This window comes from Babylonia areolata, chromosome 2, assembly GCF_041734735.1.
Source record: "Babylonia areolata isolate BAREFJ2019XMU chromosome 2, ASM4173473v1, whole genome shotgun sequence".
Taxonomy (NCBI): domain Eukaryota; kingdom Metazoa; phylum Mollusca; class Gastropoda; order Neogastropoda; family Buccinidae; genus Babylonia; species Babylonia areolata.
Window position 1 is genome coordinate 51,604,118 of NC_134877.1, and position 72,089 is coordinate 51,676,206.

A 72,089-nucleotide genomic window follows, 5' to 3' on the forward strand; every position below is an offset into this window, starting at 1 on the left:
ATTGCGACTACAGCTGTAACCACGGTAATGAAACAGATCATCATGCACAAAAGTTCCAGATATAATCTCCAAATTTTCAAGTATCATCTCTAATGTGGGTATATATACATGCAATTTTAATAATGTTACTTAACATCTTCCCATGTCAAAATACAAAACCATAATAATATACAGACTGATTAAAGAAAGGAGAGGGAGTGGAGAAAGGTAGACATGGGGTTGGTGGAGGCTGTTTGGTGTGGGGTGTGGTGGTAGTAGTGTGTGGAGTGTGGGGTTAGGAGCATCTACCCAGGAGTGGAGAAGGGTTGACATGGCGTTGGTGGGGATTGGCCGGGTGTGGGGTGTGTGGGGTTGGAGCATCTACCTTGGAGTGGAGAAGGGTTGACATGGCGTTGGTGGGGACTGGCTGGGTGTGGCGTGTGTGGGGTCGGAGCATCTACCTTGGAGTGGAGAAGGGTTGACATGGCGTTGGTGGGGACTGGCCGGGTGTGGCGTGTGTGGGGTAGGAGCATCTACCCAGGAGTGGAGAAGTGTTGACATGGTGTTGGTGGGGATTGGCTGGGTGTTGGGTGTGTGGGGTCGGAGCATCTACCTTGGAGTGGAGAAGGGTAGACATGGCGTTGGTGGGGATTGGCTGGGTGTGGCGTGTGTGGGGTAGGAGCATCTACCTTGGAGTGGAGAAGGGTAGACATGTAGTCAGTGGGGACTGGTGGGGATTGAGGGGAGGGATAAGGGCACCTACCAGTCAGCAGACAATAACAAAAACGTTCACATGCACAGGAGAAAAACAAAGACGGAAAGAAAGAGATCCAGATCTTTTGGTGGACAGACACACCCTCACATACACCGTTCAGTGAGATAAATCCTCAACAACTGTACACTAATCAACCATTTCCATAGCATTAAGAAAACACTGTAGTCATCATGATCACACATAATCAGATGCAAAGTTTAACCCTTTGCTGACCCTTGATGAAATTATACTGGCATGAGTTTGTGTGAAGAAGTCCAATGAAGAATTGTGACTGACAACCTGACCTGCAAGCTATGCCTTATCTCAGTGAGGTGACAGCCCTTCAATGACAAGCATACTTGTCAGCAGCAAGTCACAGGGTTATACAAGGGAGGCTATGCTTCTATCTCTCATCTCATCTCATCTATCCCTTGACCCGTGGGTGGGTCGTTGGGGCACCATGGATGACTGCCTGGTCAGCTCGCGCCACCTGCCTCGGTCCTCAGCGGCCCTTTGAGTTGTGGCAAATGGCAGGCCCGTCCACTCTTTGACGTTGTCCTCCCACCGCTTTCTCTGTCTGCATCTCTTCCTCCTTCCTTGTACGGTACCCATGCTTCTATCATTCCTATGTATATATGTATGATAGCCACTAAATCAACATCATAAATAAATGTACCACTTTCAAGAAAATGGAGAGATGAAGTACATGTGGTAGGGGCTAGGGGGATGAACAGGAGGGGATCTTTGCTTGACATGCACCATTCAGCTCAACGTTTAGCTCATACATATTTCAAATATAATATTGCGAAATATGTTTAAAGAGTCACATACAAAAACAAAATTAATAAACATAAGTTTTCAGTTTTTTTGTTTTTAAATAATGCACAACATTCAGAACACCATGCAAAATATGTTTAAACAAACATATATATATATATATATATATATATATATATATAAGATAAACACAAACTTATTAAAAAAAAAAAAAAAAAAAAGCATTAGATTCAATATTCATTGGGTTGCTGGCAACCTCCACACCACAACCAGAGAAAGAAACATGGGTCAAAAGGAATGCTTAAAAAAAAAAAACCAAAGCAGAAAGAACAAGCATGTTGGGTGGGGGACAAGAGGAAAACAGGGAAATGAGTGTCAGTATTACGAAGGTCACGGTGCCTTTTTGTTTTGTTAAATTACATGTAATGATAACAGTAACAACAATAATAACCAATAACAATAATAATAATAATGTGAATTTATATAGCGCCTAAGCACTTAACAAAAATGGGTAAACAAACACATACAAGCAGACAGACACACACATCCCCGTCCACCAACCCCTTCCCCCTGCCCTCCCCCCCCCCACCCCCCTCACACACAGGGAGGAGGAAAAGGTGAAAAGGGCACAAGGCAAGAGCGACAAAATAACAGACAGGGACTTCTGCATAAACATAGGTGCACGTGCATACTTCCATACAACAACAGTGAACATTATGTGCACGTGTCCACATGTAGCTGAGTGTGTGTGTACATGCATGTGTGTCAAATTACGTACAGCAGAAAAGGAACGAAAAAATGAAGACAAGGAGGAGGGCAAAAGTTTGAAGCACACCACCAAAAAAAATTCACATTAAAGCAGATTACTGAACCTTCGGCATATCTGATCAAGCACAAGAAAAGTGAACGAGTGAGAGAGAAAAAAAATAACCAAAAAAACCCCAAAGCCAATGCATGTGTATGCAGAGATTTCCACACCTGTACACATATGCACCCTTTAAAATGGCACAAGTAAAAAAGAACAACACCAATTCTTGCAGATCTTTGAATCAAGTGGGTTTTGTAAAGCACAAACAGTTAAGCAATAGTTTACCAAAAACCAGATATTCACGTTTCCTTCAACAAAGAAATTGATATAATGCTCCTCAATGTACAAGCCTTCCTCTGTCATCCTGGAAACCATTTTCACAGTCAGTAAGGCACACTGGTGGGTGGGAGGACATTCACTGTCAAAGCATCTGAATAGAAAACAACCTTATCTTTTTCTTCTTTTCTTTTTTTTGTCACTCAGCGCTTTTTTCTTCTTTCTTTTTTTGTATCAGACTAACTCAACTAATAGCTATCTTCTCTTTATTGCATTCCTCATTGTCTCCCCCCCCCCCCCACTCCCCTTAAATGGATGAGGGTACTAGGTGATGGTGATGACAGGAGGCCAGAGGAAACAAAACCAAATCAACCTCCTAAAAAAAATCAAAATCAACATAAGGGCTCATTCAATATGCTTGAACTAACATGTCAGGATCTTTGGATGTTAAACATCAATTATAACATTATGCAAGAAATAATCTTAGGATACCACAACACCCCCCCCACCCCACCCCACCCCACCCCCGCCCGGACCCCCCTCCCCCACCCCACCACCACCACTGGGAGGACAAGAATCTGCTAACATCAGCATTCCTGACAGATAAATCTGGATGGGAGATTTTTCTTTGGGTGCTGCCCAATTAAAGTCAAAATATTTGTGATTGTTTTGTTACTTCGAACACTCACATGGAATCTATGCCGGTTAACATTTATGCCAGTAAACAATTCTGATAGTGTACATGAATTACACAGAAGAAAAAAAGAAGAAAAGAAAGCTGAACAAAGGTCTATGTTAGAGTGAACGTATGGGCATACATGCAAAGGTGTGTGCGTGAGTGCACATGCATATTTAACATGTGTGCTGATGTGCCCTGTGTGTGTGTGTGTGTGTGTGCACTGGGGAGTGAGCACATGTATGTAAGCATGTGATATATTATATATATATATATATATGCACCAGGTATATGTCAGTTGCATCAGCGTTTCATGTACATGCGTACTCTGGCAAACCATGTGTTTAAACATTTGTATGTGAACAGGCAGAGAAAAAAAACCCAACTATACTCATTTACACCCCAGCTGAGAGTAAGGCACATGAAGTGTACAAAGAATATACTTAATGAATTTATGAAAATACAAGAACACACTTAGTGTAGACGTTGAAATTACAAACACACCAAATGAAAATATGAATCATAAAGAAAAGTGCAGTTCACAAGTCCACAGAATGTGCACCTTAAAGTTCAATTTCTTTTTCTTCTTTTTCAACTGCTCCTCTTAATTCCACAACTGACAGAAACAAAGATATGAATATATATAGTTGAATGAGCACAATATTGTGCATGTTACATCATTGGCAACAACCTGAAAAAGGGCTTGTATGTATATAAAAAAAAAAAAAGTCTGAAAGTGGAGAAAAAAATACAGAAGAAGAAACTTACTATCTCCTGAAAACAAACCATGTCCGTAGTACAGGCAAACACACTAACACATGCACACACAGAGAAAACACACACACACACACCTACACACACACACAATCTACACACACACACACACACCACACAAACTCATGAAAATAGGCCCCAAACACACTAAGAATCTAACCCCAGTAAGACACAGGGCAATTTGGATGCCTACCCCCCCAGGCCCTCTCCAGCCTCCTTTGCCTGTTCTCAAAACCTCACACACCCAATCAGATCTTTTCATAGGTTGACTCTCCCTTGCACCCACGCAGTGTAAACGTCACACCATCCTGAAAAAAAAAACAACAGAAAAAAACCTTTTGTTAAAAATAAAATAATACAATGCAAAACAAAACAAAAACAAAGAAAAGAAAAAAAACAAAGACCTGCCAGAGTAAAATTCATTTTCACACACACACACACACACACACAAAAAAAGACATCTAGTTAACTTGACAGGTCATTAGGACCTGGGAGGGACACTTCACACAGGCAGGAAGAATCTTAAAAAATTAGATGTGTAGAAAGAACTGATTTTTTCCTATTTTGAACTCAAATTTGGAGCTGACCAACTAAGTATTTTCTGAGACAATCCTAACATTTTCATTTTCTGTTACAGGTGTCACTCGTAAAATGCTGGAGAGAGAGAGAGAGAGAGTACAACAAAGGGATGTAACCCATCTTCATTCTGGAGCACATTCATGGTGCACAAAGGTTGTTTCCCATTATTTGTTTCCTCGGTAAATTACCCTAAGTTTACAGTTGGGCCAACAGCAAAGTGAGAGCTGTATCATTATTAATTTCTCCATTACGATGGGTAATCATTTACAGCTTAGTCTTGTGAAGGACATACATTAAAAAAAAACCTGTGGGACTCTCATTCCTCCACTCTGTGTTGGAAGCAGTAACTTACCCGTATTAGCAAGGGTATTTCTTTCCAGAACTCATAGTTGGGAATCACCTCCAGGCCTTCTGCTCGTCGCACAAACTTCATGAAGAGGAATCCACCCACCCAGTACACAATGAAGAGTACAAAGAATCTGAAAATGACAGAAACATCTTTATCCTATACATGTCACAAGAACAGGTTTGCATTCAGCTGCACCATGTTGTGCTGGGTGTACTGTATCCAAACATGCTGCAACAACAAAATTTTCAAACTCTGCTAAACAAACTGCATTTTACTCACCTGGATTGTGTTTAGCGTAACAATAATGCATTAACAATACCTGATTTTTTTTTTAATGGCACCAACTATTATAATACACTATAAACATATAAAAAAAGGGAGAGAAAAAGAAAAAGTATGTCATGCAGACTATGCTGCAGTTGTTCCCACTGGCCCTGTATCTGCAAATAGATAATTTGGATAAACATTTGAAATTTATCATGACCAAGTTTAGGTTTGACAACTCAGATATTGCTCATCGTTGATTTTGCTACTGAAACAGATTAAGTTTGTCCAAGATGTAAAACTAGAAAGGAAGAAGAGGTGTATTTTGTTTCATGATGTCCGGCACTGACTAATTTGAGAGCACAATTATTATTCCTCTTAAGTTTTACAGATACACTAGTAAGCAGCTGTTAAGATTACTACTGTTTCTAAGAATGAAAGCATAGTGAAGAATCTTTCAATTTATTCATGTCTAGCAATCTGTTATGACTTCATAATCTATTTAGCTCATTATATTTATTATTCAAATGCTGATAATGTATTGTTTTATTCTATGCACCCCATTCATGAAAAGCCAAAGATTTCTATGAATAAACCATTCATTCATTCTTACCCCTGGTCATCAACATCATCTCAGAATTTTTACAGCCAGCCAGCTCAAAGAGCAATCAAATGCTACATCTGCCTTGTAGAGGACATGCAGGGAAGCTAAGTGAACAAGTCATTCTTTCTGTTTCCTTCTATCCTTCCTTGTTGGAAGCTCCCCCCTTGATCATCCTCTAAAACCGAGACATCCAACCATGCTGACTGGGGAATGGTGGAGGTAATGCCCTTAAAGTGAGTTCAGGCATCTTCTGAGTCTGGATCTTCTATTGCAATTGCTTCTTGATGAAAGGAAACAGAAACCAGTCACAGGGGGTCTGGCAAATTAGGTGGATGAGTGACCAACTTCGCATTGTTTGCATCCAGCAAGTCCAGAGATGCTCTCTTCCGTGTGAGCGCTGGTGCTGTCATGATAGAGCAATAGGCTGCGGGTACCGGTGGCACATGTGCCATTCCTCCTCGAGGACCTTTGGTAGGCAATGGTCAACATACCAGTTGGAGTTTACAGTCTTCCTTTCCTTGAAAGGTATCATGGTTACAATGATAAACTTCGAGAAGACACTTGCCACTATTTGTTTGCCAGCACTCTTGATCTCCTGACCTCTACAGGTAGGTACACACCTGGGAAGACCCATAAAGCTGACTGTCGCTTTGTTTCCGGATCATACTGAAAGGCCCAGGTTTCATCAACAGTCAGGAAATCCCAAATGTGATCTGAACGTCCTCCAATAATCTCCAGAGCATATGGGTAAACTATTCCATTCTAACTCTCTTGAGCTTTTCAGTTTAATTGCAAGGGACCCAACAGTTACAAGATGATTGTGCAGAACAGTACTCAGGCTTTTTGATGAAATGCCCAGTTTTTCCTGCATCTCCTGGTATGTTATTATGGCACTGTCCATGATCAATGACCTTGCCATGGTTCCTTTGTCCTCAGTAACCAATTGTTACTGGACGGCCAGTGTGGTTGTCATCTTCAAGTGTCAGTCTTCCAGGCTAAATAAATTTCTTTGTACCACCCAAAACTGTTGCCCTAGAAGGAGACTGTTTCCCAAAACACACAAACTCCAAAGGCATTCTTCCAGAGACACATTTTTTTGAAAGTCAAACATTGTCAATGCACAAAAACCATGTCTGCTCAGTTCAGTGTTGCCTTGAGAAGCAGCTACAAAGACAAAAGTGGCTGTTATCGGGAAGTAATAATTCATTTTGTCACTTAGCAAGTTACGTCACATCTCAGAACTCATTGAAAAGCCCTTGCACTGTATATGCATGTGTAGTCTCTTGTTAAACTGGTCATATCAAAAGGAAATTGTTCAAATGTGTAATGGGTGTGTTCCTGTACTGAAATATCTTCTGTCTCCTTCAATCCTCTATCATTCTTTCTTTTCCTTCTGTTTTCGCCACCTTCCCTCCTCCATCTCTCTCTGTCTTTCTCTATCTTTCATGTGTGCTTGTTTATGTGTGTCTGAGAAAGAGACAGAGAGATAAACTGGGAGTGAAAACAAAATGGCTGCTACTTAGACAAGACACTGTATCAGTAAGGTCATACTCTCTTTGGTTTTTCAAGGACACATGGTCAAATCAAGGAAACATTCTATTCTTTATCTCTCGATCCAAATTTACACTGCTTTGTGAAGCATCATGATCACAAATAGTAAGCTGAATCATGGTTAGTTCATTGTCATTTTCTTTCTATCTCTCTCTTATGTTTTCAAAGTGGAGGGTGAGCGCATACAAAATATTTTACCCTATGTGGAGTTTTTTTTACCAAATGGGGGGTGGGCATTTATCAGATACTGGGTGTTGACAAGGTATTTACAGTACTACCACCTTCTCTGACCAGCATGGCTGCACACACACATACACAAATACAGATGCTTACACATGAACATATCCACACACACACACAATCATACAGATGCTTACACATGAACATATCCACACACACACACAATCATACAGATGCTTACACATGAACATATCCACACACACAAATCCACACAAACACGCCCTCTGATACGAAGCCATCAGAACCTATCAAAAACAAAAACAAAACCAAAAAAAAACCCATACATGATGACGAGGATGGAGCCTGTGCTCAGACCAGAGGATTCCTCCACACTCTTTGGGCAGGTGGCGGACTGCTTCAAAACAAAATTCTGAAAACAACAAAAGCAAGCAGCTGTATAACATGTGATAACCCATCATGATCCCACAGCACACGATAAACATTCATTTCACAAAACTAAGTTAAGTACTAATTCAAATTGAGCATTTTACACCCAATTTCAAATCTTGTTAAAAAGAAATTTTGACACAAAATATCATACATGCTCTGTTTAAACTTTCCTCCGGTGGTCTGAATCGTGAGAGATACTTACGTAGGTTAAAACAGGGCTTTCATCACCAGCTGTCAGGGATGGAACTTCTGAAGAACAATTCAGCGCAACTATACTTTTTCTGAAACACAGAGTTAATGAGAAAGCTTCAGAATCTTCATTAAAGGCAATGTTCAATAGCATGTTTATTTTGAGGGCAACTGATTTTGTCCAAGTTGTAAACATTGCATTGATGTCTCTTCAATATATCTTCATGAAAGAAAACAGAGTTCACATCAAAATAAAATTCAAAACAATTTTTTTTTTTAAAGGGAGATACAGAAGTTGCTATCAGTGTTTCAAAGTTGTCAATGAAAAGAGAAAATAAAACAATAAGCAAACAATATGAAAATCGACAGCTGACCTATTCTTGAGTGCAAATTAGGGTCCTGCTGTCCAAACCACTTGAACTGAATGGGTACTCCTTGTGAAACCATTGCTTCAGGTTCAGTGACTATGGACTGTCCAATCCCCTTCAACTGTATGGTACTGGCAGAATCACTGCCTCAGGCTGAATCACTGTGAAGCTTGATACTGTGGACTTCGGAGGGCAAAAGCAGTCCTTTGGCACAGGTCATCGATCAGCTAAGGTGACATGATGAGATGTTAAGATCCCAGTGAGCTGGTTTTACTCTGAACAAGGTTCGCTGAATGGGAACAAGAAATCAATTCTAATTAACTGAGGAGTTCAATTACTACAAGGGGTCAGATTACTGATAATGGAGTATGTAAGATTTTTGTTGTTTTTGCTGCTTCTGCTGCCATTTAGCTGTACTTTTTTAAGTTGAATATAAAGTCAGAGGATACTGTGTACAATTAAATCAAAGCCTGTTCACAAGTGCTGGTTACAACATACTTTGATTATCAACATACAACAACAAAACAAAAAAACCAGAAATATCACCAGCACAATCAATGTTAATTGTATTATGCTTCAACTACTATTGCTATGCTTGACAGTGACTGACATCCTAAGCACAATATGTCACATAGTCATCTGTTTACTGAAGCATTGCAGATAACACAGTATTTTCAAACCAGCTGAACATTGTGTTGTGTTGTGTTGTGTTGTGCTGTGTTGTGTTGTGTTGTTTTGCAATGTATTACATTAACCACTTGAGTGCCTTACAAGACGTCAGCTGACGTCCTACAAAAAGTGTTGCAATAGTGCCTATAAGACGTCCACTGACGTCCTGTGTAGGTTCCGGTTTTTCCTTCATAAAAGTTCATTGGAGTTTGGTTCAATTTACAAAAACAGACTGTGAACATTTAGTTTGATGTGTCTGGATTATAAAAAAATCCTATCTAAATAAAACATGTAGAAGACCCCTTTCTACTCGATTATGATTTGCTAACTGGACCACGAGGAACGCACATGGAAAGGGGGTTGCATCATATTCAAAAAAAGGCATTGAAAACTGTGTCAATTAAAGGAGTTGGTCACAGTCAGTGGATTCAGACAATCCTGAAAGCTGTGCTTGTGATCATGGACAGCAATAATGATGAAGAAGGATCAACGGGGTTTTTGTTTGTTTGTTTTTTTGTTTTGTTTTTTTGCTGCCCCATCATCTGCACCGTTTCAGTGGCATTACTCCCACGCCGCTCATTTAGATTTCCCCATACACGGCCACACCCGGGTTCATCCGTCACAGTTCCAGCGTCGGCAGTCCGCATGGAACCATCGATGTTAGGTCGCCAGGAGGCCCCACACCAGAGGAGACCCTGCACTGCTGCTGAGTCACTTCGGTGGTGTTCAGTGGTGCCTGTTCTGATTTAACATACTTAGGACACCACCTACTAAGACCCCTACTACCAACAATAATGGTTTAGTCGCGGAGCCAGACTGTGTGCACGTCCCTCCCAGAGTGGAGACTGTCACCACGTCCCTCAAACAACAGCCCCCCATGAATATGCCAATACTGAAGACATTGACAGGACTCACCTCAAGCACAGAAGTGGAGGGGTATCGAAACTGAGGTCACCACGAGAGCAGGGCAAGAAAAGCCACAGACTTCAAGACTGTTTTGTCTATATTGATGATGATGGAGGAGGAGGATGACGATGACGATGTTGCCATGGAGGTCCATTTTGGCTTGGGACTGTGTGACAAGGCTGTACTCTACGCTTCCTGTCATAATGATATCCTGGCGTTAACCAGGCCCGAGAGATACAGACACTTGCAGTGTTGGTCAGGTAATTAGAGCAACACACCCAAAGACGCATCCATGATGTGGATGACACTCGACTGTGTGGTCCCAATCTCCCCATTTAAGCCCACAGCACACTCAACTCTGGGTAGGAGCCAGCCACGGGCCGAAAAACCCACCTCCGCTGGGATTCAAACCCGTGTCCTCCCAGCCATCAGTCCGCGACACTAACCACTTCACCACGGCGGCTGGTAAGAAGGATCTCTCTTGTCTGATGATTGGTTTGAACACAAAGGTGACTGACAACCACAGTGATGAAACTGACAGCCCATTTGATGGTAATTCAGTCCGTCTATCCAATCAGACAGCGTTTTAGAGCAAGTGGCTATGACTGACAGAATACGTGCAGCGAGCGCTGGACGAAGGGGAGGAGAGGGAGAGGAGTGATGTAAGACAATAGGTCGAATTCCAGCCAGAGGTTGTGAAGTGGGTCGTGGCAGGGCATGGCTGTTGGACGTCAGTAAATTCTCATTTCAATGCATACCGCCAGAATTAGACAATGGCCAATGCTCCATGATTTTCATGAAATGCAACGTTTAACTTACACTGGACATGAAACATGAGTTTTTTTGGTTTTTAAAACTTTTTGTCACTGGATCAGATGGTTGACTTGTTTGAAGAGGAAGCAAGCCGGATGTACAGCAGACACTTCAATCGGCCCACTGTGCAACTTGGAGGGAGTGAATGTCATAAAAGAACTTCACCCTCTAACTTGGGAAACTTCCAAACTGTCAAAAAGCTTGCCTGCTCAGTTTCTGAGAATGTGATTGACTTTTTATATTGACTATACCCACCTTTATCATTGTTGGGACAGTGATTCACTTACATGTCTAAACGGGTTAAGATTTGTTTGTATAAACTTATAGCCTGTAACTCATAGCCTGTTTTTATTTCTTCTACAGGTATAATCTGACAATAGGCATGCTATTTCTAGCAGCATTTTGTTTGCTTCTTTATGGATGCCATTCTGTGGAGGTGGAAATATACTTTTTTGTCACACAAAAATTATCATCTTGACTTTAAATGGTTGAACGGTTATCTACAATTAAAACTAATTGGGTAAAAAGCCCAGATTCAGAATCTGCATTCATTTTCCCTCACAAAAATATTTACTTTCTTTCTGCATCTCCTATAGTTTTTGTGCTGGTATCTTTTTATATTTGTTACCCCCAATTCCTCAAAATTCCCTGGCAAGGGGAGAGCATTTTTTTATTTTTTTTTTTTTACAAAATTCTCTGGCACTCAACTGCTTAATTTTTGTCACAACACATGTCTGCAAGTGTATCTGCTTCACTGTGGATTTTTCTTCACAGAATGTTGCTGTGGGATCTTTTTCTGTGCGCTGAGTGTATGCTGGTCATGGGGACCTCTGCATTACTGTGATGCACTCTTCCTGGGGAAAGCAGCCTGAGTTTTTACACAAAGAAATCTGTTGCGACAAAGAGTAGTATAAAACAACACAATACAACACAATGAATTTTTCATTCTCTTACCCATCCCTCTTAAAATATCTTCAAGTCAAAATGTTTTATACCTTCCACCTGAACTCGCCGTGTAGGTAATGCTCAATGTGGGAAGACTTCCAGAAAATGTCAGTGTCTTGGTTTCCCCTGCATTATAGTACTGAGATGGTCCTCCAGACTGAGGGACCTCCTGACACACCTGTACAGGTGAATGGCGCAAAGTCAACAGAACTAAAAGAACAATGAAGTAAAATGAATACAAATGACATGAATTTGATGAAACAAATAAAAACACAGAATAAATCAAACTTTTTAAAAAAATGGCAAGCCACCTGGGTCACACAGTCACACACACATACCCACACACACCCACATGCATACACACTAATGCATGTGTGCACACACACTCACGCACACACGTGCGCAGAAGAATATGAAGAAGACAAAGAAGAGGAAAAGCTGTAAATGCACCCCCAGCAGATGCATGGGCTATGCAGCAGAAAGGGGGCTTTTGTGAGCAAAACTGATGTTTGTTCATTGTAATACTGCACTGCACTGCACTGCGCTGCACTGTACTGTATTACTATTTGTCACAACCAATTTCTCTGTGTATAATTTGGGCTGTTCTCCCCAGGGAGAGTGCATGGCTGTAGTGAGAGCACCATCCATTTTTTTTCTGCCTGCAAGTTTTAATTTTGTTTTCCCATCACAGTGGATTTTTCTTAAGAATTTTGCCAGGGACAACCCTTTTCTTGCCATGGATGCGCAAAGTGCATGCTGCACATGGGACCTTTGTTTATTGTCTCATCCTGAATGATGCGTCCAAACCACCATTAAGATACGTGGAGGGGTAGAAAATAGTTACAAGTGTGGGATTCAAACCAGTGCGCTCAGATTTTTTCACTTCCAAAGCAGATGCATTACCTCTGGGCCAATACTCCACTTGGAATTGGGGAAAAGATGAGGGGTGGGAGAGCAAATAGAGATGTTTTGATGAAGAAATAAACTTCTGTGTATTCCTCTAGGGAAAGCAGCACCTGCAAAGGAATCTGGTCAACCAACAAGCTAGAACTGGTTCTAATAAATAAAGGGCTGTGCAGTGTGCTATGAATGGTCAACCCAATTTTCTTTTCCTCTCTGCTCTGACAGACATTGGAACACACATGCGCATGAGCACTCATTTCTGCCTCTTTTACTACTGTCTGTTAATCAAATACATAAATGTGGACAGACACTTATTTGTGAGAAACTATTCCTGAGGGCATTTGTTTTGCTGGGCCATTGTAGAGCTCCCAAAACAGCCTTCAGTGCCTGCCATATGTCAAATTATTGCCCCTGGGCAGATGTTAATCATTTCATAAAGATTCCAGGCACCCACTCCTCTGGTCCTGTTTGTCACCTTTTATTATCATAATGAATTCCATAATGATTGTCAAAGGACATGTTTGTCGTCTTTTGTGATTATCATAATAAATTCCATAATAATTCTCAATGGATGTGAAATATTCCCTCTGGTCCAGTTTGTCACCTTTTATTACCATAACTGATTCTATAATGATTGTCAATGGATGAGATGATGAATATAAACTAATGGAGTGTATTAACATCATGCAAATGGCATTAGAGTAGAAAACAGGATTATTTACTGTGGCCTTTGAAAGTGTCAACTACTTCACAGTGTTGCCCTGACAGCAATCTATCAATGTTTGGCAACGTAGTGTAGTGTAGTGCAGTGCAGTGCAGTGCAGTGCAGTGTAGTGTAGTGTAGCGGAGGAAGCAGTGTAGTGTAGTGTAGTGTAGTGTAGTGTAGTGTTGTTGTGTAGTGTTGTTGTGTAGTGTAGTGTGTGCACACTCATGTGTGTGTGTGTGTGTGTGTGTGTGTGTGTGTGTGTGTGTGTGTGTGTGTGTGTGTGTGTGTGTGTGTGTGTGTGTGTGTGTGTGTGTCTCCCTGTCTGTCTGTCTGTAATATAGTCTGGCAGACATGAACTGGTAAAGTGTTATAAAAATTAACAAGAAAGAAAAGTGTACAGAAATTTTTACTTCAAGATATACATTATCATGCTTTAAATTCAACACCCCAAATGCATAGTGAAGAACAACAAGCATCCTAAAAAATCAGTACACATGGCTAAGCAACAGAAGTACAACTCACAGCCAAATCCACACCAGGAAAAGCAGCGTTGCAGTTTGGCTGCTTCAGAGGTTTGCATGGGCTGAAGTAGAATTTAAATCCCGTGGGGGCAACTGCATTAAAGATAGAACTGAAACAAAACAAAACAAAATGAAAAAGTTACAGTCAGAATGTAACTGTTTCAATTTCAATTTTCATCATATGTCACACATTCACATACACAAAAACATAAAGTAAAAACAAATAAACAAACAAACAATAAAAAACAAAAAATTCAGTGGTTTTGTTTGCCAATATCAGACTGAAAATGTTGAAACTGTTTAAGCATAAATTACTAAAATCAAGCTTTCTTTCCAATCCCACATATCATCATCTACTATTCTATATATTTTCCCCTATGCATAGGTTATTTTCTTTTTAGCATCATAATGATAATAGTTCCACATTAAATGCCACATCAATAAAGCAGAATGATAATTTATGACACATAAGGAAATAGCAACAGATGTACAATATGGTGGCAGTTTACAAGGTAACTTACAAACTCAAATAACCAAGCAGGAAAGAAAGAAAGAAGAAGCACACACACACACACACTCTCTCTCTCTCTCTCTCTCTCTCTCTCTTCAGAGGCGTGGGTTTTAATCCCACCGCTGTCACCATGTAATATCATGTAACGGGACAAATGGAGCCCATACAGAGTGATTCTGTGCAAACCACGTTCATTCCGCCAACCAGGGATCAGCTACAGTTATTTCCCTTAGCTCACTGTCTTGATACACAAAGCACTACACAAGCTACGCACACGTGCATCATACTACAACACACACACACACACACACACACAAAACACACACACACACACACACACTGAACAACAATAAAACATGAAATAACATCTTTCTTTCCGTTACACGACCAACATCAATTTTCCGATGACTGTCGTGGTTTATGCATGCTGGGTATTTTCTTGTCTCCATATCCACCGAACACTGACATGGGTTACAGGATCTTTAACGTGTGTATTTGATCTTCTGCGTGCATATACACACGAAGGGGGTTCAGGCACTAGCAGTTCTGCACATATATTAACCTGTTTTACCCACCAGGCGCCGTTACCAAGATTTGAACCTGGGACCCTCAGATTGAAAGTCCAACACTTAAATCACTCGGCTATTGTGCCTGTCAACATGACACCTGGATTCTTAACTTAGAGCACAGCTTGTCAGATAGATCACAGGGAACATCACAACCACAACAAACCTAAGGCAATCAACATATAATTATAAATATGTTTCCACATCTGGCTCTCTATAAGGCTATTTAAATCCATGAGCCATCACTAAATCTGAATGAAGTTGCCATTTAATCAAAACATCCCAATATTTCCTTTCTACTTGGTGTATTTGTTTTTCTATTGTGCATAAAAATTTGTGTTTGAGTTCAGCAATAAATGTGTGTAAAACTGATCTGACCTTAGTAATTCTGCACTTAAATATATATATATATATATATATATATATATATATTATATATATATATATGTGTGTGTGTGTGTGTGTGTGTGTGTGTGTGCGTGTGTGTGTGTGTGTGTGTGTGTGTCTTACTTGTCTAGCTAGAGTAGACAGGTCTGCTTCTATGCCCCCACACAGACAAGTGTTAAGACCATCAAAAACTGAAAGTAAATTTACTTGAGTGTGCTGTCCACATATCCCTGTTTGACTGTCAATGTCAATTTATCAGGTTTATCAACTTCACTAACACCCCAACCCTTCCCCCTCCCTCTCCCTCCTCCACACACACAATTTTATTTTTAGTGAAACTGTGCTGAACTATTTCAAATGTTCATTCATCTTTGATTCAACCCTCCTTCTACCCGGTTTCCCCCAACTCACCACTCACCCCTTCCCTCTTCTCCTACTTTTAAACGATAACATTCAAATGGTAAAATTAAAGTTTAACAACAACAAAAAATGTCTACAATCACCAGTATGTGTGATGGGACATAAAACAAAATTCCACAACACAAACAAGCTAAAAGAACACTACTTCTAAACCTCTACATCAAATGACTCGACAGACAACGAGAGTAAAATAAATATCAACCGCTGTCATTAGTGTGTTAATAAACTTCAACATCCACAAAACGGACTCGACAATCACGGGACACAATCACATGACTGGATCCAATTCACAGACGAGCAGTTCAACATTCGTCACAAATTTCGCACCTGGGCAATGAATTCAAGTCCACAACTGTGCCAGACTTCGTTTCGCATACGCATGGGCGTGTCAGAACACATTCTTCTGCAGTCCCGAAAAATACTGCATGAACAAGCACAAAGAATAACGAAGTCACTAAGCGTTTCCTCTCCATTTTGGTCGTTCAGCAGAAGGAAGATACACAGGACACTCTTTTATTCAGGAAACTACTTCCACTGACGCATTTTAGGCCATTTGATTGGTCAAAAATTTCTTTGGTTTTCTTTTAGGGAGAGGTTATTAGCTTCACTTTTACTTTCGATTGCATGCTTCCTCCTTCCTTCCTTCCTTCCTTCTTTCCTTCCACAGAGTGACCACAATCATTTGTTGATTAATCTATCAGTAATGGTGGGGTGCGGGAGGGGGGGGGGTGCGGGTGGCAGGGGGGAGGGAGGGGGGTATTGCAGGAAGAAGTACAAATGCTATTGAATAAGAGAAAAAGTTTATTTCTTAGTATCTGGAATAGACTACTCCGGCTAGCGAAGCGCTCCCAGAGGATAAGCCCCGACCGGCACATCTTTAACCCGTCATTTGCCGTACTTCGATCCATGATCCCTCCGCTAAGAATTTAAAATATTACTTCACTCCTTTTTTTTCTTTGGTGGTTCACATGAAAGAGAGAGAGAGAGAGAGAGAGAGAGAGCATGCAGAGGTGTTGGCCTCCACATCTGTATGAGGCAAGGCATTTCAGTGAAGGAATCCTCATGGACGTAATATACGTCCGTGAAGAATCCTGTTTGTCCTGCAGTGTGTCTTACAGGAACCGATCGTTTCGCCCCATAGTTGTCACTTAGTAAGCCCCCAACCAGTTCGTCCCATGGCCAGTTCGCCCGCTAGTCAGTTCGCCCCCTTTAGTTGCCGTCGTTTCGCACCTAGCTGCCCGCTGGTTCAGACAGATAGTTCTCTAACAGACTGATATCGCATGCACGATTGATACCAACGAAAGTTGTGTGTGTGTGTGTGTGTGTGTGTGTGTGTGTGTGTGTGTGTGTGTGTGTGTATTCCTCCAATAAAGACACTGAAAAACAAAATGTACTTTTTATGTTTTTCAGTATTTGCATACATACACCCAGGATTAAAAAAAAAAAAAAAAAAAAAAAAAAAAAGACACATAGGCACACACTATTTCTGGTCACACGTTCATACACCCAGAACAACAACAACAAAACATAGGCACACAGTATTTCTCAGTGGTTATTTTATTGCAGAGAGCAGTTTCAACTACAGCACGCGCTTAGCACCGATTTAAAGCAATTATAGCAGTAATCAAGAAATGGTTGGACGGGTTATTAATTTATCTTTTATTTTACTTGTGTCTTAGAAATCTATGTTTCTCTTACCTTTTCCCCCCTGGTGTTTGGTGTGTGTGTGTGTGTGTGTGTGTGTGTGTGTGTGTGGTGATCAATGAAGGTTATATCGATTATTTGCTTGTTTTTACATCAAATGAGATCGGACAGATAATGGACAAATAATTAACTGATTAAAAGTGAAATTATTGTGTGCTTTCGCATGTTTCACAGATGTTGCAAAAATATGTTGGGATTGTGTGTGCTACATGCATATAACTGATGACTTTTAACTGACGAATGACTGAGACAGTTGACTAATTGACTATTATTTCAGATGCTTTGACAAACATCATTGCTTTTATTGTGTGTTTGCCCCGATATCACAGGTTGTTTCGCCCCCAACCAGTTAAAAAAATATGAACGTTTGATTGTGTATTGTTTTCTTTGAATTCGTAGAAGGCTAGTGGCAGTAATATAGGCAAAACGGGATGTCTCGAAAATTGAATTGGATCAGTAAAATTGTATCTTCGCTGCGCCAGTGCTAAGTTTATCCCTTAGAGGGGAGACAATTAAGCCTGCTAAAACCAGTATAGATGAACAATGTACAAATATACTGAAGTTTCATCCAGAGTGTGATGACTATAAGCACTGCTGCTTGGTTTGGAAATCTGACCGTCAAACTAAAGAAAAGTTAGGATGTGTTGTAAATTTGGTCAGTAAATCATAAGCCAGCCCCAGCAACAACTGAACACCTACATGAATCTGCTGTTTACAGAAAAGCAAACCAGTTACTGGTCCCACCCACTGATTTAACCCTATCTTCCAAATACTTCCCTCTGGTAGACGCTGTGTGATACCACTTGCAAAGAAGAATGTATATAAAAAAATCAGTTGTCCCTTCTGATGTTGCTGTAATTAATGATGCACTCAACTGATGTTTCGATTTGGTTGTCTAGCTGTGATTTATTCTTTGCTGTGTTAACGGATGTTTTTCTTCATGGGTTGGGCCGGGGAAAGTATTGCAGGCTCATATCTCAGTGCAGTTTAAACTTTGTTTATTCAGTTGTTGGTGCTTTGTCTTTAAAAGTTAATCCTTTCTTACCTGAATGTTTCCCTTTTTACATGATTGATGTGTGCAAGGTAGACAAGAAGGGGTGTTCAGGTGATTCATTTAATTTTATTTTCATTTGTTTTAGAATTTTATGTTTTGCTTACTTGAATGATTTCCTTCTACCTAATGATTTATTTACACAGTAATCAAGAAATAGTTGTACAGGTTATTAATTTATCTTTTATTTCACTTGTCTTATTACATCAAATATATATATACTTTGACAAGCAAATAAATGAGCCTAAAGGAATTTTTCTGTTTGAATTGTTTGAAGCAGACAAAAAAGTATTTTGAACTGAATATTTCTGTTTCACAGCTGAAGTTGAGAGAGGCCATTTTACAACGCACAGCATCAGCATTTTGTTTAATAGCTGTAATTTCAGCATCAAACATCTTATCAGTTTATGTAACTTATTTCTATTTATTCATTTAGTAAGTAAATGCCAAGGTTGTAAATGTTACTGAATAGCCAAGAAGCACCCAAGTTTCCAGACATAAGTGCTGAGCCACTCAACCAAAGTGACTTTTTCTTCCTAACCATCTATCATCTTTTTATCTTTACTCTTTGTGACATATGACACATCATATGCATGTTCTTTTCATTACTTGGATTAGTTTTCTACAGAGCACATATGGTGACCAAAGCAAAGGATTCTTCCACGTGAAGGGCATGGACAGAAGCTGAACACCTGTTGGTATTGCTTCCATTTTGTTGTCTCTTTAAATTTTTTTTTTTTTTTTTAAATGAAACTTCATGTATTGTCCCTGTTGTTTCCATTGTATAGTTCATTTTCATTTCACTCCACAGTCTGAGCTAGTTCAAAGAGCCTGAATCACTTTGAATCGGGCTGTGCATGTGAATGAATGAATGGTGTGTATGTGCTTCGATTTGTCACTGTACAAGAAGATTCAGCTCTATATAAATACTATAAGTATTATTATTATGAATTGATAGGCAGGAAATAGGTTTCCTGTCAATCATTGGTCAGTACACATACAATATTACACAATTTTGAAATGAACAATCGATATGACAGTCAGTTGGTCACTTATCATTTTTTCGTAAAATCAGTCATGCTAAAAGTGCTTTTGTAGATTTCTCTCATTTTCTTGCAAAATAACCGCAATTGCAGTTTCACTCTGAAAAATCTAAATATAATCATTACTGTTGTTACTCTGCAGTTTGACATCTAGCAAATGAAACTGAAAAAAAATCAAAACTTGTACAAACCTGGAAAACAAAATGAGGTACGTTTAAATAAAGCCTTAAAAGGCATCATCGCCTGTGTATTGTTATCTGCGCTAAAATACAGCGCAAATTTTGCTGTTTTTTTTCTTTCCCACCAGTCTCCTCAATTCAAATTGAGAATGGCTTTAATACATGCAGAACATTTGCCATAAGAAATCATCTGTATTGTTGAGCATGCCACCGAAAGGAACTACCTAGTGTCAAGAAAGGTCCAATCAGTGTTGAGAACAGCTGCAGTTTCTTCCATTCTGCACATCTGGACAGTCTGAATCTGAACAGTTTTCTTCAGCATTTGTGGCAAACTTGTGCAAAGGCCTGTCTTTTGTTGATGTCATACCAGAGCGTGGCCCTTTTGAGTAAAATTGATATCCAATCAAGATACATACAAGCGCACTTTTATGTGCATGACCTTTTTTATTTCGTCATTTCAAGCAACCATGCTTCGTCTTCAGGGTATGTTTGTGTTTCCATAACCAAAAGTACAAATACTGACATAGATAACTCTCATTAAAGGTCTTATCATCTTTTTTCCTGAGTACACACAAAAACAGAATTAAACTGATCTGCACATTATGCTGGCATGGTACTTTTGGAAATCTTAGATTTAGAGACACTTTGCAATTGTGAAGAATTGGACTTCTACACAGGAGAGTGCTTTTCTAAAACAATGGTATTAGACAAGTGTAGGTGACAGTGATGTCTTTCAGTTATTCTGCTTTGCTTTTGTTTCTACTTTTCCTTAATGTTTGCAGTACCATAATTTAAACACTTACTATCCAGAGCAGACAGCATAAGTCAGTGTTTCAGTATTGTATAATAGAGTAATAACTATGTTGTATTTTCCGTGTTCATTGCAGCAAAGAAAACATTAGCACACAGCCTTTCTCTTTCTCTCTCTTCCCCTCCACATTCCCCCCCCCCTCCTCCACCACACACACATACACATGCAAGCGTAGGCATTCACACACACATGAGTCCAGAAAAATAATTTTCTTTACTATTCTTTAATACAAATCATTTTATACTCATTATATTTTATATGGAATCTCTGAAATCAGTACAAAAAATAGCACAGGAAAGTCTTTAGTCAAACAAGCACATTAGTGCAAGGGGTGTGCAAGTGCTATTTTACAGTATTTAAAATGCTTCAATTTTAGCTAACAAAAACGTAAGGGGGGAAATGACACCAAAGCAGCAGTGCTCCTGACATCACAAGCAATACCACATTAACACACACACGCACACATACATACACAGAGATGTATACAAACTATTGTCACGCAATAAAAAAAACAAAAAAAACATGATGGCAACTACACTCCCTCTGCTGTTACCAACAGCTGCTTTATCTATGGATGATGATGACAAACTGATAATTAATCTGAGGAAGACAAGTGTCTCTTGGATACAAAAAGGTACAAAGGAACAGTGTTTGCATAGTATCAGGAGGATCAGAAACGTACAAACATACACATACAAGCATACCACCTTAACCACTCATGCACACTCAGACATCATCATTGTACAAAGTTCCAGTCAATACATGATAATAAATACTTCACTCACTCATTCACACTTTGCTAAATAGCATCGCACCACCTCTGAAATACCTGACACAAGACACCAATGTTTTCTGCCCTTCTTCACCACAACATTCATGGCAGGTGAAGTATGTTCTTTCCATAGTGTCAGGCTATTTACAACAGAATAATAACATCTCTATCACACAGCAGGATTCCAGGAAAAAGAAAAAGAAAAAACAACAACACCCTATTGTCTTGAAGAAAATAAAAACTCACATAACCAACAAACAAAAACAAATTGCTTTTGAGCCAACAAAGGTATTGATCTTCACCCCCCCCCCAATCCCCCCCCCCCCGGCCCCCCTACCCCACCCCCACACACACCCTCTTTCATGCTACCTGCACTCTGACAAACATACATACTACCAACATCTGTCCGCTTCAGCAAGTCTGTTTCGGGAAAGATGGGAGTACCATCTGTCCAGTCGGGGTATATGTGTTATCATTATTATCATCATTATCATATTTGTCATTCTTATTATCATTATTAATATTATTATTAACATCATTATTACTGATACATATATAACGTCTGTCTTAAGGCTACTACTTTTGTAGACAACTAACTCATCTTCAACAGATCACTAATGTCACTACTTCACTAGTCAACTAACTTGATGACTAACATGGAATAGGAGTGGCTTAGAATGTCAACAATTTACTAGTCAACTAACCAAATGACCAACATACTAACTACAACTAACTTGATGACTAACACAAAGTGGGAGTGGCATAGAAAAGTCTCTATTTACTTGACAACTAACTCATTTCCCCACTTTGATAGCTCTGCACCTTCATTACAGTATGACACTGTTCACAGTTTGATTTTAAGCAGACACTTTACATCCAGTCTTCTCCAAGGACCAGCCAGAGCAGAAAGCACTACTGGTTCATGATGATCAGGTTCACTGGGAGCACCAGATCCAACACCAATGTTGTGTCAGTCTCATAAAGGATGCAGCTTTTCTCCTTTTGTTTTTTTGTTTTTCAAATGCATAAGCATTTCATTCTGAAACACATTAATTTATACAAAACCAAACCAAAAAGTTGCAGTTAAAAAAAAGAAGTATTTCTTTAATTAATAAACATGAACAAGATACATATTTATTTGCTGAAAAAATATTTTACAACATAAGACATAATTAGCCGAACAGTTAATTGTCTATAATCATTAAGTAACTAAATCAAGCAAAACTGTCAAACAATACAAGCTATGGTATCCAAATCAAGCCATACCACTAGTTCCACCTTTTATATAATCTTTTGCTCATTCATTTTCATTGGTTTCACATAGACAAATTCAATCCAACTTAACCTGCTCACAGATTGTACAGACATGGGCAGAACTCTGTAGACACCAGATTTAATGAAGTGCACTGTACTCAATTGTGGGAGATAAGCTGTGGTCGACAACTGTGGAAGATAAGCTGAGGTCGACAGCCCGAAACATTAAAGACCCCAAATCAGTGAGAAACAACTCATGTTCTATATTCAGATATGTTATCATTAAGATAATCAATACTGGTCACTGAAGCATTGAGGCAGTTTACTGGTAAACATACAGATGAGGTAAATAAGTATGACACTCTATGTTTCGCACAGTGCAAAGACAGAACGTTTCACAAGAACTGAGGTCATCAAACTTGCATGTGATAGACTTCCAGTCACAATCTAACCCACTACTAGTCATGGTACTTATGAATGTTTGGCACCTTTGGAGACCCAACACTTTTCTTTCTTCCTAAACAAACAACAACCAAGTCTGTACTGGCCCAGGCGTTCATGATCCACACACAAAAGATATCACAGCTGATTGATTAATTAAGTGTTACATGTGCCAGCTACAATGCAGAGCCCAGTTGGTCTGACAGCACTTTGGCACGAGTCACAAGCTTCTCGCAGGACAATCGCTGGCTGGAGACTAATGTCTGGAGGGCACTGATTTCCTCCTGCATCTGTGAAAGACAAAATAATCTCTTCTGAGATGGCTGGCCACAGTGTTCAAATGTCATGTCTGAGAAAAGGACACACCCACACCCATACATATCTGTGTGTGTGTGTAGGTGTGTGTGTGTGTGTGTGTGTGTGTGTGTGTGTATACATACATATATATATATATATATATATATATATATATATATATAATTGAAACAAAGAAACAAACAAAACGGGAGAAAGATAAAGGAATTTTGTTAAAAACAACAACAACAACAACAAAAACATTCAACAAAAAAAAACCCAAAAAAACGAAAGGACATACAAGTGTCACTCATGAAAGATTAAAAGATCACCCAATGGAAGTCTTTAGCTGTATGGTACTTTCATACACACTGTCACTCCACTAAGAATCATACATTTTTGTTGTGAAAAAATACTTTGTACTGACCAACACAGCAGCACCTTCATCACCTCAATCATTCATCATTAAGATATAAAAAAAGAAATTGTGCCAAATTCTGAGGCACAAAAAAAGCACTGGTGACAAGATAGGGCCTTTCTGTCATAATAAAGGACAAAAGACATTGTTTTCTCGCCAGTCATTTCCATCACACCAGACTCTCAGGTCATGTATCTGTAGTCTAGATTTTCAAGTGCATATCCTCCTACTCTCTCATCTGCTTATGTGTGCCCCCCCCCCTAGTGAAAAACCTGACTTACAGAGTGCAGTTCCTCAGTCACTTGGGAAGCATCAGCATCTGATGGGTCTGACTGTTGTTGCAACCAAGTCGATAGCTGCTTCTGTTGCCGTTCAAGATGTCTGAAACAGAATGGGAAAAAAAAAGTAGTATACAGAGAGATGTCACACAACTTGCATGTGTGTGTGTGTGTGTGTGTGTGTGTGTGTGTGTGTGTGTGTGTGTGTGTGTGTGTGTGTGTGTGTTTGAATGATAAAAGTACAACTGACATGCACAGCTTTCAGCACTCAATGCTTTCACAGTTCAGACCTCATTAACAAAGACAGATGTCCTTTTCTAACCCTCAAGTTCTTTCTTAAACTTCCTCATGCCCTTTGGTGCTCTTAATAAAATCATTTAAACCTGGCCTGAAAATTGATCTATCATAATACTGCAGAGGCTGTTCTTTTATATTTGTGCAGTATGTAAACATGCGTGCACGCGCGCGCACGTGTGTGTGTGTGTGTGTGTGTGTGTGTGTATGTGAGCAAATGTGCATGTGTATGAGTGAGTTGGAAACAGAGGGAAAGCAAGGAATGCAGAGCCTGCGCACACATGTACCTGTGTGGACAGAATGTGTTCAGTAAAGCAATATGACCAAATTAATCATCAAGATAGAAATCCTGTATAAACATTTCTTATTTTCATCTTCTGAGATTACAGTATAAATGTATATTTCTATGATTCCATCACTGAGATTAATGTCAGCAGAAAACATGTGGGGATAGGGCGCTCTACTGGGATAGGGCGCTCTTCTCCTGGTGACTGGACACATTTTGTAGACAGGCAAATTTATGGGTGTTTACCATTTTATCAGTTTATCAGCAAACATGTCAATAATTTTCCTTTTAGAGATACCCAAGTATTCTTGTACCTTGTAGAGCAGGTCACAGCAGGTAACTCACCTCAGCTTTTTCTTCTGTTCCTTGAAGTGGAGCAAGCGATCCCGGATGCTTCTGAGCTCCTCGGCAGGGGAGGGTGTCTTGGGACTGGCAAAGGTGACCGTGCCACGACTGCGGGCAGTGTTGAGAGGAGACACATCAGCGTCACTGTCCGCCCCCTTCACCAGCAGAATCCCTTGCAGTTTCTCCCCTTCCCTGTCCCTGGCTGAGCCTCCACCCCCGCTCTTCCTTGGGCTGCGGGGAGTACATGGGGTGGTCTTTGGCGCCACCCCTTTGGCATAAGAGGAAGCTGGGTCATGAACTCTCTGAACCTCCAGTGGGAAATCTGTCCCATCTCTCCTCTTCATGAAATCTTCCGGCTTCATGAGAACAAGTGGCGAAATGTGAGACGCAGCACCAGACTGAGGATGTTTTACAGTTCCTGAAGAGACAGAAACAGGGGGGGTGTCGTTGGAAGCGGGATGAGTCAAGTTACCGCCCAGAATTTCTCCGTCCGAGGATCGGAAACCTTCTGCTGATACTTTGTCGCTGTCGCTGACAAGTTCACTGCGCTGTATCTCCTCCAGCACACCATGCGTGCTGATCGGCGAGGACTGGAGCAAGGGATTGCCCGGCGGCTGTGACCTCTGGGAGGTTGGGGTCACGTACTGAGGAGACACGGAACTTGTGGTGGTCGCTCGTGCCATGGAGTCTGTGTCAGCCGAGTTGGAGAACTGCAGAGGATGGAGGAAATGATGCCCGGTCGGGGTGGAACTGGACCCGGTCTTGACCTCACAGGACAGGGACGCTGCCAGAGCCTTGCTGGCTGTGGAAGTGGCCTCCTCCACCCCAAAGTGGCCGCCGTCTGGGTGCACATGTCCCTGGTATTCGTCGTCTGTGTCTGTTGTGGTGAGGGAATGGGAGTGTGGATCCACACTGCACAGCAGAACAAATGTTACAACATACCACCCAGCTGTCCATGTCACAAACACACCTAGCTGGATAACAGCATGATCACATGATCACTTCCTCAGTGAGACTGCTTCTCCAGCTTTAACTCCTTGACTACTGCTGACAGGTATACGTGTCAGTGAAGGCCGTCCCCTCATCAATGTGAAAAGCACCTTACAGGTCATTGTGTCAGTTATCTTTCTTCCACTTGGGATGGCATTACTTGTGCTCAGCAAAATCAATGACACTACTGATGACTATACAAAAAGTAGTGGCTGCACTTCATGCTCACGCCGCACTGATGTCGTTTCACCAATGTTTAGCAGTCAAGGGGTTAAGGTTCTATCTGCCAGAGCCATGCAAGTTAACACAAACATTTCTTTTTGAGATCTGTTACATACATCTCCAGACTCCTGTATACTTCATTAGTGTGAATGATTCATGTATATCTCAAGACTCAAGAATATTTCGTTATCTTGCATGAAAATCTCGCATATCATTTATCAAAGTATCGCCATAAACATCCACTATCATCAGGGTCCCATCCTGCCTCCTGCTCCAAACCTCTTTTCTCTTCACTGATAACAAAAGCAGTGTGTGCAGCAGTTTACCAGGAAGTATTCACAGCACTAACCACTGCTGGGCACCAGCCAGAAGGCCAGCTCTCTGCAAGGACTCCACAAGGAAGGCCGGGTGACGAGGCTTCGGCCGTGCTCTTCTGCCTGCATCCTCCATCCTGCAGAACAACACACAACATCCTGCAGAACAACACACAACATCCTGTAGAACAACACACAACACCCTGCAGAACAACACACAACATCATCAACATCTGCATGCATCATGCAGAACAATACACAATATCCTGTAGAACAACACACAACATCATCATCACCTTCCTGCATCCTCCATCCTGCAGAACAGCACACAACATCCTGCACAACAACACACAACATCCTGCAAAACAGCACACAACATCCTGCAGAACAACACACAACATCCTGCACAACACACAGCAACCTGCACAACACACAACATCCTGTAGAACAACACACACAACATACTGCACAACACACAACATCCTGTAGAACAACACACAACATCCTGCAGAACAGCACACAACATCCTGTAGACACAACATCCTGTAGAACAGCACACACCATCCTGTAGAACAACACACAACATCCTGTAGAACGACACACAATATCCTCAGCACCTTCTGCCCACATCCTCTATCCCTCAGAACAACACACAACATCTTGACCACTGAGGAAAAATAGCCAGAATACAGTATTATCTCCATAAGAGGAAATCACATGTGGTGTATGCTACACATACAATGCATGAGAATCATAGTCATTCATTGTGAATAGAGAAGACATAAAATGCTTAAATGCTAAGTTGACATAAACCTCATATACAATCATCCCGATCACACACTTTAAATAATCACAGTAAGAGAATAGGCATAAATTATACTCTACAAATCAAACACAGACATACATGATGAACACCAAACTATTCATCAGTATCTAAAATTTATACACTGTATAGAATACATACATATATATATGCATGCAGACACACAGGAACACACACACCCACACATAAGAACTAATTAACCTTTTAGAAATTGATCTGATTTGGGTATAAAAATGGTCATGATTGATTAACTAAGAACTGAAGTGACTGGAGTATAAAACTGTTTGGGGTTCTAAGAGTTTCCAGTTTGGGAAATCAAATGTGTTTCCCTGAAGGTAAACAGGTTTCATGAGAAATTTGCTTCACAATTCCTTTTTTTCTTCTCCCCCCTCCCCCCCGAGTCCATTGCGACAATGGCCATACTGGCCCCTGCATCAAATTTATCCTGATCCTGATCATATGATATGGTACACCTGACAGATATGCATCTCCTTCACAAACCATACAGCAGTCAAAGCACTGTCTGTAGCCATTACACACTCCTTCCAGTCGCTGACAGCTCTTTCACAAACCATACTTCTTTTTCTGCATTCATGGACAGCAACTTCCATGTTCACTCGTATGTATGAGTAGGCTTCAACATGTATGACCATATTAGCATACACTGTTTTGGGGGGATGTGCATGCTGCGGACACTACACAAAAGTCAAAGCACTGTCTGTCATCTCCTTCATGAAACATACAGCAGTCTAAGCACTGTCAGTCACACTCTCACACACACCTTCCAGCTCCTGACAGCTCTCTCCCCAAGGCAGAGACCATCAATAGCCTGGCCGGCGATGCAGCCAGTGTCGGTGATGGGGGGTTCTTCGGCTTCAAAGCCGTCACCATCCCTCCGTCCCCTGCACCAGCCTCCAGTGCTGCGGCTCTGGGCATGGACCACTGGAGGACAGGTGGAGGATGAGCGGTCCGGGATGATAGATGCTCGTCGGGCTGAAGACGTGACATCGCTCGCTTTGCTGCCCACAGCTTCCAGTGCACCACACAGCGACGTACACGTTGCAGGGTTGTGGATGCTGTCTGCGAAAACCGAGGGTGGGAACAAGTTAACACTGCGCTCTTCCAATGCAAGCAAAGTTTTGAAGTCAGTGAAAGTCGATAGTGGAAACAATGCTGTGCTCTTCCAATGCAAACAAAGTTTTGAAGTCAGTGAAAGTCGATAGTGGAAACAAGTTAACACTGCGCTCTTCCAATGCGAGCAAAGTTTTGAAGTCAGTGAAAGTCGATAGTGGAAACAAGTTAACACTGTGCTCTTCCAATGCAAGGAAAGTCATGATGTCTGTGAAAGTAGATAGTGGAAACAACATAACATCGTGTTCTTCCAAAAAGATAAAAGGATACTGATGATAATTTACAGGTCTTGCCTCATGAAGTCAGTAATGAACAAAAGTGTCAATATGTTACATTTGAAAATTTTGTGGAACAAGTTATTCTGGAGGGTATGGCTACAGTCAAAAACTATTTTCATCTCTCAAACAGAATAATCGGTTTAAGATGTTTTCAAGACATTACATTATTAGCATCACAATCCATAGCAACAGAACATGAATGAAATTAGCAGATTCAAACTGCATAATCCAGCCACATAAATATGTACTATCAAAATGCAAACAGATGTTGGGATTTTTCCGTAACACTCAGCCCAGTCTCCAACAATCAAAATTCTTTATCATCATCATAAAAGGGGAAATAGTATAATTTTTCATCATCATAATCAGTATTTATCAATACTTACATTCTATAATGTTGCTCTGCATTATGAATGCAAAACTATGCAATGCAATGCAAAAACATCAAACACAGGCACACCCATCCACACACACACTGATACAAACATTTATCAATGCATCAACTCACACTCACATTTATCTATGCACACAAACACACACACTTCAACACACACACACACAGACACAAACATTTATCAATGCATAAACACACATTCACATTTATCGATGTACACACATAGACACATATGCAAACCACCACCCCCACACACATGCGTTTCACATGCATGTACCACCTCCACACAAAATGCCTAACTCCTCACACCTCCCAACACACATGCAACACAATGCGTAACAGCCAGACCATTGACAGACAGAAACAGAAGCACTAAAAATGCAATGTGATGTGACAAGTTATAGTACAGGAATGTGTGTATGTATATCTGTCTGTCTGTCTATCCATCTTTCTATACTTTATTTTTTTTCTTAGACTTTACATATTGAACTAATGCCTGCAATAGTTTAGATGAACCTTGTTTTCATTTTGTGCAACATCCAATTTTTTTCTCTCTTGTTTTGCTTTATGTGTAATAAAAACAGAAATAAAAACGTTAATTGAAAACCACAAAAAATCCCCAGGAGCAATATAACCAAACATGACATCTAATAAGGAAATTCCAACCAGACAGTAACCATCCAATGGAATCACCCACCTCCAGTTGCTGCTGGGTGGCCCGAGTCATCCTGGACTCAGCCAGGGCCCCAGCCACCTTCAGCCACTGCGAGGCTCCCTGCCTCACCAGACGTGCACGCCGAGTCTCCATGGCAGTCACCATCCTCTGCCGCTTGTGCTTGCTGCTCTCCTTGTACATAAACCACGCTTGAAGCACCTGCAATGCAAAACATGTTGCTTATTGCCCAGCCGACTCCAAAGGGGCTATTTCAGGGCTGAAAACACCTTCAAGATAGATGTGGATAAATGAGATGTCAAGAACAAAGCCCGTTCATTTCTGCTCCCTCCAAGGTTCCACACCTCATCTGACATTGTTGCTTATTGTCCAGCCAACCGCACAGGGCCATATCAGGACTGCCCAACTAAAAATAAAGAATATAAAAACAATCCTCAGTAAATACAAAACTACTCCACAACCTCGACTGAAACATACACGAGTGGTGTTAACAGATCACCAATAACAGTGCTGCGTTGTGTTCCATTCTGTAGTGATTTGAATTTCTTTCCTTCTGGCAGCTGATTTCTCCGTAAGAAACTCGGCTTCTTTCGCCACAGTGCAGCATCACCCATTTCTCTTTTTTTCTCATCTGTATATCTTTTTGTTATCCTACTAAAGTGGATCTTTTTTTAATTTGTCACCCTACTAAAGTGGATTCTTCTACAGATGTTTGCCAGGGTAGGCTCATTTTGTTGCAGTGGGCTCATGCATAGGTGGTAAGCACATGACACATACAAGATTTAAGTTTAATCACCAGAACTGTAAGACCAGCACCAAGTATCCACTCAAGGTCTAGGTCAGGGAATAAAAACCCAGGGCTGGGTGGCAAAAGCGACTTTAGTGGAGCCAAGTTTGCTTAACTTTAAGAATCTTCCTCAAAGTCAATGCTAATTCCACAGACTTCCGAAAACTTCTAACGCTAAGCAAACTTAGCACTTGGGTCCATGCATGAGTTAAAAACCCGAAGCCTTCACTTTCGAGTCAGACCCTGGACCTCCATTCTAGTATAAAGTCCAGTGAACGGATTGATGTGACAAGCACAGCTGAGCTGATAAAACATGCAGTCGGGAGAACTACACAACAACTGTCACATGCTGTTACTTTTCAGGCTGGACCATTGCAAGGTGCCCTGGTGTAACAGCCAAAAACTACCCCCTGCTGGAATGACAACCATGGTAATTTGTGGCTGGTCAAGATCAACCCTCAACCCCACACCCTGCCTCCCAAAAAGCCCCATTGTTGGAAACTGTCCCCTTTCTATAAGGTTTAATCCAGCTGTTGAAAAATGAATGGGTGGGGGGGCGGTCAGTCTGGGCTAGCCTTTACAAACCTTCCCCACCCTCCACTGCTCCTTTGCATTGTTAGTTTCCACTGTGAGTTCTGCTTTGCTAGACTGTGCCGATTCTAACTGGGCCAAGTTTACCACCTAGGGTCATTTCAATCAAGCCCAGAATGACCCCCATATCCATCAAAAGGGGGCAGGGGTAAAATCAAACTATGTGAGGTCAATTCTGAATATTTGAAATCTATACCCTGGAGGTCCTTCCAGGCTTTGACTACACAGACCCCAGCATTAACCTGGACTAGCCCGATTTTACTACAGGGGTGTGGGGGTGGGGTTAAAAATCACCCCCCACCCCCTTCACACAAACACACCCACACCCACCTTCCTCTGCAGAACCAGACTCCAGTGCCAGAGGGCCAGGCCACTCTTGTCCCTCTCCTCCAGCCAGTCGGCCAGTCTCTGCTTCCACAGCAGGTAGTACCGTGCCGTCAGCACCACCGACTGGAACGTCGCGCACTGACGCTGCAGCAACTGCACAAGGAAAGAACGAAAGACTTTTCTTTTTTTTTTTTTTCTTTTTTAAACTTTGAGACAGGTACACTGTTGGAGTCACTGCAGGAAAAAAAACAAAAACAAGTTCACAATGTTTTGCTCCACAAGAATGCTGGAGAGACAAACATTTGTGTCATAAAAATAGATCAATCACAAAAAAAGCATGGTGAGAGGTAAGTTTTTGTTGTAGATTTAGATTTTTGTTGTTGTTGTCTGTTTGCTTTTGTTTTGGATGTCTTGGGTTTTGTTTTTTGGGTGGTGGTGATGGTGGGGCAGCTTTTTAAAAAATTTTTATTTTTTAATTTTTAATTTTTTAATTTTTTTTCTCCTTGTTCATTTGCTTGTTTTTAAAGATGAACATTCTCAAAATGTTCCAGGCATTTCCCATGAAGAACTGGACACAGTCGTGAAACTGTAAGAAAGTGAGTCATGGAGTGAAAGAGTAATCAGCTTTAGAAGATGTCTGTGGTCTGTTTCAATACACCATGCACACACTAAAACTAAGAGAACAAGACAAGAAATTGTAATGTCACAGGCCTACAGCCCCAATCAAAATAAATGAACCGCACATGAGGAACACAAAACAATGTGGCATGAGGCAAAAACTGTGAAGTAATTCACAGATTAGAGGAGATTAATATTTGATGCTATGACACAATTTCAAAACAAAATCCTACCATTTATTGATTTGATGGCACAGGCGATGTATTTAGCAATATAAAAAATGTGATCATCTTTCTTCAGGTCTAACACCATCACAAACAGAGGGTGCACAATCTTGTCTATATAAGGAAGGTATTTCTTTCAAAGTGTGGAATAAACTGGACAGTAAAATAAAAAGGGAGATTCATCTTCCAGCAGATTTGGACAGAATGGACATTCTTTGCACAACATTGTGAGCACACCAGCACCAAAACTGAGAGAAAGACAGAGAACAAGAACCTGTTTGCGTATGGCGTCAGAGTGGTAGGCCTGCCAGCAGCGAATGGCTGTTGTCAGGAGGTTGTGGTGGTAGTGGATGGTGGCCCGCTCTTCCTTCAGCCTCTGCACCATAGTCCTGTCCCTGGCCCTCTGCCAGCTGTGAAGGTAGATGCGCAGCGTACCTGCACACATGGTCAGTGGCTGACAGATGATGTTCGTGTCAAATGATCAGCACAGGGGGTAATGGGAACACTAGGCAGACGCACTGTGTGCATGCACACACATGGTCAGTGGCTGACAGATGATGTTTGTGTCAAGTGATCAGTACTGGGTCCAGAGGGAACTCTAGATAGAAGTGAAGTGTACCTGCACACAAGGTCAGTGGCTGACATATGATGTCTGCATTAAGTGATAGGCACACTGGGCACAGGGAACACTAGGCAGACATGCAGTGTACCTGCACACATTGTCAGTTGCTGACAGGCGATGTTTATGTTAAGTGATCGGCAAAGCAGGTTAGAGAGAACGCTAAGTAGACATGATGTATACCTCTGCTTGTTGTCAGTGGCTGACAGGTGATTTTTGTAATATGCGATCAGCCCAGGGGACAAAAATTTGCAATTTTTTCCCTGATTTTGTCAAACAGATCTGCAGATGCATCACAAAAGCTGTCGTCAGTGACATCACACCTAAGTGTCTCTCCACCACCCCCATTTTCTCCCTGAATTTGCACAGATCTCTGGAATGTCCTTTGGGGCTTTTCAAAAGACACTGTCTGTATATGGTCACAAAACTGGAATGAAGCTTACAAAAGCTAGACAAGAAATGTACTAAGCCTATCTTATTTCATATGTACATGGGGAAGTCACATTCAACTGACAGATGCGCCATTTTATTTTGTTTTGTTTTGTTTTTTTAAATGAAAATAAAAGTGCTTTTACATGTTTCTGCATAGGTGTCACATCCCTGAAAGGAGAAAGACATAAAACTGAAGACTACTACACAAAAACACATCACAAACACAAATGTGACAAACATCAACATGTACAGGCTACAGAAAGATACGGAGCTTCCAAACCAAAACAGAAACCCAAGGAAAAAATCATTCTGAGTACCGCATGTGTGTATGAATCAGAATGACATTTCAAAACACAATACACTTTCTCATGTATTCATTTTGTCTGTCTATTCATTCATTTGTTTCGTTATTTCATCATTTCTTTTCAACAACCTACCCGCTGTTCGTTTTATAAACCACCTGAATCACGATCAGCTAAACAGTCACTCAAGGCACTTGCCTTTCACTGCCTTTTTCAGTCCTTCACTCAGATCCTTCACAGCAAATCAAACAACATTCCTTTCCAAGCAGTCTCTACAGAATTAAGACATTCCTTTCCATATCTGTATTCCATAGTTCAAGATCTATTTCTTCCACACATGCTTGTGCATGTGTGTGCGCATGCATGAGCAGAAGTGTGTGTGAATGTGTGTATGCGACATGTTATTGCAAAGAACTTTAAGAGGTTTGAAAGGGTATATAAATGTACTATTATTACTTGCACATATGAGTATGCAAAGCCTTTAGGATGTTTGAAAGGGCATATAAATGAACTTTTATTACTTACACGATCTAAGATGCTCCTTGGTCTCCTCAACCAGCCCCTGTGTCTGTGACTTTTTGTAGGCGTGGACCGCAGCAAACCTGTGCCATGTCTGCAATACCTGCAAGTGCAGAACCGGCATCAAGTGTTGGAGCTGTCACTCAGTCACAAGTCATTGTTTCTGTTTGTCAACTGTATTGTTTTAACTTTTCTTATGTTCAACAAAAGGACAGAAAAGTAGAAAAATTGATCAAACTTAGCCGCAAATGTAGGACAGGTCAGGAAAACCAAGATGGCTGCCAGAAAAGAGGACGCTGCTTCTGCTAACGCAAGGGGGGTAACGACCAAGGGAGGCTATTTGCTGCAGCTTCTTTCGATTTCTCCACATAGCGAACTAGTAGTTTGGACAGGACAGGATTCCAGACCCCTACCGGAGTCTGCACCAGTGGGTCACAGTAAAATATGTGTAATTAAGTTTATGTTTATAATTCATGCCACAATGTTTGAATTTTTAACTGCAGAGACATCCATCACACAATTGGCATTTGTATATATGTGCATTATGACAGGGCTTAATTAAGACTTCCTGGCTGTCCTGTGGCGTTTACTGTATTTGTATTGTGACTTTTTCAAATAAAATACAGTCATCTTGAAAGCAGAGTACAGCAGCCAAAACAGTCAAAAGCATAAAAGAAACCAGTTTGAGTGGGAGGTACAGCCCACAAAACCCAAAAGAAGATAGCCAGACAGTCAAATAAGTTTAAACAGCTGTAAAAGAAGACAGTACTGTCAAATACACTGACTTAAATCTAACAGTATCTGTCACAGACTCTAAGAAACTGTACTGGAATGCATGAACTGTTTGCTTCTCATGCCCGTCAAATGGTTCCTGTCCTTTTCTTTCTCTCCTCCCCATTCTGACAATAATGCAGAGCGTCTGTGCAGGGTTCCAGGCCCCACCTTGGTGAGCAGATGTCTGTTGAAGTGCACAGCAGCTGCCTGGTCGTACCGTCTGTCCTCTTTCTGCTGCAGGCAGTTCTCCCGCCACGTCTCCATCGCCCACCTGTGGCAATCAGTAGGATCAGTTTTTCAGGAGTGTGTGTGTGTGTGTGTGTGTGTGTGTGTGTGTTGTGTGTGTGTGTGTGTGTATGTGAGTTTTGTGTGTGTGTGTGTGTGTGTGTTTTGTGTGTGTGTGTGTGTGTGCATGTCTTTGTGTATGTATGAATATGTGTGTATGTATGTGTGTGTGTGTGTGAAATTTAGTCTGTGTCTTTAACTATTTACATACACACAATAAAACTGGTTCTATTCCTTGACCATAAACACTTCAATGGCGTTTGTTATGTTAAAAAAGAAAAAAAAAGGGCTCTAATTTTCCCCCTAAAAATGTTAAAACAAGTGTCTGACACATGCTTGCTTTGGTCTTTATATGGAGCATATGTCAACACCTCTCTAACATGCTGTGCAAATTTCAAGACTTAACGCATCCGTGCATCCTGTGTGGTACTGAACGAGTTAAATCCCCCATCCTTCCACTTGCAATACAGGCATGCATCAGTTTCACACTGCTGTTCACACACACGTGTTGTTGACACAGTTCATTTATCAGTTGTTGTCATATTCAGCATTTTCTTTTGTCCATCTGTCTATAATCCCCCATGCCCTAAAAAGGGATGAAGGGAAATTAAATCTTGAAACTGGCATCTTGCTCCCGCACCTGAGTGTTTGCTGACACTTGACCTGGTACTTCACGTCGGTGGCAGCGGCGACGGACTTGCTGATAGTGACATATTTCTTCCAGGCCCCCATACTCTTGAGGCACAGTTTCTGGTGCAGGTGGCGATCAGCTCTCATCTGCAGCATGTGCTTTCTTCGCCGAAGGAGAACGTACTGTCAAAAAAAAAAAAAAGAAAAAAAAAAAAAGGTATTGTTCCATTATCAAAATCATAAGAAAAAAAATCAGTTTCTCTTTTACACTTAACTCATCCTCCTTTCATGATTAACTTATCTATGTACACAACTGCAGTAGAGAATGTCCGAAGGAGAAAGTATTGACAAAAAAAAAAGGTTTTGTTTCATTCTCCAAATCCTTTTTTCTTTCACACTTAACTCATACTCCCTTCATGATTAACTTGTCTATGTATACAACTGGTGTATAGAACATCTGTGCCAAAGGAGAACAAACTGACAAAAAAAGGTTTTGTTCCATTATGAAAATCAGTTTTCCTTTAACATCTAACTCAACCCACTTGGTTCGGTTATCTATCAATGAATAAAACTGGGGAAGAGAGTTTTCATGCCGAAGGAGAATATACCAAAAAAGTCATTTCTTCATTCTAAAACAAAAATCATTTTTTGTTTCACACTGAACTCATCCAATGTTTATGGTGATCTATCAATGCATACAAGTAAAAAAAAAAGAGAGAGCATTTGTCCAGACAGTAAAGTCAAAACAAAAAAATAAATCAAATCTAAATTTTTTTTCTTTCCAGCATTTATATCTGAGGATTTTGCTTATCAAGATAATAACACATACGTGTGTGTGTGTGTGTGTGTGTGTGTGCAATGAATGAATGATAACAGTGTTTTCTCACCTGTCTCCAAGCAGCCACAGTACGTTTCAACACAGCCAGGTAATGATGACGTCTAGACTTCACTTCATCTTCAGCTCTGATAAAACAAAGAATACACAACAAATTAACTGACAAATGCACAACTAACTACACAGATAAATAGTAGAATACACAACTTACTAAATGAATACATAATCAACTACATAAATATATATTTACAAACATAAATGTTTCTACATAAATGCTTACAAAGGAATGATTCTCTTAACTTCATAAATTCTTACAAACACAAATAAACTTTCATAATTTCCTACTACAAATGTATAAACAAGTTTATAAATACATAAATAGAATCAATAGCTGTATTTCATGAACTTGTGAAGAAAAACAGCCACCCAACCACCTCACAAATACCACCTGTCAAACTAAAATTCACTCTTAAGTTATATGTGACACAATAGACTTCAAAGTGTTTCAGACAGCTGAAGGAAGAGTATGATCTTGTATCTTATTCTCAACTCTAAGATTAGATACAACTCGTCTGTCTGTAACCTCACAGAAGTCTGCCCAAGACTCCACCTCAGTTCAGGCATCATTCCCAAGGAATACAACCGTGAACACAGGCATGGGCATAAACATAAACTATCCAAACAATGACAGGGAATACCCATAAACACACCAACTAAATAACTATCCAAACAATGACAGGGAATGCCCATAAAGGCACCAACTAAATAACTATCCAAACAATGACAGGGAATACCCATAAACACACCAACTAAATAACTGTCCAAAACAATGACAGTAATGCCCATAAACACACCAACTAAATAACTATCCAAACAATGACAGGGAATACCCATAAACACACAAACTAAATAACTATCCAAACAATGACAGGGAACACCCATAAACACACCAACTAAATAACTGTCCAAAACAATGACAGGGAATGCCCATAAACGCACTAACTAAATATCTATCCAAACAATAACAGGCAATACCCATAAACGCACCAACTAAATAACTATCCAAACAATGACAGGGAATGCCCATAAACGCACCAACTAAATAACTGTCCAAAACAATGACAGGGAATGCCCATAAACACACCAACTAAATAACTATCCAAACAATGACAGGGAATGCCCATAAACGCACCAACTAAATAACTATCCAAACAATGACAGGGAATGCTCATAAACACACCAACTAAAGAACTATCCAAACAATGACAGGGAATACCCATAAACGCACCAACTAAATAACTATCCAAACAATGACAGGGAATACCCATAAACACACCAACTAAATAACTATCCAAACAATGACAGGGAATGCCCATAAACACACCAACTAAATAACTGTCCAAAACAATGACAGGGAATGCCCACAAACGCACCAACTAAATAACTGTCCAAAACAATGACAGGGAATGCCCATAAACGCACCAACTAAATAACTATCCCAAGAATGACAGTAAAAATGGTTTTTCCCTCAAATTCATGCTTACCATGACCCACTGGTGCAGACTCCAACAGGGTTATGAATTCTGTCCTGTGCAAACTACAACTCTGCTCGTGCAGAGTGATCAAAAGTAACTGTGGCGAGTGACCTCCTTCAGTATTTACCTCCCTACTGCATGCCTATGCAGCACCCTCTTTTCTGGCAGTGACTCCAGCTGAGGACAATTTCACGCCATCATCACTTTCTCTGAGCCCAGCACACTCAGACACAGACACACACACATTTGTTTCAAACACTTACCCTTTCCTGAGTTGTCTGACATGTTCACACCAGGCCAGCAGATGAGAACGACACAGTGTGGACCTGTAGTGTTCATCAGCCTCGTCCTGAAAAGTGAAATATAGCAGAATATTCTTATTGCTAGTTTCTTATCATGGATACTTATATAGCGCCCATCTTCAGTCAGAGACCAAACTCTAAGCGCTTTACAAACTCAGAGTCCTTTGCAGGACAGGTTGCCCACCTGGGTAGAGCCGACTGACAAATACCTTCACACGCTCCTCATTTGTTTCCTGTGTCATTCTGTCAGGCTTCAGTCATGCACACTTACACACATGTATTTTGCTATTCTGTTCAAGCTATAAAAGTGGCGCTAGGTCTGAAATTCAACCACAATTTCTTTTTGTTGAATGATTTTCTTTTTCATACGTAAATGTATAAAATGGACAACACTTCTTATCTTCTTTGGAAATTCTTTAAAAAACAGAAACGCATTTTAATCATTTCAAGGAAGAGCTCTTCACAAATGCCAAGTAAAAATTTATTTTTTTTAAAGCAAAAAAAAAAAAGCATAAAATTTCAAATAATGGAGACATCACAATTCAAACAGGTTTGAACAGTAATCCATAAAGTAAAGGAACAACAAATTGTGTTATAAAATCACATGAAGCTGATGTAATAAATAATAACTCTCTTCTAAATTCTCTTTCTAAAGACATCCACAAAGTTTTCTCAATCCTTCACTGAGACTGCATTTCCATTTTCAATATTTCCCCCCCAAGCGAATTAAATCACTGAAAACACATTAAACGGAATGTGAAAAAAAAACACAGCCAGTATACTATGAATAAATGACTCTGAACAAACACTACCACCTGTAGGGTGTGGGAACAGAATGGGGTATTCCACCTCCTTGCAATGCAGCATGTAGTGAAACATATCAATATGTGCAATAGCAAATGCACCATGACTTGTAGTTGTCAAATGCAGCGAGAATCGAGAATCTGCAAGAACAGACATCTCTGACTCGTGATAGTTGGAAAGAAAAACAAACATCTTTGACTTGTGACTTCAGTCCTTCATAAAGTTTTACATCAGTAAATTATTAGGTAAGTTCTGTTTTGTTTTGTTCAACTGTTTTTGATGCTATTTGTGAATTCTTGTTGTTATACATGCATTTTGTGTGAAAAAAAAACCCCAGACAATGATAAAAAAAAATAAGTAATAATTTTTTTTTTTTTTAAAGCAAGAAAAAAAAAGCAGACAGAACCATACTTAAAAAAAAAAGAAGAAAAAAACCCCCAAAACCCACTACCTCCTTTTCTCTTTCCTGCTGCACCACAGTCAGAGCTGCCCTCCACCGATGGAAGAAGGACTGGACCAGAACCTCCTCTCGATGCAGGATTGCCTTCAAACAAACACACATACACCAGTCTAGCATTGACAATAAAGCATCTGCTCCTTCCACTAAACACACACACACATGCAGAGAAACATGCAAACCAACATCCGTCTAAAATCTTGTCACATCCGTGTCTCGTATGTCTCACAATGACTATTACCAGTAAGTGCACACACAACAGTACAGTAAAGATATGAAAGAATGTGCTCTCTTGACTGCACGGATGTGTGCAGACGCCTATAACCCAACATCGGTCCAGAAGTTTTATCACTTCCATGTCTAACTATGGTTATCACCGATAAGTATACCCGACAGTCACACCAACGCAAACACTTTCACTCTCTCATTTCTGTAACATTATACACATTATCTATGTTGAAGACATGACACAACAAATAAGAACTGAGGTAAAATGATCTCCCGTCATCCTCTCCCAAAAAAACCAGGACTCCAAAGTATTTAATAAAAACACATGGACACAGCACGCAAACACACACACACACGCATGCGCACACACACACACATATGCACACACCCACACTCACATCCACACACATGTGCATGCACAAACAATCACACAAATAACACAGCAAAAACCAAATAGTGAATTCCATCAAGACTGAGAACTTTTTGCAAAGCTTTCAATCCTCCTTCCCATACACAACACCATTCTTTTTTTATACACACAAAATAACCCTGTGATTTTAAGAGTAAAAACAAGCTAAATATGCCAAACTGCAAACACAAATAAACATACCATAGATAAATTAAAGTAAAAAAATAAAAAGAGACAAAACAGTGAGAAAAGCACACCTACCATGCGCTGCATAAGTCTGACATCTTTGCTGTGAGTGTAGGCCGTTTTCCAGGCAGAGAATGCAGTCAGCAGCACACTCTCTCTGTTGAGTGAAAGCAAAATCCTTTCAGTTTCAAGGTGTCAAAGTGTGTGGACTGATTCACATATCCTTCACCAAATCTACTTTGGAAAAACAAAAAAAAGGGGAGCAGATAAGTGACCTTTGTATAAACCCAATGCACTGGTCAGGCCTTTCTTCAGTACAATCTTAACCTGACCCAAAGAACTGTACCTGTAACAGCAACAAATTCATCAATACCCCTACCCTCTCAATAAAAAAAAATAATAGAAAAAGAAAAAGGGATGGTTATAAAAAAAAAAAAAGCCTAATTCACTGGTTTTTCACAGCCCTCCTTCTCTTTCTGTATAAGATTCTCTTTCTTCATCTACAGAGGGTGGAACAAACAGCTCACTCTCTCTCTCTCTCTCTACACACATATATATACATACATATATATATATTTCTTAATAATGAAAATAATAATGACAATAAGATTGATGCTCACATTTCCCAGACAGGAAACTTGTAGCATTCACAATAAAAGTTACATATACTTAAGTATATATGATTTCAACTTCTCTAATGTGGACATTTCCCTCATCCCCTGTTCTTGATCAACATCTTTTCCTTATCCCTTGATGAATTTGCTTCAAGCTGCTCCGCTTTCAAAGTTGACCAGACCTGCGAAATTCTGAAGCTTTCTGCTTGTTCAGTCGATGAGTTTTCATCATCTGTACAAAGACCCTCATGCGGAACAGGCAGTATGGGGCCATGCGCAGATAGTAGTGGGTGTCCGCTTTCACGTACTGAGCCTGGACAGCAAGTGAACAGAAAGAAAAATCAAATCAAATTTATTTTTAGCCCAGCCGTCTGCGAATGGGCTATTTCAGGGCTGATTACCTGTCAGTTGGAGTGGAGTGTTGGTCCAGAGCTAATGCATCCGCCTAGGAAGTGAAAGAATCTTAGCACAGTTGTTCAAATCCCATAGTCGCCAGTATTTTCTCCCCCTCCACTAAACCTTGAGTGGTGGTCTGGATGCTAGTCATTCAGTTGAGATGATAAACCAAGGTTAATGTGCGGCATGCACTTAGCGCACGTTAAAGAACCCATGGCAACAAAAGGGTTGTCCTTGGTAAAATTCTGTAGAAAAACCCACTCTGACAGGAAAACAAATAAAACTGCAGGCAGAAAAAAAACAACAACAAAATGGGTGGCGCGCTCTCAGTGTAGCAACACACTCTCCCTGGGGAGAGCAGCCAGATTTCACACAGAGATATCTGTTGTGACAATAAAGAGTAATACAATAATGCAATACAGTTCTTAAAATCATTTGAAAAGAACCAAAAAATAATGTTGAAAGGCCAAACAGAAAAAAAAGAAAACCATGTGCACAGCTGTTGCCATGAAAGTCCTTGCAAAATTTAGTTGATGAGATGGACATGAAAAATTTGCAGTACAACAAAAGCTGATGTGGTGTCAGTATTTTGTGAGTATATGTGAATGGGCATCTTTTAATCACTGGCAACAATCTCTAAAAAAAGCCGTGTCATTTCACAAAGAGAAATGTAACAAATACTTTGCTAAAAATGGTTGTATTAAACTGTCAGGAAACAACCAAAACTATACACCTGAAAACATTTCTCTGTTAGTTCAGTTATGAAAGATTTGCTCATCACAAACAGCAAAATATTCACAGATCACAGTTTATTGCCAATGATAAAATATCATGAATTAGTTGTGTTGTCACTCTGACGTGCTGTTACAAGACAAAGACAACACACACACACACACACACACACAACTGCTCACATCAAATAATCAATTCCATATTAAAAAAAACAAACCAAGAACAATGAAAACTGGTCTGGAACTGACAAAGAAGTTAAGATAGAAGGTAAAACAAACTCACTCATTTACTTTCTCTCTCTCTCTCTCTCTCTCTCTCTCTCTCTCACACACACACACACACACACACACGTCACCCTTTTCTGTTCAAACCTGTACTGATCAAAGATGTACTTACTTTCCGTCTGTCACGCCACTGTTTGTACAGCAGCAACTGTTGAAACCCTTTGCCCAGCAGCACTTGCCTGGAAAAGTTTACAAAAAAATAAAAACAAAAAAATATAAAAACCTTTAAAAAGATAAAAATGAGTTTGTAAATTAACTCTTTCAAACCCACAAACATGGAGTGAATGTACACAAATCCATGTAATAACTGTATGATATAAGCACATATCTGTCATCCTGTATATTAATGTACACAAATGAGCCTGTGCAGCTATGATGAACATCAGTGAGTTCAGAAGTTTTTTCAACAACTAGTAAATCTATGTTCCCAAAAGGAGGAGTTTGTATTATACTCCATGTTTGGTGTTTACATATACTTACCATGTCAAACTGATGCAAACTAGGCCTATGGTTTGCTCTGTTTGGCCAAATTTCGCGCGGCTAACAGTGAAAAGACGCCCCTCTTAGTCTGGCCCGCTCTTAGCCAATCAAACGCCTCTAACAGCTATAAGCGCTGAATCATTCCTTTGGCACATTTTCTGGAAAAATGTATTACCTATGTGGCTATACGTGCGTTTGTACACACTAAAATGTGTTTGTGTGTACATGTGTCCGTGCATGCATATGTGTGTGCGTGCAACAGTGTCCAAAAGCACTGGTGTCTATGGTTGACTCTGACAAGGAGCAAGATGTGTCAAGATCAGCGCTCACATCTATAATTCTAAGCAAACGCATGGCTCTTCTACATCTCTCTCCTGCGGCTGAAAGCAAGATAAACATGTGGGAGATGAGGCCACGCTGACTGTCCAACATTCCCTCCCCCTGACAATCATTCAGATCTGAGCAGACACACACCTGTAGTGCTTCCTGGCCTTTGCAGTCAGCAGATGTTGTCGGTCTTCCTCCCGTTCCTCCATCTGGTCCTGCCACACGGCAAAGACCCATCGCTCCGTCTGCACACAGTGGCAAAGCTTTATCTGTCCAGTTTCTTTCTTCACACTATCAAAGAACCTGTTAGTAAACAAATGTACAAATAATCAAGAATCTTGGAACCAATTATTTGCCACTCAAATCATCAAAATTCCCCATATTTTCTTAACTTTCAACAATGCTCATTATGTTGGCCAGTACACTGCTTTCCTTTAGTGCAGTGAGTTTATCAGTAAAACAAGCATGACACATATATACATTACATAAACTGGCAACTACCATTTCAAGTATGTTCACACACACACACACACACACACACACACCCCCCCCCCCCCCCAAAACCCCCCCCAAAAAATCAACAACAAGAAAACCAAACATGCAGGTTTTTAGCAAGACGCTGCATCTGATAATACGACATATACTGAAATGCAATTAGAACAAAAGTCTTAGAAAAATGTATATATGTATATAATCATCCTACCTGTCTTTGCCGAAGCTGATCTGCCATGCTCTCTCTCATGCCCTTTATCCGTCGCTGAACCACACTCAGGTGGAATGCATTCAGCCCCAGACTCTGAAGCATGACACATTATGACAAAAATGTCATCTCTTATCTTTAGTCTGAGACCAAGTTCAAAGCACTTTACAAACACAGGGTCATTTGCATGACAGGCTGCCTTCCTGGGTAGAGCTGATTGATAGCTGCCTTTTGGCAATCATCTTTCGTTTCCAGTAAGGCTTTTGTCACACACATGCACAAACATGCACACACACAAATGGATATTACAGTGGATCTTACAACAAACTTTTGCCAGGGACAACCGTCTTGTTGCCCTGGGTTCTTTTATGAACACTAAGTGCATGCTGCACAAACGGCCTCATTTTATTGTCTCATCTGAATTGCTAGAGTCAAGACCACCACTCAATGGAGCACAGAGAAAATTGTGGCAAGTGTGGGATTTGATCCAATATGCTCACTCTTCCACTTCCAGGTGAATGTGTTACAACTATGCCACCATTACATGGATGTAAGGGCTGGCACAACTTTGAAAGGAATAAATATTGGAACACATGAAATAATGAAAAAGTTGACACAACTTTGAAAGGAATATAACTGAGACACATCAAATAATCAAAAAGTTGGCACAGTGGGGAATAACTAAAAATTACAGAAACTGAAACCATGACAGAAATGGGCCTAGTATGTGGTGTGGTGTGGTGTGGTGTGGTGTGGTGTGTATGTGTGTGTGTGTGTGTGTTTATGTTTGTGTGTATGTGTGTGCGTTAGTGTGAAAGTGTGTATGTACATGTGCACTTGCATTTCAGTTTGTGGATATGAAAATAAGCAATTCTGATGTATGTGATATTTGTATGTGTGAGCATGTTTAAATAAGTCAGAATTATGTCACATGTGAGTTTGTGTGTGAAAGTTTCTGTTGTGTGTGCAGGCATGACTGACAACTGTGAGGACATGGGTTCGATATCCATCAGAGGCGGGTTTTTTTGGCCTGCGGTCAGCTCCTACCCATAGACTCATATGGGAGAAATGGGACCACACAGCAAGGGTCATCCACTTCACGGATGCATCTTTGGGAGTGTTGCTCAAATTTCCTGACCATTACTACTGGTGTCTGTATCTCTCAGCTTGGCTGACGCCGGGATATATCTTTTGAGTAACAGCCTTGTCAAGTAGTCCTATACCTAAATGGACCCCCATTGCAGCAACTTCATCACCCCTATCATCAACCAACATTATCAAAATAAAGAAAAAATGCACACATGCACACACACACACACACAAGGATATAGCACATTTCACACAACCCTCTCACCAGCAGATGCGTCTGATAGTGTTGATCAGCAAGCTGGAGCTGAGCTCTCTGTTCATGAACATCCTCAATATCTGTGCACTCATTAAAGAATCTTTCTACTCATGAAATCCACAGGAGGCCCCAAAAGATGAAAACATTATACAAGTACAGTATCTGTCACTTTTTTTTTTTATACAAGTACAGTATCTTTCACTTTTTTTTTCTAACTTAGGAAAGACAAAAGCACACAACCTCAAGGTAATTCAACTCAAAGGTTCTCACCAACTTGTGTGCAGGTTGGTACGATGCATACATAAGCCCACCCCCATCCTAGGAATTTCCCTGCCTTTAATAATCATGTGTGCATAGTTGTGACAGTTGTGAACTGCAACAACACAAGAGGGAAAAAAAAATCTTACAAACAAATCTTACAAACACGTAAACAGTAATAAAATATTCACTGTAAAAATTCCAAGCAGCTTTTTTTTCTTTGGAAAATGAAATTATGGTTTTCTTCTAAAAAAAAAAAAAAAAAAACAGGATACATCTCTGCCAGAGACAGAAGAATCGTCGCGTCTGGAAGCGAGCGGCCAGCTGCATCATGTGATCGTGGTGCTGTGCCATGGCTCGCCGCATCCGCCATCGTCGGTACCAATGTCCAAACGTCCGCAGCTTCAGACTGGCGGCATGCACCTGTAAGGAGTACTCTGCACAGCAGGTGATCACCCAGTTCATTATACCACAGTGTTTGGCTCGCGTATGTGTTCAAACAAAGCATGAGTCTATGTAACAACACAATGTTTACGTTGTTTGTATGTACGTGTGTATGCTAGTGTGTGTGAGTGTCCATGGAAACCTTTAACATATTCATTTTCTCTGCAAATACTTTGTCTATCAACACCAAATAAATAAAAATAATCACTTATTTCCAGACATTCTAATTACAAAATGACAATGCACTTCTCAGAAGGACACTATAAGCTATAAAGAAGCCAAAATGTTTCCTCAGTCAGGTTACTGTTACAGTTTTACTTCTTATTCACAAAACTTAGCACTTTTAATTGACAAACTGATTAATAGAAATAATTCCATCAGTTTCAGTTGAAAAGGAATCTTCTGTTTAGAATGGAAGTTACATTGATACGTAGACATGCCTTGAGCAGCAAAATTCCTGGCAAGTAACAGGACATCAATCTAAATATTCAGTGAAAAAAATTTTTTTTTTTCAAAATGGACACTACTAAAGTCACTGATTGTAATATCCAATCCTGTCCGAACATCTCTTAGCACTATATCTTCAAACTGGAATTGGAATAGACTGCTGAATCGGTTTTTGCACATTGTCTTCCTCACCTCTATGAAACACTAACTACATTAGTTGTCAATTCTTTTGATCTTTTCTCAATAATTTACTGTTGCGGTGGTAGTGCTGTTATCATTGGCTTTGGGGCAATCTTTCTGCTTTGTTTAGTTTGTCTGCTTATCTTTCATTCCTTTCCTATTTTTTCAATATACCTATGATGCAATGTTCACTCTAATTATACTCAATCCCTGCCCCCCACCCCCAGCCTCCTCCCCCCCAAAATATATTTTTCCCAGATTGTGGGGACAGCAGTTGTCTTCTCTGCTGCTCTGATGGTCACAGTCTGACATGACTATCATACACACACACACACACACATATATATATATATATATATATATATAAGAGAGAGAGAGAGAGTGAGAGAGAATCAGAATGGTTTAATGTACTTTGGCCATGGGCACATATATATGAGAGAGAGATGGGGAGGGGGTTGACAGAAAAAAATGAAGAGAAGCAAGTGAGAGAAACAGGCAGCGCACACCTCTGAACTGTTTCTTTGAGCGCCGGTGCCGCCAGTACATTATCCATCCACGCAGACACTGACTCTGCAGTGTTGTGCGTCTGTGCTGTGCTGCCCACGCCATCCGCAGAGTCTCTCTCTGCCGCACCTTGAAGGCACAGTACCACACCTTCCAGTGCTGTGGAAACAACCGCCAGGTTTCATTATAGTGACAATAAAAAATGATGATGATGATGATAATGATGATGACAATGATGATGATTAAGATGAAATGACAGAGATGATGACTGAGATGGAAATGATGAGGAGGAGGCCAATGATGATTAAATGCTAATAATAATGATGATGATAATAATAATAATAATACATTTACACAGCACTTTTAAACATCTTAAAGCACTTTACAAGAACATGTAAGTCAGACACAAACCAAAGTAAGAAAAGCCACACACACAAATACTCATCAAATGCACATTTACACACACACACACACACACACACAAATATATATACAATTCTCACACACATACATTCACACATACATACACACACATACACACACACACACACACACGCACGCATGCACGCACGCAAACACACATGCACAAACATATGCATAAGCACACATGCGACAGAATCTAACAATGGGGCACATTATACACTTACTTGTGCTTGAATCCTTAAGGCCCAGAACTGTAGCGCAACGTCATTCATGTTCATCAACACATGTTTCTGCTCCAGAACTTCCATCCAGATCAACCAAACATGCCTGGGTAAAAGGAAGTAAATAAATCATAAACAGACATATTGCTAAATAAATGAGAATGACACAAAAGAAGAAGGATATAATGGAAAAGGAAAGAAACAAAAAAAGAAACAAGAAGTACGGTTTTCTTTACCACAAAATAGCCCTACTAATAGAAAGCCACTTTCTTCTGAGGCCGATATGTATTTCCCATAAGTAAAATTGAATGCACGCTCATAAACATACACACACACACAATGGTGTACAAGCAAGCATACTTATGCGCCCAAGTCTGCATGCATAAATGTATGCGTGTAAGTATGAATGTGGGTTTCTAAAAACATGCTGTGCACAGATTAAGAATGAGTGTGTCAGCTACATTGAAAGGAGTATAGAATCTTTAAACTATCAACCTCCCATTCCTCAGACCCTACCAGTAGCTCTTATTAGTCATGGAAGTTCCTGTTCCCACCTCTTTAGTTCTCTTGTGAGATTTTATTTTCTCACAGTAACAGAAGGCCTGTTTTAAAACCTGTGCACTGTCACACACCTGACAATCTTCGCAGTGTACAAGTTGTCTGCCTTCTGACGTAGAGCAACTTTCCTGCGTCTCTCCACCAAGTAAGCCTTCCATCCTTGAAGCGTTTTACTGCACAGTCGTCGTTCATCTACCACAAAGACAAAGGGGAGACCAATAGCTACACTTCTTTTCCACACACAGTGCTCTGGAAACATACAATTATATAGCCATTAGCTCAGCTGCATGTCCAAATATGTGCCCATGCATTTGCACACATGTAATCAGTATATTACAGCTATGCACATGTACATACATGTTCGCAAATGCATGCACAAAGATCTACAGTAATTAGGAAAAATCAGAAGTACTGTGTTTCATGACTGCCAATAACTAGGAGAGAAAATAAAACAATCCACTGTGAGTCTGTTCCAGTCATAATCACCTGATATCAACTCCATTATACACTTTTCTCAGTCAGTTTGAATAGTCAGTTTTGATAAAAAGGAAAGGAAAAAACAAGAGTGAAAACACAAACAAAAGCCATCAACACTCACATAGATCTGTAGCTCTCTCCACCTTGGCTTTCTTAACAGTGCGCAGAAAGATGAAATCCTTCCAAGCTCCGAACACTTTCAGCCACATCATGTACCTGAGTTTTCAACACAGTATCTGCTGTAACTGGAGATTCGGGGCATCAGATTCGCATAAATTTACATTGCTTCAAGATGCCATTAACTATTTTCAGTCAGTTACTGTTTGAATCATATAATTTAGTTTTTTTTTAAAAACAACCTGTAACAGATAAAGTATCTGATGTAAGTCCTGCAGCTTTGTTTTCCTCATCTTTTTCCTCTTTACACAACAGATTAAAAAGTTAATAGATAAATAAAATAAAATGAAAAAAAAACAAAAAAAAAAACACATTGTTCCCTCTCACAAGATAAATTTCAATTCAGCTACATCAACGCACTTTATTCAAAATTCCATAGGAAAAAGTCATAAATGGGGATATGCTCTCAAACCATATCTTAGAAATTCCAGTGATTGAAAAAAAAACACAACTTTCTTCCAGAATTATGAAGCTGGACCTATAGTTCATGTTGCAGCTGTCATTTCATCAATCATGTCATATCATTTTTTTTCAACCAACCTCAGTCATGGATTGATGGTAGAATGAATGTGATATTCTTCCTCTGTGTCCATTTGGGCTTTTATGTGCTGACCATTTTTTACCCAGACATGTATTTGTATTTCTCTTTTTCACACCAGATTTCTCTGTGTGAAATTTGGGCTGCTCTCCCCTGGGAGAGCGCGTTGCTACACTACAGCGCCACCCATTTAAAAAAATTTTTTTTCCTGCGTGCAGTTTTATTTGTTTTTCCTATCGAAATGGATTTTTCTACAGAATTTTGCCAGGAGTAACCCTTTTGTTGCCATGGGTTCTTTTATGTGCGCTAAGATCATGCTGCACACGGGACCTCGGTTTATCGTCTCATACAAATGGCTAGCGTCCAGACCACCACTCAAGGTCCAGTGGAGAGGAGAAAATATCGGCAGCTGAGCCGTGATTTGAACCAGCATGCTCAGATTCTCTTGCTTCCTAGGCGGATGCTTTACCTCCAGGCCATCACTCCACATAGCCCTACTCCATTTTTGGGGGTGTGCATGCTTGGTATGTTCTTGTTTCCATAACTCACTGAACACTGACATGGATGACAAGATCTTTAACATGAGTATCTGATCTTCTGCATGTGTATACACACAAAGGGTGTTCAGGCATTAACTGGTCTATACATATGCTGACCTGGGAGATCTCCACCCTTAACCCAGCTGCACCGAATGTGGGGATTAAATTAAGGAAACTCAGTCAAAAATCTAATGCTCTGACTATTCAGCCTCTGCACCCATCAGGATACGACATAATTCCTCTATTAATCAGGCTGTATAAATCTGAAAGAAGGTGTTTCATCACCAAATTTTCAAAGACAAAATTTGAAAATATATTGACAAACGTTATCAGACACCATGAAATAGGAAGAAAAACAAACCAGAAGCAGCTCAAAATGTACCTGTAATGACATTCAGCTCTGACCATCAGCCTCCACTCCTGTCGCAGTTCCCACCAGTACACATGCCACACGGCAAACATCTTCCCCACCAAGGTCTCATTGTAGTGAGCTCTGCAGCATTCACATGCATGTAACCATGATCATTTCCTGTGCGCAGAGGTCTACAATGGGTCCATGCATGTCCATCAACTCTGAGAATTTGTCCATGCATATCCATGGCCAATTGTCTGGCAAAAATCTTGGCAGACCCTGAACAAGTTATTTCAGAAAGAAAACAAACACAACAGTGAAAAGTGAGGGGCAACTGAATATCAAATAACAAAGACAGTTTGAAAAGAACCAAAAAGTCCATGAGAATGGGCTGGTACCTTTTCAAGTCATAGTAATCGTGAAGATTCAATGATGTATAGTATATGTGGTATAAACAAACGCTGTTCACAAGCACTGTTAAAATCAATGCAAGAATACAACAAATACACAAAATGTATTGTCTATACTTTGGTACAGAGATTTTCTTTTTGGCAGCAGCACATGTCCAACATAAAAAACAAACAAATAAAATGAATGAAAACTAAAATGATGATGGAAAAACGCCAACACACACAAAACATTGCCTGTCAATGATTTATCCACAGATAAAAGGTTAACTCTAATTGTGTACATGTACTTCAGTGTGCATGTGCCTGTGTGTGCGCACACACCCATGCATGTTTGTGAACATGCGTGATGGTGTGTTAATGTGTGTGTGTGTGTGTGTGTGTGTGTTTACATATATTAAGAACAGTTTGTACACATACTGTACTACATGCATACGCACATATTGGTGCATGCATGCATACACACACACACAGAGTTACAGAGACAAGCACACAGACATTGTTTAACATGTACACGTATTTCTATTTACATACCGAGCCTGTGAGGGCAGAACTCTTCCAAAGACATGGCGAATCCACAGGTAAAAGTATTTACGTGCAAGATTTCTGGAGACATCAGATAACAAAGACACAGTGTAAGTGTTATCCATTTTTCAACAAAGCACAGTGAAAACAGCACTGTCTTAAGCAAAAATGTTAGATCACGAACTTCAAACAATTTACAATTTCGAATAGTATGGCACAGGGGCTCACAGAAAAACAAACAAACTAGCAAATAGGATGAATCAATCATTCAATGCAACAAAACATCAATATTTTTTCAAGAAATGATAGACTGAACAATACTGAGGTACATGTGTATGATATAAGGAACCACTACCAGTACTACCAATGACATCCGCATGTATTACCATCTCTAAATGTAAGTGAGAACACACACACACTGACACACACAGAGACACAAACATTAAGATCTTCTAACGTATATTATAATAACGAATAATTCAACAAAAGTGCTCTCTGGAACTTTTTTTTTTAAATGCATGTCATACACACACACACACACATAATATATATACATACACACACACACACATATATATATATTTATCTGAAACATTCTTTATGACAGATTGGAATATACCTGATACGAAGTTCCTTTACACGACCTCCCCTGTTCCAAGTGTAATCAGGCCGATATTTAGAGATATGTGTGTGGGGACGTCTTTGGCTTTGGCCTCTGTGGCCGGCTCCACTGCTCTCTTTCAATGAATGTTGCTGGCGACGACGCAGTCTTGCCTGGGACACTGGAATCTGTGATGGTGGCATTGGCAAAGGACGTCTTTGTGATGTTAAAATCTGTGTTGTTCCTGGATCATTTCTGAAACAGTGACAGTATCATGTAATGATTTTGCTCACTGTCTTATTTCACTACCTCTATGACTAGGGGACACACATCACACAGTCTTGTCTGTGTATATTACAATCAATGATTGCCTTCCCTCATAATACACGTATCAGTTATTACAAATACTTAGGGTTTTTTTTTCTTTTCTCATTTTTAACTGAAGAAACATTTACTGAAAAAAAGGGCTTACTGTCAAAGGTTTCAAGAAACTCCCAGGACGCATCAATAAAATCAAAATGGCTACATTTTTTCCAGTGCATCTATTCTGAGAACCATTCCGTTGAGATTGTGATTAAGGTTCTACTTATGTTCAATTAAAGTAAAACATACAATGCCAGAACTGCATCATCAAATCTTGTTGCACTGTGTTGATCAATGTTCTCATCCCATTACCATTAGTATCTTCCCATTCCCCTTCCCTACCTTGTCTTCCCTTACTGTTCTGAACAGGGTGATCAGCTTTCTTTTGCACTACCCCCTTCTACACAAAACTTACAGGTTGGCAGCCATGCATACACATACACATGGTGCTGTCTGTAACTGTAAGGCAAGGAATCACTGGAGATTAGCCTCTGCTCTTGTAAAATGTAAATAATTAATGGTAAGATTTTTTCCAAATTTGGGGTCAATTTTTTACCAGAGCACTTATGTGCATGAAAATTAAAATCAGCGTCTAGTCTCTGTTGCACTGGTAATTTTATAGCATTGCTGTCACCCGTGGTGAATGACATGTCATCCAGAAGAACATTTCAAATTTAGAATCAGTTACAGTACTGAATCCAGGGTATCAAATGGATTTTTTCTGTGTAGTGTTATTTCTCAAATGAACACAGTATCTTTTAAAATAAAAGGTGATGCAGTTCACTCTGATATAATATATATATATATATATTATATATATATATATATATATATATATATATATATATGCACAGACATGCATACTTCCTTCCACAATGATTGTGCAACAAGTTGAAATGAAACATGCACATGAGAGAGAAAGACAAAGGAGAGAGAGGGGGAGTGGGGGGGGGGGGAGAGAGAGAGAGAGAGAGAATGTCAAACATTCATTCTCTTTCTCTCACGAGTACACACACACACACACACACACACACACACAGAGAAAGACACACAGACACCCTCACACACACACACATACGCACAAGAGACACAGGCAAACACACCCAAGCACAGCTAATCTATATCTGATAACACATAACAATATAGACTGTATTTGTGAAGATGTTTTTATTTATTATATCAAACCAATGAAACTGTTGGCTTTTTGCATACAGTGGAGTGGGTGGGTCAGATGTGGCAGGGATAGTTCGGGTGGTGTTCGTGTTCTTTACAGATATATGTTTGTGTGTGTGTGTGTGTGTGTGTGTGTGTGTGTGTGTGTGTGTGTGTGTTTCATCAGTCTTCCAGTATGGCAAATAGAGAACTTTGCATCAGCCATCAAAGAAATAGACCTCAGCAGCATCATTCAGCTTGAAACATAATTAATGATAAAAAAAATGTAAAATAAAAAACAGCCGAAGTATCCAATTCTGTAAATGCTGTTCCCACACAAACCATACCTCGTTTCACTTTCATTTTCAGCTTGACGTTCAGCGGTTTGTGCTTGCAGGAACTGGTAATTTTTTCGCTGCAAGCGTATCCTCTCTGCCCGAACCGCGAGAGTCGATGTCAATTCCCTCAAAAGAACTTGCTTCTGTTTCGTGAGACGCCCCTCACTGTCTTCGTTTGTTCCGACCGCCTTCATGTTTGTCCACGGGATCACGACGGGTCACGGTGGCTCACAAAGTGTTGAATGCGTATGCATCATTCTCCTGCAAGAATCTGCAGCAGTCCTCACATTTTGCAACTTTAACGTGCAGATTCAAGTTCATATATGTATTAAGCACTAAAAATTAGCTCTGCACAGTTTTTCTTACGCAACTGGTGTTGATGACTATGCCGAAAAGGCGAACACAAAAACTTCTTTTCAAGACCAGACAAGTTTCTCAAACGGTACCGCCATTTTGACGATTTTGAACCGTTCTCGGATTTTCCAATTTCTGAAACTGTTCGTGTTTGTCACAGCTAGTTTCTGTCTCCACATCACCCCATGCTTGTCTTGTCTTCCTGTGGTCATCACTGTGCAGGGCAACAATCCACAATGGGGGGTGCGTTCTTGGAGACTGATGCCTATGTACGACCGTTAAGCCCCCTAGTTCAGCCAGGGGAACCCGGGTCCCACTCAGCATCAGTTTAATATATATATAAAAAAATAATAAAAAATTTAAAGATAAAAAAAGAACAAACAAATACATAAATAATTATTTTGTAAAAAGAATGTCCTGAAGCTATTATACTGAGCCTGAGGCTCGAAGCAAGGCTTCAGTCCTGATCCTGAAGGCCTGAGGGGAAATGGCGTGGATGATGTGGTCTGGAATCTGGTTCCATAGGCGGATAGCTGAAGGGAAGGAGGCCGGCCGTAGCCAGTGCCTGTGCCGGAGAGTCAAAGCGGGCCGGAGTGGCGGACCTGTAGTTTTTCTAGTCTGTGTTAGTGGCCTCGCCGAATGGTTCTACTTATCTGCACCAGAGTACGGCTTCCCGGGGTACCGCCATCAACCAAGCCACTTATGAACTTACAGATCACGGTGTCTTTGGCTGCAGCGGTGTGGCGCAGTCTGAAGGGTCAAGTCACGGACGTTCGTCAGTGAGGTCAAATATAACCTCTGTGTGTGTGTGTGTGTGTGTGTGTGTGTGTGTGTGTGTGCCGACAAAGGCATCCCCTTCCCAACATTATGAGTCGAGCGGCGACCCGAGATAAGACGGTGCAGAAAAAACGACTGGCCCACAGATAAGAAGCCGGACTCTGCGTGAGCTCACACACAAGAGAAAACTGTGTAAACACACACACACACACACACACACACACACACACACACACACAAGAAAAAGTGTTGTTCTGTGGATGAAACGCCTCTTTCTTAAATGTCTTCTACGAATAAACGATTTCTCTTTTACTAGTTTTAGAGATAATAAAGTATTCTTGCATTTTTTACTTTGTATATTCATGCATTTCAAGACTATATCTACACGGAACTATTTCCTATTTAGAAAGATATGACATTTGTACATACAGAAGAATGGCAGATATCTGATAAAAACTTTTTGTCAGTAACTCGTGTGTGTGTGTGCGTGTGTGTGTGTGTGTGTGTGTGTGTGTGTGTGTGTGTGTGAATCCAGATTTGACAGATGGTGTGGGATATCTCACTGAAATCCAGACTCATGCGTGTTGCGGAAAGCTTAGTCAGATTTGTCATGTGCATAACAGAGTATCATTGTATCGGAGTGGTGTATTCGTCCTTGTGTAGTGAGTGAGTCAAGTGCTTGCTGTCTGCATCAGAACGGATACGAAGTACATGGAGTCCGGAATAGATAATTTTGACAACGTATGCTAAAGAGTGGTGCCCAGTGAATCATGAAGGAAATTCCCGTTTGGATGGGTGTCACTGCAGTGGGAAAAGAGTTGGCCAAATTTAGCCATGAGTTTGGGCAATCTCTACAGGGATCGCAGTCAGTAATTCTTCTCCTCCGTCCTTTGGAGGAAAATGTGTTGTCTGCCTTCCTTTTGTTTTGTATGTATTAAACATGCGGGTTAGGTTATGTCGGGGTAAAGGTCAGTTTAGGAGGTGGGAGGGTGGGGGTGAAAGGTCAGAGTGGGACTGGGATAGGCTGCGGGGTGACGGGAGGTTTGGGGGGCGGGGGTGGGGGGGGGGGGGGGTTGAGGAAGGGTATGAAATGTGAGGTGAAGGAGGAACAATGGGGGCAGGGGGAGGGGTGAGGTCGGGGGGGGGGGGGGGGGGGGATAGAGGGTAGGAAATGGGGGAAAGTGTGGGCCATGCTTAAATCTTACAGCGGCAAAACTGTGAAAGTGTATGTGTGTTTGTGTGTGTGTGCGCGCGCGCGATTACGTACGTGCACATGTGTATCTGTCTGTCTGTAAGTGTGTATATGAAAACAATAAAAAGGAAAACAAAAAGGACAATCAATGATTGTGTTTGCTGACAACTTTATTTCTCTTGCTCGAAGGCAACTTTAGTTTGACACAATGCTAAGACACTGTTGATCAGTACACGAGCTGACAGTGGTTATGTGAGGTTCTTGTTGTGCCACACCTGATTGTTTCGTCATGCGGTGTTTCCACAACACAGCTGTGTAGGTTTGATTTTAGAAATGGTGAAACAAAAAACAACAAAGACCCATCTCGGCATACTAATTAAATAATGCTGGAAAAGTAGGTGTTCAATGAATGTAGGGTTTATATTGATCATGAATCAGTAACGGTCGGGAACTCTAATAGATGAAATAAACGAGCATTATAGAAACTGACTGGATGTAGATCCTGGCACTATGGTTTTTATAAACTGGTTATGTGACATTGTAATGGTAAAACATTGCTAAATTTGAGCCGTTAGTAAGTGCGAACTCTGCAGGTATCACACCCAGTAAGTGTTTCGTGGGGGTAGAGTGGAGGTCTTTGGGATAAAGTTTTGGGGAGGGGTAGAGTAGGGGTCTTTGGGATATGGTTATGGGGAGGGGTAGAGTAGGGGTCTTTGGGATAAGGTATGGGGAGGGGTAGAGTAGGGGTCTTTGGGATATGGTTATGGGGAGGGGTAGAGTAGGGGTCTTTGGGATATGGTTATGGGGAGGGGTAGAGTAGGGGTCTTTGGGATATGGTTATGGGGAGGGGTAGAGTAGGGGTCTTTGGGATAAAGTTATGGGGAGGGGTAGAGTAGAGGTCTTTGGGATAAAGTTATGGGGAGGGGTAGAGTAGGGGTCTTTGGGATAAAGTTATGGGGAGTGGTAGAGGAGAGGTCTTTGGGATAAAGTTATGGGGAGGGGTAGAGTACGGGTCTTTAGGATAAAGTTATGGGGAGTGGTAGAGTAGGGGTCTTTGGGATATGGTTATGGGGAGTGGTAAAGTAGGGTCTTTGGGATAAGGTTATGGGGAGTGGTAGAGGAGAGGTCTTTGGGATAAGGTTATGGGGAGTGGTAGAGGAGAGGTCTTTGGGATAAAGTAATGGAGAGAAGTAGAGGAGAGGTCTTTGGGATAAAGTTATGGGGAGTGGTAGAGGAGAGGCCTTTGGGATAAAGTAATGGGGAGAAGTAGAGGAGAGGCCTTTGGGATAAAGTTATGGGGAGTGGTAGAGGAGAGGTCTTTGGGATATGGTTATGGGGAGTGGTAGAGGAGAGGTCTTTGGGATAAAGTAATGGGGAGAAGCAGAGGAGAGGCCTTTGGGATAAAGTAATGGGGAGAAGTAGAGGAGAGGTCTTTGGGATAAAGTAATGGGGAGAAGTAGAGGAGAGGTCTTTGGGATAAAGTTATGGGGAGTGGTAGAGGAGAGGTCTTTGGGATAAAGTTATGGGGAAGGGTAGAGTAGAGGTCTTTGGGATATGGTTATGGGGAGTGGTAGAGGAGAGGCCTTTGGGATAAAGCAATGGGGAGAAGCAGAGGAGGGGTCTTTGGGATAAAGTTATGGGGAGAAGTAGAGTAGAGGTCTTTGGGATATGGTTATGGGGAGTGGTAGAGGAGAGGCCTTTGGGATAAAGCAATGGGGAGAAGCAGAGGAGGGGTCTTTGGGATAAAGTTATGGTGAGGGGGTAGAGTAAGGACGACCTGGGGCGAGCCTTGCACTTTGTTGTAGCTGCTAATGACATGAGAAAGGTTTTCTGCCAAGAGCTTTGCAGTTGTCTGTCGTCATTGTTCGAATCAGCCAGTTTCTTCCAGCAGCCCAACAATGCAGCACGTGTGGATGACTGAGAAGGCAGACGCCTTCTCCTTCCAGGGTAGGGGTTTCTGGGCTTTGCTTCGTCGGCATTTATGCATCAAATGATTTCTTTTGCTTGGACAGAGATTCTGAACCTATTATTGATTGTTTGTGTGCGCCGCGCGCACGTGTATGTGAGAGCACGTGTCTTCATGCACATATGTATTTGTGTCACTGTGTGTGTGTCTGTTTCTCTATGGACTATACCCTTATTCAATTCTATGTGTGTATGTGTGTCTACATGCGTGCGTGCGTGCGTGCGTGTGTGTGTGTGTGTGTGTGTGTGTGTGTGTGTGTGTGTGGGCGCGCGCGCGCGTGTGTGTGTATGTGTGAGCACAAGTGTGTTTTCAACTAATGTGTTTCCGGTGCACGAGGAACTTACTGACTGACAGAATTAATTGAAGACGACTTGAGACTTTGCATTCGAGAAATATTTATTTGTTGCACCTTAAAGTTATTGAATTCCGGCACTGCACACACACACACACACACACACACACACACTCGTGTCCGGACTATGTGAGCAAAAATACATACGCATGAGTGCGGACGCACTTACACTGAAACAGAAACAACATCCACCCCATCCACACACACACACACACACCACCACCACCACCACCAAAAGCAATTATCATGTTCGCAACAGTGCTGTTTTCACATGTATCACGGAGGTGTGTCATTTTACATAAATTATGCAAAATATAAAGTTCAGCAAAAATATACGAAAGTATGACTCCGTTCAATTTTGTTGCAAGACACTTGTTTTGCCAAATACAAATCATGCGAATAATATAGCATAAATAACCTTGATAAACTCTCTCTCTCCCTCTCTCTCTCTCTCTCTATAGATATCGAGTGATGACGTGTTTCTATAATACGTCACTTTCAGTCAGAAGCATTGAGGAAGGCAAGCGCCGAAATATTTGCTGTCCGACAGCGTTGTTGTTTTTTGTTTTCTTTTTATCTCTCTCTCTCTCTCTCTCTCTCTCTCTCTCTCTCTCTCTATATATATATATATATATATATATACGCACATTTTTATACAATGCGAAATACCGAAAACCTTTCAAGTTCTTTTCCAGGCTCCCTAAAAAATAAACAAATAAATACACAATTTTTTTAAAAAGAAAAAAAAATCGCCATATGACGTAGTCAGTCGCGCGTCATGTAGACGTCACGTTTCACTTTATGCTTTATCGTAATTCCTGTTCAGACGCTGTGACCCCGGCACGACCCCGTACAACCGAAGGTGGTAAACGAGGTACTCCAAGGCATACATCATTTTGGGCCTGGTGTAGTGAAACGTGATGGGGTAATCACTGACGTTCACCACCGTCTGCAACACGTACAAACAATTATCACATGCACTGCATCATACCTGGCATGTTGCTGCTGTTGCCACTGTGTTCTGACGTATGTGAATGTGTGAAGGAGGAAGGGGATGTTATAGGCGGGGGAAGTTGGGAATGTATACCTATGTGAGTAGATGCGTTTCTAAGAGGAAATAAATGTTTTGCTACCTTATATTTCATTCTCAATGGCATGCAGTTTTCTTACATTGACAACATTGATTTCCATCAATAATTGTGGTGCATATATATAGTCTCTTTTAATGGCTGGTCGTGTTCTGAAAGTGACTGCTTTATGTGTAATGTCATATGTACTCGAGCCAAGAGACGAATATCTGTGAATTTACTGACTCACTGTCCAACACGCCACTTGACGAAGACACGAAAGTGGAGAAAATCAGTCTATTGGCTACAGAAAAACGAAAGCAAAACCCAGTAAGCAACGAACAGAACAAGACAAGAGACGCCCGAAGCCTTCAGAACAACAACAAAAAACAACAACACGGGTGGCAGGATGTGGGAGTTCTCTTGAAACATTTTTCTTCTTCTTCTTCTTCTCCTTCTTCGTTCGTGGGCTGCAACTCAAACTCTTGAAACAACAGGCCTGATTTGAGATGCTGAGAACGACCATCCTGTCATTTCACATGTCGAGTTCGTCTGATGATCATTAAGGAAAAACACAAAGCAGACAAAGTGTAGCCTGTATCTTTTGGTGTTGTCAGTGAGGCAGGAAAAAAAAAGAGTTCTGGCAATTGAGAATATCCAGCTGTCCATAAACAAGGCCAAGATCTTATTAGATATATATATATATATATATATATTTTTTTTTTTTTTCACACAGAATCACCAGTTGTGGATCCTTAGGGAACATCTATATAAATGCACGCGCGCGCGCGCGCGCGAGTGTGTGTGTGATAATGGTTTATTCAGTTTTAGCAAGCTATTTTCAATGAAAAGGAAACATAGGCTACGTAGCGTAAAGTTAGAATGCTCTAAGTAAGTGAAAAAGGTTTTCCTGCAAAAATCACGTGCATCACAAAACACACATACGCGCCTCGTGGTATCACCTATGTATGCTTAACAACAGTTGCAATGCTTCGTTTCACATTCTAAGTTCCAAGAATTTATTTTAAAACACTACTTTTTTCAATATTAAATGGTTGCGTGTGTGCATATGCGTGTGTATGAGTGCATTTTGTGCGTGCGTGTGAGTGCATGTGTGGATATATAATATAACATATTTTCATATCTGTGTGTGTATGTGTGTGTGCATGTGTGATCAGTAACATTTACCGGTCTACGCAAAAAGAGACATCACATACCGCTTTACTGCCGGGCAAGTCAAACACAGAGTACCAAGGCGGGAACTTGCCCCTGACGGTCACGTCAACGCTGAAACAGTGGAACCTGGAACGCCCCAACCGGTCCTTGGAGGGCAGGAGCTTGACCCCCAGCCTGTGCAAACAGATGCCCGTCTCCGCGTCCTCAGACCCTCCGTCCTGACGACACAGCGGGGAAGCGAACCCTCTGGTGGCCAGCCGCCTCAGCGCCTCCTTGCTGAGCACGTAACCCGCCCCGCCACTGGTGTACCCTTGCTTGGTGGCCATGTCAAACACCTTGCCGAAGTAGACAGGATCCTGCGTGCTGTGCGCTGACAAGAGGTACCGTAAATTTTCCATGATGACGTAAGTGTCGTCATCCGCCTTCATGAACCAATCAGCGTCGTCCAAGTGGTGTTCGTACAGATAGCGGAAGGCTTTCATGGTCTTGGCCGTCAGGTGCTCGCGGCCCTCTGGCACGTCCAGGCCGACGGTAGGGAACTCGTCGTTCTGCTCGGAGCTCATGAACAGCAGCTTGTTGGCGCGCTTGCCCCACGTGTTGCGCACGTGCTCCGCTTTTGTATATAGGTTCTGGGGCTCCGTGATGACCATCACCAGCACCCGGACGGTAGAGGCCAGCTCCTTCGCCACTCTTTTATCGTCGTCTGAAATCATTTAATTTCAAAGGTAATGACTGGGTAAATCAGAGAGATCTGAATGAGACATGAAGAGAGAGAGAAAGAGATGTTAAACGAGAGACAAGTACAATAACTGTTGCTTTCGGTAAATTAAGGCACGCAGGTTCAAAACATGCGATAACTGTTGCTCTTTATAGAAAAACAAATATGGACAACGTTTGGCCACAAGGCCACAATACAACATTGCACAATGCAAATCAACGCTACTGCAAAGCAAGGCAACGCAACGCCACGTTTTCTTGCAGAGACAGAATACATGTCAGACAAGCAGAATCGAAACATTCGGGCTAGTCGACATGATGTGTGTGTGTGTGTGTGTGTGTGTGTGTGTGCGCGCGCGCGCGCGCGCAAGTGTTTGGTGAGAAAAAAAAAAGAAAGAAAGAAAAGAGAACAGGTGGACGTATCAGGTCCCCTCCCACCTGTGCAACAGGTTTAAAATCTTTTGTTATGTAATGATTTTTGCTTTTATTTATGTCCTCATTTTTTTAACATAACGATCGTAGCATTGCATGATGTAAAAAACAAAACAAAACACAAAAACAAAACAAAACAAAAAAAAAGGAAAAAAAGAAAAGACCTCCCCCCCCCCAAAAAAAAAGAAAAGAAAGAAAACAACAAAAAAAACCCACACGTGTGCATATGTTACATGATTTTAATTGGACACGTGGACACATTGTTTCAATGCGCACACGAACACACACGCACAAAGGTAAGGAGGAAAAGGAAGGGGTACTGAAGAGGGGAAGGGGGAGGAGTAGGAGAAGAACAATGGGAAAAGAAGAGAAAAGAAGGACAACATCAAGACGGACAACAGGAAGATGAAGGACAAGAACAATAATTTCCAGTTCTCTACTTACCCAAATGCTCTTGAAGGTCTTCGAACCTCGGCGCCGTGATAAGTGCTGGGCCGTCATCGGCAGGAGGACACCTGACCACCTTGGCCTCGGAACCCTCGCCAGCCTGTCTCGGCACCTGCAGAGGTGCCACTGCCCCCCTGCCCCGTGTATCTGTCCGGTCAACACGACCCAGCTGAGTGCTGGACAAGAGCACGAAGGATGTGGTCACTCCCAGCACGAAGCCAATGAAGCATTGCAAGTTCCTGGTCAGGACTCCACGCGTGGACATTGCAAGCACAGAATTCCTGGACACTACACACAAAAAGTGGGTGTCGTTTAGGAGCGTGTAGTAGCAAGAATTTCTAAGCACACACACAAATTTGATTTCTAAGAGGGGGGGGTTGTAGCAGCAATAATTTCTGAACGCACACACAAAAGTTGGACGTCTTTAGGAGTATGTAGTAGAAAGAAGCACACAAACACATACGCAAAAAGACGGATTTCTTTGAGGAGTGCCCAGCAGCATGAATTTCTGAGCACACACTAAAAGTGGATGTCATTAACAAAGGAGCACATCTCCAGTCACACCCATATCAGAGTTACAAGTACGCGATACACACAAAACGCACAAAAAGATCCTCAGAGAATATGACAACCATCCACCACCCACCACCGTTGACCACTGCACACAAAGATGTCAAATGTCTCGCTTTCCAGCTCACATTGATTTTGCAATAATGCCTTCTGGTGGTGGCCTTGGCAGAGCCACGTACACAACAACGGAGGACGGGTGAGAGGATGAGGAGGGGGAAGGGTGAGGGCGGGTGACAGGGAAGGGGGAGTGGAACTGGGGACGCGTTATCGTGATGTTGCGATAAAGGAATTTTTTAATTGAAACACACACACGACGACCCCTCCACCTGAATTCAATAATAAGGCGTCGCTGGAAGATAGCACAGTGGTTTATACTTGTCTTGCTGTCTTGACTTGAAAAACGAACTGTACACGGTTTAAGGTTCGAGTGCTCAGACTTTCTCCTCCCTCACTTCACCTACCAATCCATTCTCCTCACGTTTCTCCTCCACCCCTTTTGACGAGTCTTTTTACTTCTTCTTATTCTTTTTGAGTTCATGTGTCTTAAGAATTTATCGTAGTGAGGAAACTCGTGAATTTCCTGATCCAATAAAGTAAATCTGTGTAGTGCCTGTGACCACCAGTGAATAAGTCAGGATTTTAATCACTTAAAAATATATATTGTATATATGCATATGTTTTTGATGATGACATATAGCACCTATCCTCGGCCAGAGACCAAGCTCTAAGCGCTGTACAATGAAAATTAGCGCTTGATGATCAATAGGACCTACCACATGGGTAGATCTGTTGTGGCGAGTCCTCTGTGTGTGTGTGTGTGTGTGTGTGAGAGAGAGAGAGAGAGAGAGAGAGAGAGAGAGAGAGTGTGTGTGTATGTGTGTAAGCGCTTTAGTTGATGATGAATAGGGCCTGTGTGACGGTGTGTGTGCGCGCGCGCGGATTAAAGGTTAGAAAAAAAGGTTAAAGGGGGTGCCGTAGCAGAATCGATCAGGCGTTGAACTTCTGATCCAGTGTTCACCAGTGATCAGGGTTCGAAGCCCTGTTTTGGCATGGTGTTGTGTGCCTTTAGGAAGGGTTCATTACTCCCAGTTATCCTCGCCCCACCCACCCAGGTGTGAATGGGTAAGCCTACCTGACTTCCGTTAACTCGTGTTTGCGAATAGAATATTCATATTAGAAACTTGAAGAACAGTTCGAGCGAATAACGATTTACAATACGTCTGAGCACGAGATATATATATATATATATATATATATTTGTTAATTTGTTGTTGCTGTGCTGTTTGTAATCATGTGCAAGTATAAAACGTTTTCTGAAGAAAGATTTCCTTAAACCAACAATACCACGAGCTCTGCTGGTCTATCAATCCTAAACCACAGAACAGAGAACGAGACAAACGCGTCCTGAGGTTCTTTGCTTAGCAACCTTCAATGACATCTGTTGTCCATGCTCGCCGATATCAAAGATTTGCCCACCTCACTCCACCCTACTCCCCACCCCATACCACCTCACCCATTTCCCCATTCTCCCACATACCTCCACCTCCACCACCACCAACACGACTCCGATACCTCTTACTCAAAAATCTCGAGCCCAGGCAAAGGTCAGTATATTTATGGTCAGGCCGAAGGGTGGGTGGGGGTTGGAGGTACTTCGGTGAAGGTGGGGGTGTAGGGGGGGGGGGGGAGGGGGGGGACGGGGGGGGGGCGTATGGACTGGGGGTACGGGAGGGGTTACGGGTGGAGGGGTACGGGGGGGTAGGGGGGTGGCGATGGTCGGAGGGGGGTGGTTGTCACGTGACACAAACGCTATGAAGGCAGTGCACGGTTTCGCCGTCACATAAAAACGTTGACCGTCGTGCCTTCATGTGGGTTGTTGTGCAAAGTAAACCCGCGAGAGATAAGATGACACGTTCTGCAAGCTTAGAAATAAGGAAGGGGGATACGATTGATGTGATGATCTCGGTGATAGCTGTGCGCTGTGTGTGTGTGTGTGTGTGTGGGGGGGGGGGGGGGGGGGGTAGGTGCATGTGTATGTATGTGCATGAGTGTGCGTGCGTGCGTGCGCTCGCGCTCGTGTGTGTGTGTGTGTGTGTGTGTGTGTGTGTTGGAATTTGTTTGAAACTTTTAAAAACTATAGTATAGCAGATCAAATATCGGTTCAATAGTATGTTTGCGAAATCTTGGGCCAGGGGTATAGATGTTTCAATATTAATGTTATTACTACTAACCATGAATACTATGACTTACATGATTTATCAAGAAACAGGCATCTGTTTTATATGTGCTAGTGAAGACAAGAATGATCAGGATGACTGATATCATGTCACCTACTGCTCAGAAATATTCTTGTAATCATACAGCATTTTGTAAGAACCATTCAAAGAACGGAATTTTACATCGCCGTGCTCTGAAAAACAACAACAAAAAACAACAAAAAACCCCCCAGCAAAAAAACAAAACAAAAACAAAACCAAAAAACAAACACACAAAAAACAAAACAAACGGATTTTAAAAAGAGACACTGACGATCATTGTGGTTGATGTGTGGGATTAAGAATCATTCTCGAACGAAAACAGTTCATGTCAAAATGTCTCTCATGTCAAAAGAAGAGTAACTGAATGAAGTTTCAAAAAAGTGTTATTTATTCGAGACAACGGGAAATACAAATGGGAGATACGTGGTTTTAAACTTTGTTTTTCTCAAATCATCCACGACAGGAAACCGAATCAAAATTGGATAAAAAGAAATGAACTGAGGATCATTCAGGGAGACACACAAAAATCAGAATCCGGTGTCTCTTCCTGTCATAATACTGACAACTTCATGAATGCCGTTTTCTGTTCTAAAGGGCACTGCCATAGCCGTTACTATAAATAGATAATGCAGACGTCTTCCGGTTCACATTGACTGACAACATGAATGGAGAGAAGCCGGGTCCGAAAGATACAGACACCTGTAGTCAGTGTAGGTTAGGAAGTGGGTGATAGTCCTCGACTCTGTGGTTCCGCTCCTCCCTGATGAACTCATAGCAAACTCAAATCTGGGCGGGACCCAGCCAAGAGCCGAAAAAATCCACCTCTGCTGGAACTCGTACCCATGTCCTCCAAGTCGTCAATCCGCGACGCTAACCACTTCGCCACTGTTACTGGGATGTTTGATAATAATAATAAGAAGAAGAAGAAGAAGTAGAATTATATAATAATAATCATAAAATTACAGGATATCTAGCGTGTGTATTTGATCTTCTGCTTGCGTATACACACGAAGGAGGTTCAGGCACAAGCAGGTCTGCACATGTCAGCCATGTCAGCGTTCGGTGGGTTATGAAAACAAGAACATACCCAGCGTGCACACCCCCGAAAACGGAGTATGGCTGCCTAAAAGCCCACACGTGTACATGCGAGTGAACGTGGGAGTTGCAGCCCACGAACGAAGACGACAGATAATAATAATTTTAAAAAAAATTCATCATTAAGAAAAAATACGTCGCCAGTCAGCAGAGTGTTGTCACCAGTGAGGGGTCTTTCAGAGAATGGAGGTATCACCGGTGTAGGAACCTGTCCGTACCCCCGTTGTTTGCTGGTGTTTTTGTTGTTTTTTTTTTACCCCGGGCACAAATCTGTCTAGACAAGATTAACCCCAGGGTCTTTGTAGACTAACCTGAAATGACCCCCGGAGGTAAACTTCAAGTCCGACTAATCAGAACTGACATCCACCTCCACAGTTGGATTTTAACCCCGCGGCACTCCCAACCCCACCCCCTCTCGTAATAGGGCTAGCCTGGAATGACCCCCACGGGTAAATTTATCCCGGTAAGAATCAATACAGGCTTTTGAAATATAACTTTCCCGCGTTTGCTTCCGTTAAGTTAAAATGGAGAGGAGGATGTGTTGGGTGAGGGAAATGCGTTTTAGGGGGATGGTGGGAGGGCGGATGTCAATGACATCGGTGGTCATTGGAGGCCAGCCCAGAAAGACCCCAGAAAGACACACAACTGACCTACACGTTCTTCTGACAGGGGAAGAGCTCAGAGGAGGCACACATACATGGCGTGGGTTTTGCCGTGAGGAACTCCTTGTTGTCAGCCATCGAACCGACGACTGCAGATTCTGAGAGGCTCCTGACCATGAAGATGACAACAAGAATGGGCACAGCCAACTTGGTTTGCGCTTAAGCTCTACCACAGACCAGAAGGACCAGTTCTATGATGTTCTCGATTCAGTTGTTAGAAGTGTGCCCAACAAAAAAGGTCTTTACATCTTGAGAGATCTCAATGCAGAGGTTGGTGCTGACTTCGAAGCCTGGCCTTCTATAATCGGACGTCATGGAGTTGGCAAAATGAACGAGAACGGTCAGAGACTTTTGGAACTGTGTTCCTTTCATAAGATGGCAGTGACAAACACCTTCAAAAACAAGGCAAGGCACAAAGTCTCATGGCGTCACCCCAGATCCAACCACTGGCAACAGCTGGATCTAAGCTTGTCCAGGAAGCAAGATCTCAGCGGTGTGCTCAACACAAGAAGCATCCATAGCGCTGATTATGACACTGACCATATACTCGCCTGCTCCAAGATACGACTTATCCCACATAGAATGCATCATTCCAAATTCAGCGTATCAACGCTTGCCGATCAACAGACCCGGCCAAAGTTCAGGAGTTTTGGGGAATCCTTTGTGCATCATTGGAGAATGGCCGTACAGATGCTTCGAGCGTAGACGCCAAGTGGAAACATGTACACGATGCTGTCTACCAGTCAGGGATGGCAGTGCTTGAAAGAAAGAAGCAGATAAATGAGGACTGTTTGGAGGCAAGCTGGCAGAAAATGGAACCAGCGGTGGAGACCAAGCGTACGGCACGCCTAGCACATGCGACAAGATCTCAAACACTGAAGCGCTTGACCGTGCAGACTTGCCAGCTGTCTTCGCCCTTCTGGGTCAACGCCGTCTTCGCTGGCTTGGTCATGTTCGCCGAATGGACTATAATAATAATAATAATAATGGATACTTATATAGCACACTATCCAGAAATCTGCTCTAGGTGCTTTACAAAAACGCTTTTGATAACATAAAACATTATATCTATGTTACATACACACACCAAAATGTGACCACACACACACACACACGCACGCACGCACGTACGCGCACACACACACGCACGCACGCACACACACACACACACTGCATACATACATTTTAACATACATGTGTATCTAACAGCTACCCTAACAAATACGCACACATAGGCAGGCACAAACTTACATAAACACACGCACACACAATACACATTCATATACATGCATGTAGTTGTGGACCTGCCACAATTGAACTTATTGCTGAGGGAAAAGGTGAGTTTTGAGACGAGATTTAAAAGATGCGAGGGAATCAGAGTGACGGAGGTTATCAGGGAGCTTGTTCCACGTCTTTGGCGATTGAAAAGAAAACGATCTGTGTCCATAGGTCTTACTTCTGACGTGAGGTATCCTGAGAAGTCGAGTATCAGAGGAAGAACGGAGCTGGCGAGACGGGGTATAGATATGGATGAGTTCAGAAAGATACTTGGGGCCAGATCCGTTGACTGCAGAAAAGGTCAGAGTGGATAGCTTATAGTCTATTCGATCAGAAACAGGCAACCAGTGGAGAGACTGAAGGAGAGGAGAAACATGGTCAAATTTAGAAGCTCTGCAAATGAGTCTGGCAGCGTTATTCTGAATTCGTTGGAGTCTGTCTAACAGGTATTTGGGAAGGCCGGCCAAAAGAGAGTTGCAGTAATCCAATCTTGAGAGAACCAGAGAGCATACAAGTGTCTTGGTTGCATCGGTTGAGAGATAGTGGCGGATAGAGCTGATTCTACGCAGTTCCAAATAGGCAACTTTACAGATATTCGAAATGTGCTGTTGGAAGGAAAGAGACTGGTCCAGGATTACACCAAGACTGCGAACAGAGGGAGAAAGTGAAACAGGTGTGCTATTGATCAGTACAGAGTCAGGAAAGGAAGGATGTTGACGAAACTTCTTTGGACAGGTTATCATCAATTCAGTCTTATCATCATTTAATTGCAGCTTGTTGAGAGTCATCCAGTCCTTTAGGCCAGCAATGCACTCCTGTGTTTGAGTCACCAGTGCATCAAATTCAGCTATGGAAGCCGACTGATAAAGTTGTGTGTCATCAGCAAAGCTCTCATGCGACATCGCATGATGACTGATGACATCCGACACAGGAGCCGCATACAGCACGAAAAGAACAGGACCTAGGACGGACCCTTGTGGGACACCATATTTCAAGGCAGATATTCTAGAGTATGTACCATTTACACACACTTTCTGTGTACGATCTGACAGGTAAGACGTGATCCATGCTAGTGCAGTGTCACGAATACCAAAGGAAGTTTTAAGTCTGTTCAAGAGGATAGAGTGGTCGATAGTGTCAAAAGCTGCTGACAAATCTAAGAGAGCGAGAACAGATATCTTATCCTCATCAAATCCCGAAAGCAAATCATTCACTATTCTAAGAAGGGCTGTTTCGCAACTATGACCACGTCTATAAGCTGACTGGTGGGAATTAAGTAAGCCATTCTGCTCCAGATGAGCTAAGAGCTGAGACAATATGATCTTTTCTAGCAGTTTTGATAAAAATGACAGATTAGAGACAGGTCGATAATTTTTCAAGCAATTATGATCCAAAGATGGTTTCTTGATGAGTGGACGTACAATAGCAGACTTGAAGCTTTCAGGGAAACAACCAGACAGCAAGGAAGAATTGATGACATGAGTAATATGTGGCAGTAGAACATCAATACATTCAACCAACAAAGAAGACGGGACAGGGTCAAGCTCACAGGATTTCGGACTATGAAGGCCGCAACTCAAAAGATCTGCTGTACGGCGAACTATGAGAGGGATCTAGGCCCCAAGGCCGCCCCCGACTAAGGTTCAAAGACGCTTGCAAACGGGACTTGAAAAGTACAGGTAATGATGTGCTGTCCTGGGAAAGCCTTGCGGACTCACGTGGATCCTGGAAATCTGCCATTCTGAGAAGGGTGAAACAAGCAGAGAGAAGCCGCACTGACTCGCTGAGGAGAAAATGAGCCACACGCAAGTCTAGTTCTGTAAACCAAGCAGCATCTACCTATACCTGTCCCACATGCAGTAGAGATTGCCACTCCAGCATCGGTCTACACAGCCACAGCAGGAAGTGCAATGCCCGGCAGTGACTACATTTCTGGTGCAGCCATCGTCTCTCGAGACGGAAGGAGGCCGACGACGACGATTATTACTATTGATACTATTACCATCATGTCATCATTTCATTACCAGTGGCCGCCGCTGTGTTCTTTTTTCCGGTCTTTCTTGGTGGTCTTTTTAAATATTTATCATTATTCAACGGTGACTTTCAAAATTACAAATGCATGACATACAGAAAAGACCAGTTTGAGTGTTTTGCTCGTTTGTATATTGTAATTAAGAGGGATGCGTGTGTGTGTGTGCGATTATCTTCCTTTCTCGGGAGATGGAGGGTCTTGTCCCATGCCACTTCTCTTACGTGCACAGCGCGCGCGTGCGCGTGTGCGTACGTGCAAATTACTCACATCATCTTTACTGTTGTATGTGTCGTGCGTGTGTGCGAGCCTGTGTCATGTGCTTTCTCGTGTGCTTGCTTCTTTGTGCGCGCGTGATCACCCCCCTCCCCTTCCCCCCCCCCCTCCCCCCCCCCACCCCCCTCTCTCTCTCTCTCTTTCGGACACGTCGACAACGGCGGTCAGAAATGAGAAGGGGAAGACGGATGACGTGCGAAAAAACAATTTTGCTCCGCCGATGGTGATGTGTGGAAGTGCGGGAACGGGAGTAGGTGTGTGTGTGTTGGGGGAGGAGGGGGGGGGCGGTTTGGGGGGCGGGCGGGGGCATGGGGGGTGGGGGGGGGGGGTGTGGCGAGCGAGGGGTGGATGGGGTGGTAAGAGGAGCAGGTGAGGAGGAGTGTTGCACTGCATGTTGCAGCAGCTGTTTCAGAGGATGACAGATTCATGAGCGTTGTCTTGCTGTGTACCAGCCTTTCTATCTATCTTTCTTTGTTTTTCTCTTTCTTTCTTTGGTTTTACTGTCCTTTTTTTCTTCCTGTGAAGTAAGGGTTCTGTAATGTATGTAACATGGGTCTTTTTTTATCGAGACGGAAAATATTGATTTTGATGGCATTTTTAGAATACATCTTTGGTGTAAGATCGGTTTGTCCGAGTAGTTTATGCACGTACAGGGCAGAGATACACACAATAACACACGTTAGCATTGATATTTTATTTTTAATGTCCATTCATTGATTAAGCCTTGTAGACAAGGGAAGGGCTTATAATTTCATTCAGCGAAATCTTATAGCGGTACTCTTAGACATCTCATACACTGGCACGCGCGCGCGCGCACACACACACGCACACACGCACACACACACACACACACACACACACACACACACACACACACACCACATGACGCACGCACCTACACACACGCGCGCGCGAATGCATGCGCACACAGAATGATTGGGTCGTCTTGAGATTGGTAAGTGCTTTGCTCTTAAATCTTTTCTTTTTTTTCTTTTTTTAATATTTTTTTTTTAAAGTGCATTGCTTCTGAAACGTATTTAGCCAGATTTTGTGACAATAATGTCGTTGCTTTTGTTTGAAAAGACATCAGAAACATTATTTGCACCTGTTGCAAATCTTCTGTGTATCTGCAAAAGCAACATAACGGAATTAAAAAAAAAAGTTCTTTGTTTTCGCAATCGTTTCTGCAAGATGGGCAGATAATCTCATTTAAATATCTTCATTTTGAAACCATTGTTTGCAGTTGTTGTTGTTGTTGTTTTGTTTTTTAACCCA

At 41.5% G+C, this 72,089-nt stretch overlaps 3 protein-coding genes across 7 annotated transcripts in view; all 3 read right to left on the bottom strand.

The window, feature by feature from the left end:
- Positions 1-16,415, bottom strand: part of LOC143274741 (uncharacterized) — a 22,050-nt gene extending 5,635 nt beyond the window's left edge. For all 5 annotated transcript variants that reach the window (XM_076578679.1, XM_076578671.1, XM_076578653.1 and 2 more), the window contains exons 1-7: positions 16,253-16,415; positions 14,043-14,151; positions 11,962-12,089; positions 8,224-8,302; positions 7,916-8,001; positions 4,976-5,102; positions 1-4,352 (exon numbers count right to left, since the gene is read on the bottom strand). The exon at positions 1-4,352 is cut by the window's left edge. In XM_076578679.1, the coding sequence (XP_076434794.1) occupies positions 4,293-4,352; positions 4,976-5,102; positions 7,916-8,001; positions 8,224-8,302; positions 11,962-12,089; positions 14,043-14,151; positions 16,253-16,398 (735 nt within the window). In that variant the 5' untranslated portion in view covers positions 16,399-16,415 and the 3' untranslated portion in view covers positions 1-4,292. The remainder of the gene's footprint in view (positions 4,353-4,975; positions 5,103-7,915; positions 8,002-8,223; positions 8,303-11,961; positions 12,090-14,042; positions 14,152-16,252) is intronic.
- Positions 16,416-21,849: 5,434 nt separating this feature from the next.
- On the bottom strand, positions 21,850-54,619 carry LOC143274771 (uncharacterized). The gene is made up of 29 exons (XM_076578697.1): positions 54,176-54,619; positions 52,332-52,568; positions 51,722-51,793; positions 50,811-50,921; positions 49,296-49,390; positions 48,772-48,889; positions 48,143-48,245; positions 47,498-47,654; positions 46,196-46,357; positions 45,672-45,742; positions 44,321-44,413; positions 43,765-43,862; positions 42,923-42,989; positions 41,581-41,711; positions 40,860-40,941; positions 39,956-40,048; positions 38,662-38,747; positions 36,916-36,991; positions 36,039-36,211; positions 35,282-35,384; positions 34,346-34,442; positions 32,742-32,902; positions 31,629-31,778; positions 29,945-30,121; positions 28,226-28,524; positions 26,657-26,758; positions 25,096-26,007; positions 24,174-24,273; positions 21,850-23,470 (listed from the first exon to the last, which is right to left on the bottom strand). Exons 1-29 carry the CDS (start codon positions 54,358-54,360, stop codon positions 23,357-23,359), a joined length of 4,425 nt encoding a protein of 1,474 aa, XP_076434812.1. The 5' UTR covers positions 54,361-54,619; the 3' UTR covers positions 21,850-23,356.
- Positions 54,620-59,606: 4,987 nt separating this feature from the next.
- Positions 59,607-62,919, bottom strand: LOC143277699 (glycoprotein-N-acetylgalactosamine 3-beta-galactosyltransferase 1-like). The gene is made up of 3 exons (XM_076582624.1): positions 62,644-62,919; positions 61,092-61,753; positions 59,607-59,756 (listed from the first exon to the last, which is right to left on the bottom strand). The coding sequence occupies exons 1-3, from the start codon at positions 62,909-62,911 to the stop codon at positions 59,607-59,609; spliced, it is 1,080 nt and encodes a 359-aa protein (XP_076438739.1). The 5' UTR covers positions 62,912-62,919.
- Positions 62,920-72,089: the final 9,170 nt, after the last annotated feature.

Bases quoted from the DNA above. Each gene is read 5' to 3' on its own strand.
- LOC143274771 (XM_076578697.1), bottom strand. From the start codon at position 54,360: ATGAAGGCGGTCGGAACAAACGAAGACAGTGAGGGGCGTCTCACGAAA. The intron at 36,212-36,915 runs GTGAGAAAACAC...TTTTTTTGACAG, and splicing joins CTGTGGCTGCTTGGAGACAG to TACGTTCTCCTTCGGCGAAG. The intron at 24,274-25,095 runs GTGAGTTACCTG...ATTCTGTTTCAG, and splicing joins GAACAGAAGAAAAAGCTGAG to ACATCTTGAACGGCAACAGA.
- LOC143277699 (XM_076582624.1), bottom strand. From the start codon at position 62,911: ATGTCCACGCGTGGAGTCCTGACCAGGAACTTGCAATGCTTCATTGGC. The intron at 61,754-62,643 runs GTAAGTAGAGAA...AAATGATTTCAG, and splicing joins AGACCTTCAAGAGCATTTGG to ACGACGATAAAAGAGTGGCG. The intron at 59,757-61,091 runs GTATGTGATGTC...TACGTGTTGCAG, and splicing joins ACTTGCCCGGCAGTAAAGCG to ACGGTGGTGAACGTCAGTGA.